Source organism: Miscanthus floridulus, chromosome 5 (assembly GCF_019320115.1).
Source record: "Miscanthus floridulus cultivar M001 chromosome 5, ASM1932011v1, whole genome shotgun sequence".
In the NCBI taxonomy this organism is placed as follows: domain Eukaryota; kingdom Viridiplantae; phylum Streptophyta; class Magnoliopsida; order Poales; family Poaceae; genus Miscanthus; species Miscanthus floridulus.
The window spans coordinates 135328128-135399748 of NC_089584.1; the positions used below are offsets into that span (position 1 = coordinate 135328128).

General features: G+C 44.5%; 3 protein-coding genes and 1 long non-coding RNA gene across 5 annotated transcripts; 3 read left to right on the plus strand and 1 right to left on the minus strand.

The window, feature by feature from the left end:
- Positions 1-31089: 31089 nt before the first annotated feature.
- Positions 31090-36925, plus strand: LOC136453730 (uncharacterized). 2 transcript variants are annotated; one of them, XM_066454288.1, is made up of 6 exons: positions 31090-31422; positions 31585-31717; positions 32713-32851; positions 33289-33325; positions 34982-35258; positions 35589-36925. In XM_066454288.1, the coding sequence occupies exons 1-6, from the start codon at positions 31240-31242 to the stop codon at positions 35612-35614; spliced, it is 795 nt and encodes a 264-aa protein (XP_066310385.1). In that variant the 5' UTR covers positions 31090-31239; the 3' UTR covers positions 35615-36925. The 2 variants fall into 2 exon arrangements, with proteins under 2 accessions (XP_066310385.1, XP_066310384.1); XM_066454287.1 differs by having other exon boundaries at positions 35609-36925.
- An 844-nt stretch (positions 36926-37769) lies between these two features.
- Positions 37770-40787, minus strand: LOC136453731 (DNA repair RAD52-like protein 1, mitochondrial). Its single transcript, XM_066454289.1, has 4 exons — positions 40408-40787; positions 39308-39345; positions 39087-39181; positions 37770-38175 (listed from the first exon to the last, which is right to left on the minus strand). The coding sequence occupies exons 1-4, from the start codon at positions 40683-40685 to the stop codon at positions 38032-38034; spliced, it is 555 nt and encodes a 184-aa protein (XP_066310386.1). The 5' UTR covers positions 40686-40787; the 3' UTR covers positions 37770-38031.
- A 12492-nt stretch (positions 40788-53279) lies between these two features.
- On the plus strand, positions 53280-64138 carry LOC136455413 (mitotic spindle checkpoint protein MAD1-like). Its single transcript, XM_066455448.1, has 25 exons — positions 53280-53722; positions 54025-54124; positions 54381-54541; positions 54973-55170; positions 55246-55338; positions 55516-55638; positions 56434-56681; positions 56898-57069; positions 57414-57662; positions 58678-58840; positions 59124-59211; positions 59289-59358; positions 59869-59997; positions 60074-60112; positions 60578-60656; positions 61311-61387; positions 61602-61619; positions 61735-61950; positions 62114-62178; positions 62343-62530; positions 62615-62875; positions 63007-63094; positions 63195-63320; positions 63412-63521; positions 63607-64138. The coding sequence occupies exons 1-25, from the start codon at positions 53495-53497 to the stop codon at positions 63753-63755; spliced, it is 3438 nt and encodes a 1145-aa protein (XP_066311545.1). The 5' UTR covers positions 53280-53494; the 3' UTR covers positions 63756-64138.
- Positions 64139-64597: 459 nt separating this feature from the next.
- Positions 64598-65732, plus strand: LOC136450882 (uncharacterized). The gene is made up of 2 exons (XR_010758472.1): positions 64598-65514; positions 65600-65732. It is a non-coding gene; the product is annotated as an uncharacterized lncRNA (long non-coding RNA).
- Positions 65733-71621: the final 5889 nt, after the last annotated feature.

Consider the following 71621-nt stretch of genomic DNA (forward strand, 5'->3'; position numbering starts at 1 on the left):
TGAGCTTAGCCAAAGCCCTCCCACTCATCTCCATCATTGATTCATCATCATAGTGAGATTGGGAGTGAATCCAAGTGCATTGCTTGAGTGATTGCATCTAGAGGCACTTGGTGTCCATGTTTTACTATGGATTTCGCTTGTTACTCTTAGTGGTTGCCACCACCTAGATGGCTTGGAGCAGCGAGGATCGTTGAGCGGAGTGTGGTGATTATCTCTGGCTCCAATTGTGGTGATTGTGAGGGGTTCTTGACCTTTCCCCGACAGAGAGCCAAAAGGTACTCTAGTGGATTGCTCATGGCTTGTGTGATCCTCATCTTTTGTTGGTTGTGCGGCACCCTATTGAGGGTTTGGCGTGTGAAGCCAATTAGCGCGTGAACCTCCAAGTGAGTGAATCTCCACAACGAGAAGTAGCTTGCCGACAAGCAAGTGAACCTCGGTAAAAAAACATTGTGTTCATCCTTTGATTCTGAGGTGATTGGTCTTCATTGTTATTGATTCTTGTGATTGATTGGTTCACTCCTCGACACGGTGGTATAACTATCTTGCTTACTCTCTTTACATTACCGCAAACTAGTTGTCAAGCTCTTTAGTGTAGCTAGTTGTGAGAGCTTGTTAGTTTAGTTAGTGTGGCTCTTTAGTTAGCATTTGAGAGCATACTAACTTAGTGTAGTGACATAGCTATTGTGTGGATGCATACTATATAAATTAGAATTGTGGTAGGTGGCTTGCATTTTAAGTAGGTTAGTGCAATACTTGCTTCGCCTTAAAATTGTCTAACCATTTTGTTAAGTGTTGTTGTAGAAATTTTTATTAGGCTATTCACCCCCCTCTAGCCATTAGGACCTTTCAAGTGGTATCGGAGCCGAGGTCACCGTAATTTGAGGCTTAACAACCTTCGGTGTTAAAATGGCTCAAATCAACAACACCTAGAAGCCACCCCAATTTGATGGCACAAATTATCCTTATTGGAAGTCAAAGATGACCACACACATCAAGTCAATCAATAGAAAGGTGTGGAAGGTGGTAGAAACCAAAATTGAGATTGATGATCTAGAGAATCCCACCATGGCCGAAGAAGTACTTCTCCAAAACAATGACATTGCTCTAAGTGCTATTCATGGTGCAATTGATGAGAGAACATTTGAGCAAATCAAGAATATTGAGATGGCACATGAAGCTTGGAAGAAGTTGGAAGAATCTTTTGAGGGCACTCAAGCCATGAAGGGTGCAAAGGCTTACATTCTCAAGGAGAAGTTTGCAAGCTTTAAGATGAAGGAGGATGAGAGTATGCCGTAGATGTTCCATAGGCTTCAAGTGCTTGTCAATGATCTCAAAGCACTTGGAGAAGAGGTAAAGGACAAGGACTTCCCCCACAAGTTCTGAGATGCTTGCCTACAAGATTTGGCACATTGGTCACTATTCTAGTGAGGAGTGGTTTGGACACCATGACACCAAACCAAGTGTTGGGAGATATAATGACCGATGATACTTATAGAGATGATGATGAGAAGGAAGAAAAGAAGGAGAAGAAAGATGACAAGAAGGATGACAAGAAGAAGAGCATAGCATTCAAAGCCACATCATCCAAGGGCAAAGTTAAGCAAGACACATCAAGTGAAGAAGATGAATCTTGGGATGATGATGATGATGAGAAGATGGCTCTCTTTGTCAAGAGATTTGGCAAGTTCATGGTGAAGAAGGGCTACCATGCAAGAAGAAAGAAATATTCATTCAAGAATAAAGAAGAGTCAAGAAGGTGCTTCAAGTGTGGAAGCAAAGATCATCTTGTTGCTCAATGCCCATACAATAGCGACAATGATGATGACAACAAGAAGAACAAGAAGAAGGACAAGAAGGAAAAGAAAGAAAAGAAGGACAAGATGGCATTCAAGAAGAAGAAGGGTGGTTCATATGTAGTCACTTGGGATAGTAATGCTTCCTCAAGTGATGATGATGATGATAGTGATGATAACAAGACCACCAAGAAGAAGGTTCTTGCAATCATTGCTATCAATGAAAAGCCTTCTCTCTTCAAATCTTCATCATGCTTCATGGCTAAGGCCACTAAGGTACAATCTTATGATGATGAAAGTGATGAAGAACATGTTGATGATAATGAACATGAAAATGAAAATGATAGTGATAGTGATGATGATGAACCTACTAAGAACGAATTATTTGACATGCTAGAAGATACTAAAGAACACTTTGATATTAAGAGAAGGGAATGCAAGAGCTAGAATAAGGAGGTAAAAGCCCTTAAGCAAGCACTTAATGAGCTCAAAGCAACTCATGAGAACCTAGAGGAAGCCCATGAGAAGCTTGGCAAAGCTCACAAAAAGCTTAAAAAGCTCATTCTTCTTCGCTTAAGGAGCAAAATAAAAACAAGCATGTTGAAACTTGCAATGTAGGTTTAACTTGTGATATAATTGATGAATCACTATCTATGCCTATCATTATTACTCCCACTAACCCTTCTTGTAGTACTTCCACTTCTACCTCATCTAGTAGTGATGGTCTCACTTATGACACCTCACTAGTGGTTGAGAATGAGAATCTCAAGAAGGAGGTCACTAAGCTCACTCACCCCTTAGCTAAGGCTTATGGTGGTGAGGACCGCTTGCTTATGTGCTTGGGTAGCCAAAGAGCTTCTCTCTACAAAGAGAGATTGGGCTATACCCCCAAGAAAGGCAAGGCGGCCTTTGCTCCTCACAAGACTAGTTTTGTGAAGAACAATGGTCGGTTTTGCACTAGTTGCAAGCAAGTGGGTCACAAAGAGCAAGAATGCAAAAACAAGAGCAAAAATGCTAATGTATCATCCGTTAAGCTTGATTCATGCTATATGCTTACTAAGGGTACAAATAGCGTAAAGGCTAAGTTCATTGGTAAACCATGAATGGGCTCAAAGAAGAAAGCCATTTGGGTACCAAAGAGCTTAGTGACTAACCTTCAAGGACCCAAGCAAGTTTGGGTACCTAAAAAGAATTGATCTTCTTTTGTAGGTCGATTACAAAGCCGGAGGAAGGCATTGGGTTCTTGATAGTGGGTGCACTCAACACATGACCGGTGATGCAAGAATGTTCAACTCAATCAACACCAATGACAATGATGGTTATGATAGTATCATATTTGGTGATAATGGCAAAGGCAAGGTCAAAGGGCTTGGTAAGATTGCAATATCCAATGACATGAGCATATCAAATGTGTTGCTAGTAAAAAGCTTGAACTTCAATTTGCTATCCGTGGCTCAATTGTGTAATCTTGAATTCAAATGCATATTTGGAGTAGATGATGTAGAGATCACAAGTGTAGATGGCTCTAATTTGATCTTCAAAGGTTTTAGATATGAAAATCTATACTTGGTTGATTTCAATGCTAGTGAAGCTAAATTATCTACATGTTTATTCACTAAGTCTAGCATGGGTTTGTTATGGCATAGAAGGCTTGGTCATGTTGAAATGAAACAATTGAATAGATTGGTTAAGCATGACTTGGTCAGAGGCTTGAAAGATGTTCTGTTTGAAAAGGATAAGCTTTGTAGCTCTTGTCAAGCCAGCAAATAAGTTGGAAACACCCATCCTAAGAAAAGCATGATGAGCACTAGTAAAGCATTTGAGTTATTGCATATGGATTTGTTTGGGCCAACACAATACACTAGTATCGGTGGAAATAAATATGGCTTTGTGATAGTGGATGATTATATTAGATACACTTGGGTATTCTTTCTAGTGGACAAAAGTGATGTGTTTGCAATATTCAAATCATTTGTCAAGGGCATTCACAATGAGTTTGAAACAACCATCAAGGGAGTTAGAAGTGACAATGGTAGTGAGTTCAAGAACACTAGAATTGATGAGTTGTGTGATGAATTTGGAATTAGACATCAATTCTCAGCCAAGTACACTCCACAATCAAATGGCCTTGTTGAGAGAAAGAATAGAACACTCATTGATATGGCAAGGTCTATGCTTAGTGAGTACAATGTGAGTCAATCTTTTTGGGCCGATGCTATCAACACGGCTTGCTATTGTAGCAACCGCCTCTATTATCACCGATTGAAAGAAAAGACACCATATGAGCTCTTGAATGGTAGAAAGCCCAACATTGCATATTTTTGGGTCTTTGGTTGCAAATGCTATATCTTGAAGAAAGGCACAAGATTGGGCAAGTTTGATAAGAAACGTGATGAAGGATTCCTACTTGGCTATTCCACCACAAGCAAAGCATATAGAGTTTGGAATTTGGATAATGCTACTCTTGAGGAAGTTCATGATATTGAATTTGATGAAACCAAGGGTTCACAAGTAGAGAATGAGAACTTAGAAGATGTTAGAGGCATTCAACTTTCAAATGCTATGAAGAACATGGATGTTGGTGAATTGAGGCCTAGGCAAGTGAATGATGATGAAGATGATCAAGTGCAAGTGCTCTCCAACTTAAATGTGTAAGATGATACAAATCAAGTTAGTGCAAGTGGCTCTCATGACAATGAACAAGATCAAGTGGCTAGTACATCATCTCAACCCAATGATCAAGCAAGTGCAAGCAATCAAGTTCCAATCCTCCAACCAACCAATATTGCAAGAGATCATCCATTGGACACTATCATTGGTGATATTTCTAGAGGTGTACAAACAAGATCAAGATTGGCATCATTTTGTGAACACTTCTTATTTGTATCATCCATTGAACCAAAGAAGATAGATGAAGCATTAAAGGATATTGATTGGGTGAATGCTATGCATGAAGAATTGAATAACTTCATAAGAAATCAAGTATGGGAGTTGATAGAAAGACCAAAGGGACACAATGTGATTGGAACCAAATGGGTCTTTAGAAACAAGCAAGATCAAGATGGGATAGTTGTAAGGAACAAAGCAAGATTGGTAGCACAAGGCTATACACAAGTTGAAGATCTTGACTTTAGAGAAACATATGCCCCGGTTGCTAGATTGGAAGCAATTAGAATCTTGCTAGCCTATGCTTGTGCCCACAACATCAAGCTCTATCAAATGGATGTCAAGAGTGCATTTCTAAATGGCTACATCAATGAAGAAGTATATGTTGAGCAACCTCCTGGCTTTGAAGATGACAAGAAGCCCAACCATATGTACAAGTTGAAGAAGGCATTGTATGACTTGAAGCAAGCACCTAGAGCATGGTATGAGAGATTGAGGGACTTCCTACTCTCTAAAGGGTTCACAATGGGTAAGGTTGACACCACTCTTTTCATCAAGAAGATTGGAAAAGATCTATTTGTATTGCAAATCTATGTAGATGACATCATATTTGCATCAATAAATCAAGATTTTTGTGATGAGTTTGGAAAGATGATGGCTAATGAGTTTGAGATGTCCTTGATTGGAGAGTTAAGTTACTTCCTTGGTCTTCAAATCAAGCAATTGAAGAATGGTACATTTGTAAGTCAAGGCAAATATATCAAGGACATGATCAAGAAGTTTGGCATGATTGATAGCAAAGTCATTAGCACACCAATGGGAACTAATGGCAACTTGGATAGTGATGCAAGTGGAAATATGGTGGATCAAAAATTATATCAGTCTATGATTAGAAGCCTACTCTATGTGACCGCATCAAGGCCGGATGTCATGTTTAGTGTATGCATGTGTACAAGATTTCAAGCCTCGCCAAGAGAAAGTCATTTGAAGGCTACAAAGAGAATATTGAGGTACATGAAGCATACACAAAATATTGGTTTATGGTATCCCAAAGGAGCAAAGTTTGAGCTAGTTGGTTACTCCGACTCGGATTATGCAGGATGCAAGGTTGAAAGGAAGAGCACCTCGGGCACATGTCAATTGTTGGGAAGATCACTTGTTTCATGGTCATCAAAGAAGCAAAATAGTGTTGTATTATCAACCGCCGAAGCCGAATACATATCCACCGGTAGTTGTTGTGCACAAATACTTTGGATGAAGGCCACTTTGTGTGACTTTGGAATCAAGTTCAAGAAAGTGCCATTGCTATGTGACAATGAGAGTGCAATCAAGTTAACCAACAATCCGGTTCAATATGCAAGAACAAAGCACATTGATGTCCGCCACCATTTTATAAGAGATCACCAACAAAAAGGGGACATTTACATTAAGAGTGTAGGCACCGAAGATCAACTTGCCGACATATTCACCAAGCCATTGGATGAGAAAAGGTTTTGCAAGCTAAGGAATGAGTTGAACATATTGGATTTCTCAAATATGTGTTGATGCACGCCCACTCATATGACATGCCTCTCATTCGAGCAATCCAAGGTAAAAGTTGATTGGCATAACATACATCTTTGCTAAGGACATGATTAGTGCATCTAGTCACATTTTTCAATTTTATTAGGACCTCTCAAGTGGTTCTATTTTATTAGGCTCATTCATGAAAATCAAATGATTTTGATGTCTATATGGTATCACTATTGCTTCTATGCTTGACTTGATCTAGTGGTAGCATATGACATGTTTATGGGCTTGTAAACCTAGTGTTTGATCTAGAAAATGGGCTCTAAGTGTTTAACTCAACATGGTACAAGATAACCCTTATTTGGAGGTGTGAAGAAGCTTGTCCTTGGATCAAACCGAGTTAAATATCTTTGGCAAATGATCTAGATTGGACCAAATTTGGGAAAATAATCCTCACCCCATTGATTGACATTAATAATCTCGACCCTACAAGTAATACTATCTATATTTAGAACCTTTGTGGTCATTGATGACAAAGGGGGAGAGAAACAAATATAGTTGTAAAAATAGTGAAAAAGGGAAAGAAATATCATAGGAGAGAAACATAAAGATATACTTGATATTTGACATAGGGGGAGAGATATGACAAAAGAAAGGGATCAACTAACATTTTGAGCACACAAGTAGGGGGAGCAAGCTCATGAACTTGTTTGGTGCATTTGAATGTGCATTTCATATGTTTGCTTGCATGGCACAAGTTCTAAAATTCAATATCTATACTTGTGTGGTGTATGCTAGTTGTCGGTTTGAATGATGAAATGAAAACTAGCATGCATAGGATATCTAGTGATTTCGCTTCCAAATATTTCTAAAGTGGTATTAAGCTAACCATGGTGCTAAGGATGGTATATTGGTGCACTTCGATTGGTATCATGCTTCAAAGGTCCATCTCTTATACCTTAGCATCATGTGGTAGACATTGACTCCTATATTTCCTATCTAAGCATATGTGCAAGCTACAATCCAAACTCTTAGCACATATGTAGGGGGAGAAATTGCTACCATTTGGGGTTCATGAAACTTGTCCATATCCTTTTATACATGGTAAATATGCTTGGGCAAGCAACATGGATTCAATTGAATTTTATTTCATATCTTTGTATAAGGGTTGTCATCAATTACCAAAAAGGGGAAGATTGAAAGCTCTAGTTTGGTTTTGGTGAATTGATGAAACCCTAAGTGCTAACCTAGTTTATCAAGTGATCATGAGATAGGTAGCACACTCCAAGTGATGAAGCAAATGAAGATCATAGCATGATGATGATGATACCATGATGATGATCAAGTGCTTGGACTTGGAAAGAAAAAAGAGAAAAACAAAAAGCTCAAGGCAAAGGTATAAACCATAGGAGCTATTTTATTTTGGTGATTAAGACACTTAGAGAGTGTGATCACATTTAGGTTTGATAGCCGTACTATTAAGAGGGGTAAAACTCGTATCGGAATGCGGTTATCAAAGTGCCACTAGATGCTCTAACTCATTGCATATGCATTTAGGATCTAGTGGAGTGCTAACACCCTTGAAAATGTTTGTGAAAATATGCTAACACATGTGCACAAGGTAATACACTTGGTGGTTGGCACATTTGAGCAAGGGTAAAGTAGATAGAGTTGAAAAGGAGTTAGTCGCGCTGGTTACAGAGTGACCGGACACGTCCGGTATGGTGACCGGACACGTCCGGTATTTGGCGATGAACTCAGCGACCGGACGCGTCCGGTCGCCACACCGGACACGTCCGGAGTGAATCAGAAAAAGCAGTATACGGTAGGACAGTTGATCGGACGCTGGCAGCGTCTGGTCCGGTATCACCGGACGCGTCCGGTCGATCAAGGATGCTTACTGTACTCCACCGGATGCTGCGGCTCAGCGTTCGGTCATTTGTGACTCAGCGTCCGGTGTGAGCGTCCGGTCATCGGTATATTAGGTAGCAACGGCTATGATGGTTTGAACTAGACACATGGTAGTCTGGGGGCTACCGGACATGTCCGATATGCCGACCGGATGCGTCCGGTATTCACGACCGGAGCGTCCGGTGCTGTATCCGATCAGCCCGCGTTATGCCCAGTGAAGGGGTATAACGGCTCTATTTCGTGGGGGTTTCTATTTAAGCCCCATGGCCGGTTGAAGCTCACACCTTTGCCCATTTTCATTGACATAGCAATCTTGTGAGCTTAGCCAAAGCCCTCTCACTCATCTCCATCATTGATTCATCATCATAGTGAGATTGGGAGTGAATCTAAGTGCATTGCTTGAGTGATTTCATCTAGAGGCACTTGGTGTTCGTGTTTCGCTGCGGATTTTGCTTGTTACTCTTGGTGGTTGCCACCACCTAGATGGCTTAGAGCAGCGAGGATCATTGAGCGAAGGGTGGTGATTGTCTCCGGCTCCGATCATGGTCATTGTGAGGGGTTCTTGATCTTTCCCCGACGGAGAGCCAAAAGGTACTCTAGTGGATTACTCGTGGCTTGTGTGATCCTTATCTTTTGTTGGTTGTGTGGCACCCTATTGAGGGTTTGGCGTATGAAGCCAATTAGCGCGTGAACCTTTAAGTGAGTGAATCGCCACAACAAGGAGTAGCTTGTCGGCAAGCAAGTGAACCTCGGTAAAAAAGCATTGTGTTCATCATTTGATTCCGAGGTGATTGGTCTTCATTGTTATTGATTCTTGTGATTGATTGGTTCACTCCTCGACACGGCGGTATAACTATCTTGCTTACTCTCTTTACATTACCGCAAACTAGTTGTCAAGCTCTTTAGTGTAGCTAGTTGTGAGAGCTTGTTAGTTTGGTTAGTGTGGCTCTTTAGTTAGCATTTGAGAGCATACTAACTTAGTGTAGTGACATAGCTTTTGTGTGGATACATACTATATAAATTAGAATTGTGGTAGGTGGCTTGCATTTTGAGTAGGCTAGCGCAACACTTGCTTCGCCTCATAATTGTCTAACCATTTTGTTAAGTGTTGTTGTAGAAAATTTTATTAGGCTATTCACCCCCCTCTAGCCATTAGGACCTTTCACACGTCAGCACCCCCGCCACCGGTACTGCCTCATCCCCCACCGCGTCACTAGGGTCTGCCGCATCTGCAGTTGCCTCCACGCCCTCCACTCCCACTGCCCGAATGGTTCTCCACCATCGGCCACTGCCAGCGGGACACCGGCATCTTCACCACCATCGTGGCGGTTCCTATGTCGCCACCCGTCAATGACCATGTTATGGTCACCAGAGGCAAGCGGGGTTTTCGCCTTCCAGTGCAACGGCTCAACCTTTAGGCCACATCTTTGTCTCCCATTACTAAGACGTATCGTGGTGCTCTTGTCGATCCTAATTGGCATGCAGCGATGATTGAGGAGTTTACTGCTCTTCAACAGAATCATACTTGGGATCTTGTGCCTCATCATACTGGGGCTAATGTGGTCACTGGTAAGTGGGTATATCGTCATAAGTTTGCTTCTGATGGGTCTCATGACCGATACAAAGCTCGTTGGGTGGTTCATGGCTTCACTCAACGTCCTGGTGTTGACTATGATGAGACTTTCAGTCCGGTTGTTAAGCCTGCCACTGTTCGCACTGTCCTCAGTGTTGCTTTGTCCCATCAATGGCCTATTCATCAGCTAGATGTGATGAACGCCTTTCTTCATGGCACTCTGCAGGAGACAGTATATTGTGAGCAGCCGTTCAGATTTGTGGATCCCTCTCATGCTGATCACGTCTGCCATGTATGGTTTGAAGCAAGCACCGCGTGCCTGGTACAGTCAGTTTGCTTCTCACATCTTGTCCCTTGGATTTGTTGGTGCTCGGTGTGACACATCGCTCTTTATTTACCATCATGGCTCTGACTTGGCATACTTACTTCTATATGTTGATGACATTGTCCTCACCGCCTCGTCCAATGCTCTTCTTCGACGCATTATTGTTGCCTTGACTCAGGAGTTCTCGGTGAAGGACCTGGGCCCTCTTCATCACTTTCTAGGCGTGATGGCGGGCTGTTTCTCTCTCAGCGGCAGTATATGCTAGATATTCTGGAGCGAGCTGGTATGTCTGATTGCAAGCCCTGTTCTACCCCTATTGCCACTTCTGCCAAGGTTTTCCAGTGATGGTGCCCCTGTGCCTGATGCGACTGATTATCGCGCCCTTGCTGGCGCCCTACAGTATCTCACTTTCACCCGACCTGACATTGCATATGTCGTTCAACAAGTATGTCTCTATATGCATGACCCCATGAGCCTCATCTCGCTTTGGTGAAGCGGATCCTGCGCTATGTCCGTGGTACTCTGGACTTTGGCTTACAGCTGCACTCCTCCACTGTGTCCTCCTTGACGGCTTATTCTGATGCTGACTGGGCAGGCTGTCCTGATACACGGCGCTCCACATCCGGGTATGTTGTTTTCCTGGGTGATAATTTGGTTTCCTGGTCTTCCAAGCGTCAGCCGACGAGGCTGAATACAGGGCGGTTGCTAATGTTGTTGCCGAGGTGACCTGGTTGCGCCAACTTCTCCTTGAGCTTCACTGTCCTGTCCACCAGGCATCTATCGTCTACTGTGACAACGTGAGCGCTACTTATTTGTTGACGAACCCAGTTCAGCATCAGCGCACCAAGCATATTGAGATTGATCTTCATTTTGTTCGGGACAAGGTTGCTGCTGGAGCTGTTCGAGTTCTCCACGTTCCTACTTCGTCTCAGTACGCCGATATTTTCACCAAGGGGCTGCCGACATCTGTCTTCACCGAGTTTCGGTCCAGTCTCAATGTTCGTGGCTGAGGACGACGTTGAGACTGCGGGGGGTGTTAGACAAATAAATCCTTGCATGGCACTGTATCCTTGTTTAGCCCTTGATTGATTGGCGTGTATCCTTGTTTAGCCCTTGATTGATTGGCGTGTACTGTTTTGGCAAGTCTGGCCTCGATTGGCGTTTGATTTTTATCCACCGAACAATGCTTCTGTTAGTCGGTTGGATACGGAAGCTATAGTATATATATACACGACACTTATGATGGAATATACACGATTTCTATCGTCTATCGTAATTGAATGCTTGACTGCTTGTTATGAATCTATTCATGTCATTCTGAAAGCCTAAGTGCATGCGTTCATGCTGACCACAGTCGCACTGGGACAGCCACGCGCATAGAATGATGTAACTGCTCTCACTGATGTGATCATGCCTTGTGGTACATTTGCAATGCTCCGGAGAACACAGAGATACAGTGTGCCAAACAGCAGCCTGAGATTGCCTTGTCTATTGGTTTTCAGATGTGAACCCGACAATGGTATCTGAAATACAATGGAACATTGATATGGAATTATGCATGGAGCTGGCGTCTCTGCCGCTGTTGCTTGCTTCAATTTAAGCACGGCAGAAGCTGTGCAACCGCAGACTCTCTCGAGCGCTTTTAGGTATTGCAGGATTGCAGAAGCAGCGTCAGCATAGGAAGTTTGTTAGTCAGTACAGCTCCCACTTTTGCCCCGTTCGCTTGTCTTAAAAATGGCTTGTTTGGCTTCTTTTTTCAGACGGAACAGTGTTTTTCAGCCAGTTTCAGCCGGAACAGTATTTTTCAGCCAGTTTCAGCCAAGTTTCAGACCAGCGAACGGGGCCTTTATTACCTAATCTTTCTCGGTTAGGACACTTCATAGTGTACCAGCACAGAAACATGGACCGGTTTGACAGCGTACGTTTCGAAACAGAGAAACTCTGAAAATTCCTCTTTGACTAACACCATTTTTTGTTGTAACGCAGTACTATGATAACTATTGGCTACAATCAGCATTTTTTAGGGCGTGATCGGTTGCTTTGGTGATGGGGAGCCGGGATAGAGAGGCAGCCCAGGATTGTTAGATGCATGCTCAAATCGTGCACCCAGTCGTGTTTGGTTGTCTTTGTTGTTGTTTCAGTATGAGATGCGATCTTGTTTGGTTGCATGCATAGATAAGAGTTTTAAGTGTGTGACACATGGGCCCTTATACTATGGGTGCATCGTGTCGTCATGTATCGCGAAGGAAATGAAAATTGAGAAGACGGAGCCGTGCGGAATGGTGGAGGGCAGCGGAATGAAACGAAGCAGGCAGAGTGTATGAGGCGGGGAATCAAACATGACAGCGGAATAAGGTGAAACATGCAAATGGTGCAAAGATGGACTGGTTCGGGCAACAAATCAGCCTTGGCTACGATCAGCTGCTCCTGTCGCAGTGTGTACTCGGCGTTTTCAGAGAGTTAGTAGTAGGAAAGTTTGCTTGGGCCATCGTGATGGTTAGTACTGTAAGTTTGGTTGGGCCACTTGCGGCCTATCAGGCCCAGATGCAGACAATCTTTTCCAAGGCAGTGGTTGGAATCGGGCAGAGCGGTGGTTGACGAATGGCGATCAGTCCAGTCGAATTCCAATCCAAGGCTCGCAGTCACACCCAACCAAAAGAAAGAAAGGTGGTAGAAAAATATCTCCCTCTTTACATTAACAAACGAAAAGAAACAACAAAACCCTAGGGGCCTAATGGTCTACTACGTATATGACCCCGACAGGAGATCGGAATCCACTTTGCTGTCCTTGGTGCCAGCAGTAGCTCGTCTTTCCTGGAAAAAAGACGGAAAAAAGATAAAGAAAGCAGTACTACTCCTGTCTTTCTGCTGCCAAACTCGTAGGAATATATATCGGCTCCGTTTGCTTCGCTGAAAAAACAAGTTGAAATACTGTTCCGGCTAATTTATTGTAAGAAAAAATACGATTCCAACTGAAAAAACAAGCTGAAAAGTACCGATCATAAGAAAAACGAACAGGGCCATTATAAGTAATGGCTGATGATCACCTAAGCATATAATTAGCACTAGCTAGTGGCCGCTGTCGTCACAGCATCAGGGTCAAATTACTTGTGAACATAGAACTAGCATCTTCACTTCATTGCTTTACTAGTAGTCGGCGGAGAGCAATAGACCATGACACGGCAGCATGCATGCTCTCGGGGAGTCTGGATCCCTTCACGCGCGGGTGCAATACAAGCAAGCAGGGCAACGTCGCTGCAAAAGGCTGGGCGTTCCAGGCCCCCGTTTCGGCACGGGCACCGCCTTTTGGTCCTGCTCCTTTCGCTAAAAAGCTATAGTTAAAAATACTATTTATTGATTTGGCGTGAGAGAAAAAACATTATTTGTCCCGGGCGTCTGGCCTTCCTCCGTGGGCGTCTGGCCTTCCTCCGTCACATGCACTCATCATGATCCAGCGGCTGCTGCTTCACCTTCAATGCCGGCACCGGGCCGGCGGCAGCGACGTCATGGGGACTCATGGTGCTCCTTGGCCACATGGCAGGAGGACGGCCGCCTCCTGAATGCTGATCGATGTCGCCGCTGAAAGTCTTTGCGTCTTTGGTGCGGTGTAACAAGGGTGCAGAGCACGGGCTGCACAGCTTGCACCCAGCACCACTGCAGTGCAGCGTGGTGTGCTGCTGACGCTTTTAACTGCATGTTCGTTCGTTCCTGCCTGCTGCAGCGGCTCGCTGCTGCCCCGACCGAATTTTTTGTTTTTTCTCTTTTTTTTTTGGAAAGTTTTTCATAATTATGTCCCTAGAGGTATACTTTTAAAATCTAGACTCTTAGTTCGACGTCATCATTGATGGCACTGAGCTTACAAGTCTCGGCGCCAAAGGATTCGGCGCCTAGGTCGGAGCCACATTGACGGCGTGGACGCTGACCTAGCAGGCAACATGGCGTCAGGGTTACTAGCGCCGAGCTTGGCGCCGTGGTTATTGGCGCCAAGATCTATGGCATCGAGATGGTGTTTTAACTCGGCGTCCAACCTTCCGGCCCGAGCCTTCTACCTCTTCTTTCTCCTCCTCTCGGGTTTTTTCTCTCCCCACTTTGCCCTACCTCACGGATCGGCATATTGAACCTTGGAAACTTTGATTTGATTCGTAGATCTTCGAGAGCAAGGTATCATCGCTCCATCCTTATTTTTTTCACATCGATTCGGTATATATTAGTCGAATTTTTTAACTTAAGAATCGTCATTACTTAGGGTTTCATGTAATTTTAATATTTATATTATACAACCGTAGGATGCCAAGACGTGGAAAAAGCTAGCAAACTAAGGTAACTTCAGCGCACGTTGTTATGTTATGGGTTCATTGTTGTGGATCAAATGAAAAACTCTAGGTGTATGGTTTAATGTTAATAGCTTTCGGTTCTTAGAACGAAAATAGCTAAATTATAGTTATGGTCGAATGACCGGAAATAGCCTTCGACCCATTGCCTCTGTCTAGTGGTGTTCCAGTGTCCATGTGCTTTTGCGGCGATCCTTGCAAGGTAGCCAAGTCCGATGAAGAGGACACGTATAGGCAGAGGTATTGGATGTGTTCCAATTTTACGTTTGAGCCTACACTTCGTCATCGCCGCATTAATAAGATGGTGAGGAATTGATGTCGTGTAATAATTATTTTGTGTCATATGACATCTTGCAATGATTTTTTTGTTTTGTAACAATTGTATTTGTTGCAGACCCCTCCACCGCTCTGTGATTTTGAGCAGTGGATCGATACTGAGATCGAGCCTAAAGACAAGAAATGGATGCATAAACTATTACGGTGGGAGACAGAGGATAAGGAGATGATGAAGAAGAGACACAGAGAGGAGGCTACAGAAAAAGAGCACAAGGAAGAGGAGGAAAGGAGGCGTGTTGCTGCGTACAGGGAGGAAGAGGGAGAATGAAGCTTGAGCGTGCACGTCGAGCGAAAGCAGCGATGGAGGAGAATCTCGATGTCCTGAGGAAGGAAAGTGGTCTCGTTGCACTCAGTAGTCTCCATTACTTGCTAGTTCTATGATTTATTCATGAACAAAGTTGTCTACTGTTGGACTTTTTATTGCGTTGTCATGTAAGTGCACTTTAAGTATGGGCATGCTTAGGTCATATACTGAGTTATTTAATTTGTTGGCACGTACTTCTAGTATTATTGTGTTGTTTAATGTGTCATAGTATTGGACTTTACATTATGTAGTTATTTTACATTATGTAGTTATTTTCATTATTTGTGGTCATAATACTCAGTTTAATATTGCGGACGTAGTGAAATGTGATCACGTGCTGCAAACAAAACCTAACGAAGTAGGGCATTATATAATTCAACACACACAACACATGAAAATGGCATGTGAGAACATGTACCGAACTAGGGTATAGAGGTCATGAACTAAACCTAACATGCCTTAGGTAATTGAAGCGAACAACAAGCATACGAAATGGCATGTGAGAACATGTACCAAACAAGAGTACATAGTTCCTTCGACTAAACCTAACATGACTTAGGTAATTAAACCAAACAACAAACACATGGATGTGCCATGTGAATAAGATAGGATCATCCTAGTAGTGTGGCCACATAGCAAATTATGTTGCACCTTCTCCACAGTAGTCTCCCATTGTTGGTGGTGGTGGTGGCGGGGGTGACGGCGGAGGCCCCTTGTTCTTGTAAGTAGGGCAGGTGCAATATGGATCATTGCAGAGTGCCTCCTATAAACGTGCACCATTGTTGTTGCCGTCGTCTTCGTCTTTCTTGTACCCGCTGCTAACTTCCCTTTGTAAATCGAATATTTGGTCCTGTAGGTAGTAGATGTACTGCTGATGCCGATAAATTGGTTAATGATCGACCCACCTAGTGAACCCACAGTTTTCTTCGAACTCGAAAGACTACAATAAGTATGTCCTTATGAGTTGTAAGAGTATTCGAGAAACATATTTAACAAACGAAATGTAATAGCAACATTCCAAGTGCTCGCGGGCATTTGAAGAAGCGACGACCTCAGTCGATCCCCTCGGTGAATATCTGCACTAAGCAGTCCTCACCATGCATGCATTTTGACCAATCTTCCTTCCTGTTATCAGTATCATATGAGAGGGACACTCTTTAGTGAAATCACTCTACCTCTCAGGGAGAAACTGATACACTGGTTTCTCAAAGAAATCAGGCCCAAGAGACCCCTCCCACATAATGGGAGTTCCCTTCGTCCCCTCCCCCTTTTCTCTCCCACTACCAAAACCCTTTCCTCTAGATGACCCTCCAAACATTCCTACTCCAACAAAATTGAATACTAGTTTAGTTTTTCTTTTGGTTAGCAATGTATCCAAGAACGTATATATATAGGTGGAGGCAGGTTTGCTAGCCGTTGTATTGTGTTGTAAATGCTCCTGGAAAGTCTATTCAGAATTATTAAAAAGCCTACATCGTAGGATACTGGAGAGCCTAGATTCCATGACTGAAAAGCCTATTCGATTTCAGACTTCAATCACTATTTCGAAGGACACTGAAAAGTATATTCGATAGTGACATGACTGAAAAGCCTATTCGATTTCAGACTTCAATCACGTTCAGTTCTTTTGCATAAAATGAAAGGAAAGAAAAGAAAATCTCAACCAATGTGATACATAATCATGTTTGGTTCTTTTGCATGAAAGAAAAGATAATCTCAACCAATGCGGTAGGCCGAGAGGCACACATGCATACTCATAACAAAAATTAAATTGATTACTTAATGAACTGGAAAAACTGATGTCGCTGATTAATACGTACTTTAGGCATAAAATTTTGGCAAAATTTCCCCTATTTTTTTATGCAATCCATACACAAATATGAGATGAATATTTAACATCAATACAACATGTTCAAACATACAAATATATGCCACATTCATCTGAAACCATATACATGAGCATATTAATAGTCCACATAGTCCATAATTATAGTCCATAGAAAGTGGTATTGCCTTAGTTTACAACAAGTGCATGTGAAATCTTGGAGGATTACCACATGCATCCTCGACTCTCGGACCTCGCCGTCGGACGTTGTACCACTGAAAGCTCTAGTTTGGTTTTGGTGAATTGATGAAACTCTAAGTGCTAACCTAGTTTATCAAAGTGATTATTAGATAGGTAGCACATTCCAAATGGTGAAGCAAATGAAGATCATGACATAATGATGATCAAGTGCTTGGACTTGAAAAAGAAAAAAGAAAAACAAAAGGCTCAAGGCAAAGGTATAAGTGGTAGGAGCCATTTTATTTCGGTGATCAAGACACTTAGCAAGTGTGATCACATTTAGGTTCAATAGCCATACTATTAAGAGGGGTGAAACTCGTATCAAAATATAGTTATCAAAGTAGCACTAGATGCTCTAACTCATTGCATATGCATTTAGGATCTAGTGGAGTGCTAACACCCTTGAAAATGTTTGTGAAAAATATGCTAACACACCTGCACAAAGGTGATACACATTGTGTTTAGCACTTGGGAGCAAGGGTAAGAAACTTCATCGGTGGAGTGTCAGTCCGACGGTGCCACCGGTGCACTATATAGAAAAAGACAGGGTTTCACAGAGTGCACCGGACGCTGGCCTCAACTGGACCGGTGTGTCCGATCAGTGGAAGCAGTGAAGATGTTGGCGTCGATCTTCGACTGGATGCTGGGTCACTTTGTGACCGGACGCTGGTGGGGTGCATTCGGTCCTACTGGTGTGGCAGCGCACAGAGGAGACAGTGAGTGACCAAACGCTAGGTGAGTCTGGTCGGTCATGACCGGATGCATCCGATCGCGAGTGGAGGCTTACTAGAAATGATCGGACAGTGGGGTCTTGTGTCCGGTCATGGCACTGTGCTGCGTCTGGTTATCACTTGACCGTTGGGATCGGGCACTCAGTATTTGAAGAGAGGGATGATGTGGCAGCCATCCGTTGACTAGATGCTGGTAGGGTGCGTCCGGTCGATTTGACCGGAGCGTTCGGTCGCCCCGAGCAGTGCCCCATGAAGGGGTACAACGGCTCTATTTTGTGGGGATTCTATTTAAGCCCCATTGCCGGCTCTAGCTCACTCTCTTGACCGTTTGCATTGACACTGCAACCTTATGAGCTTAGCCAAAGCCCTCCCACTCATCTCCATCATTGATTCATCATCTTTGTGAGATTGAGAGTGAATCCAAGTACATTGCTTGAGTGTTTGCATCTAGAGGCACTTGGTGTTCGTGTTTTGCTACAGGATTCGCTTGTTACTCTTGGTGGTTGCCGCCACCTAGATGGCTTGGAGCAGGGAGGATCATCGAGCGAAGGTTGGTGATTGTCTTTGACTCTGATCGTGGTGATTGTGAGGGGTTTCTTGACCTTTCTCTGGTGGAGAGCCAAAAGGTACTCTAGTGAATTGCTCGTGGCTTGTGTGATCCTCATCCTGTGTCGGTTGTGCGGCACCCTATTGAGGGTTTGGCGTGTGATGCCAATTAGCGCGTGAACCTCTAAGTGAATCGTCATAACGAGGACTAGCTTGCCGGCAAGCAAGTGAACCTCGGTAAAAAATCAATGTGTCATCATTTGATTTTGAGGTGATTGGTCTTCATTGATATTCATTCTTGTGATTGATTGGTTCACTCCTCGACATGACGGTATAACTATCTTGCTCTCTCTCTTTACAATATCGTAAACTAGTTGTCAAGCTCTTTAGTGTAGCTAGTTGTGAGAGCTTGTTAGTTTGGTTAGTGTGGCTCTTTAGTTAGCATTTGAGAGCACACTAACTTAGTGTGGTGACATAGCTATTGTGTGGATAGAAACTATATAAACTAGAATTATGGTAGGTGGTTTGCAATTTTAGTAGGATAGTACAATACTTGTGAAAGGATCAAGATGCCCAAGAGGGGGTGAATTGGGCTAATTCTAAATTTTCTTGTAATAATTAAATCCTACGGTTAGCCCAATTAACCCCTTGTGCCTAGAAAAGTGTTTCTATTACTCTAACGCACAAAGGACTTGCAACCTATGTTCCAAACTTACACTAGCATGGCAATTCTATGAATGTAAGAACATGTATTGAATTGCACAAAGTAAATGCTCAAAGTAAATGGAGAGAGAGGAATGCGGCGATGTTTTACCGAGGTATCAGAGAGTTGTCACTCCCCACTAGTCCTCGTTGGAGCACCCGTGCAAGGGTGTAGCTCCCCCTTGATCCACGCAAGGATCAAGTGCTCTCTATGGGTTGATTCTTCGACACTCCGTCGGGGCAAATCACCCAAAGCCGCTAACAACTTGAGTTGGGTCACCCACAAGCTCCACAGGGTGATCACCAAGCTCCCAATCACCACCAAGCCGTCTAGGTGATGGCGATCACTAAGAGTAATAAGCATGAACTCTCACTTGACCACGTGAAGCCTAATGAGAAGATGGATGCACACTTGGCTACTCTTGATTCACTAATGAGGCTACTCTCTTGGATTCTAAAATCTCAATCACCTCACTAGGACCTTGCTTTTCTTGGCACTCACAAACGTGTTTCTCAGCTGTTGGAATGAGCAAAAGTGACTCCACACACGAGTGGAGCTTTTATTTATAAGGCAGCCTGAAAAACAAACTGTTATAAGCTTCTGCGGGGTGACCAGACGCTCTAGTCAGTTCAACCCACGAACTAGTGAAAATGTGTTGACCGGATGCTGGCAGGGTCTAGTCACCACTGACCGGACGCGTCCGGTTGCATTAAACCCTTACTAGAACCTTACTAGACTCGACCAGATGCTGAACCCTCAGGGTCCGGTCAATACTGACCGGACGCGTCCGGTCGTAGATTCCCTTCTCTGGAACCTTACTAGAGTCGACCGGACGCTGCCTTTCACCGTCCGATCACTTGACCTCTCTAGCGTCTGGTTGCACCGAACGCAGTCTGTTGATCAAATGAACTGACCAGACCCTGCGGCCAGCGTCCAGTCGCACCGGGGCCAGCGTCCGGTCAGCATTTGACCCTCCATTCACTTCCAACTCTCGATCATATGTGAATGAAGTTTGCTCCAAAGAATCTTATGCATTCATAGGAGCTACCTAGAGCTAGTTTTAACAAGTGTGCACCACATCTAACTCACTAGACTCACCTAGGTCAAGCTACCCATCCATACCCCCCTTAATAGTGCGGCCAAAGGAAAAACAAAGTCCTAAACTACTCTAAGTGTCACTCCAACTTTAATCGACACTTCGAACTAGTCATCCTTAACCTTGTCGTCCATCCTTTAAAAATCGAAACGATTTCCATCGTAGGGGCATGACAACCTTGATTGCCCAATTGATCTCCATTACCATGACCTAACTTACTTATCTCTACAAAACACACGTTAGTCATAGTAACCTTGTATTGTCATTAATCACCAAAACCCAACTAGGGGTCTAGATGCTTTCAACTTACTTCGCCTCATAATTGTTTAATCGATTTGTTAAGTGTTGTTGTAGAAATTTTTAATAGGCTATTCACCCCCTCTAGCCATTAGAACCTTTCAACCGCCCCTATGCTCGACCTGATAAGTCCCTATAGCATGATCAAAACATGTAACCTTATGTGTGTCAGCCCTTTCATTTGCCTTCTCTAGGTGTGCCTTTGGTTTCAGAGCCCATATCTTTCCATCACTCCGCAATTTCAATGCATGGGTGTGTCTATCGTTGAACCAGGCAACAAGCTTATAGAAGGTAAATTGAACGATTGCATTCACGGGCATACCACGTATCCCCAATAGCAACTTATTGAATGACTCTGCCATGTTGCTGCACTAAAACTCGTACCTCCATCCACCAGTGTCGTGAGCTCTTGTCCATTTATCTAAATCCCTCATCAAACCTGTGAGCCATTGTCTACCTTCTGTATTTGATGTGGTTCTGACCTGCTCCAACTTTTTCTGAAAGTATTTATCCTCAAGCTATCGAGCAGCCTCTTAGAATAGATCAAAGTTATCCTTCACACCATCCTTCTAGAGTAGATTCTCGGCAAGGTGCCGAGTACACCAACGATGGTGCAAAGATTCATGCCCCTCTATCTGCTCTCGCATGGCATTAAGTATGCCCTGGTGCCTATCAGATATGACGCCAACCTCCCTGCCAGGTCCAACCACATGTATCCAGACTAGCCTCAAGAACCATCCCCAACTATCATTGTTCTCCTTCTCAACCAAAGCAAATGCCAAAGGAATCAACTTATTGTTCACGTCACAGGATATGGCTATAAAAAGTATGTCCTAGTATTTGCCAATCAAGAACGTACCATCAATGGAGAAGATGGGACAACAGTGCCTAAAGGCCTCGACACACCAAGGGAAGCACCAGAAAGCACAGAAGAATATCTGCCTCCCATCCTTCCATGCATTTGGTTTTGAGATGTACTCATAATGCATGTCTAGATTCACCAGTTTGATTGCATTAAAAAGTACTGGCAGCTGCTCATACTCATCCTCCTAGTCCCCATATATCATCTTCCACGCTCGCTGCTTAGCCCTCCAAGCTTTACCATAAGTTATTACATAACCTCCATACAACGCCTCAACGATCCCGATAATTGTCCTAACCTTCATGTTGGCTTCTTCCTGCAATATTCCCATCAACTGCTTGGCAATGAGGGTAGATGTCAACTATCGATGTTTCAGTGTCAGCACATGGTCAACATAATTATGTGGCCCGACAACTTTTGTCATCTTCCACTTTCTGATGACCTTTTGCTTCCTTGCACAAACCCTCTATGGGCAGCATTTCTTGTCACACATAACTGTGTAACGACGCTCCGCATATGAATATAAGACCTATAAGGTCTCTTTCATATCACTACAAACGCCTGCAACCACCTCTTCAATGCAGAGAGGTCCTTGAATACCCTACCCTTCTTAATTACCATGTTAGAGCTGGCCTCAGGAGCTTCTAAGAGCTCATCATAACGTCCTTCTGCACACGCCTAATCAGAATGAGTAAGATCATTGAACTCGTGAACTCTTGGATCACGGCGGCCGAGAAAGATACGCCTCAGCATCTCAACATCACTCTCTGTCAGCTCTCCAACAGGGCGATCATCATCAGAATCAAGAGCCCTTGCCATCTCATATGGCTCTGAATCATTCATAATTTCAATACTATTGGAGCCACGGAATCCATCTCTATAGTGCACTTGCGCAGCAATAGAGGACACATCCACATTGTCAGGAATGTCTCTTGCAACATAAGTAGAAAAATAAGGAAAGAATGAAAAAATGGATGTAGGAAAGGAGGTAAGCTCCCAATAACCATGCGGATAAGACACTTACTCGAATGATTCTGTGTCAAAGGGATCTCATGAGGAGGATCTGCCACAACATCATGACTCTGACAAGCATCTCCAACTAACTCATTAGGGGCAGATTGAGCATCAGGAACCATAGGTACAACCTCCACATCCATATCAGGTCCTAAGATGGGAGGGTCAAAGTGTGCCTGCTGACCCATTGGTGGGGAAAACCCATGAGGGATGGGATCAACTAACACCCGACACACAACCACGTCCAAACTTTAGAACTAGCACTCCATAGCCGAACTCACATAGTTCTTCCACTGGTCTGCACACCCAATTGAGATCATCTTCCTAAGGATGTTGGGAGGGGAACCTAGGTGAAGTACACCCTCAACTGCGATGCCATCATCATCATGGCAACGTAGCTTCTCCCGAGCTCTTGAAACCAAATCACTAAATGAAGGCTTCTCATTGAATAACACATGCACACTTTACATGTCAACAAACTCAACATATCCATAGCGATCTCTTTCTACGGTGCCTCCATGATATATGCTCACTAGGTTGTCCATCAATTTCATACACATAAGGATGCACAATTCCTTTAGTCCAATATAAATGAAGCATACTAAGTACAAGGTCTCTAGTATATAATAACTAACTAAATAGATATTATCAATTCACTACTAACTAACTATGTCAAGTAACTATCTAACTAACTATGTAACTAAGTATATAACTATTTAACTAACTATCTTACTAACTATATAACTATGTAACCAACTATATATCTAATTATGTAAAGTATCCATCAATCAACCTATCAATCTAAATATCTTTCTACCTATCTAAACCACTACCACACTAACCAACTAATAACCACTGTTAAATGACTAAATTTAAAAACCAATGTACCTCGAGTGCAGGAGAGGCGCAGCCGATCGACAAGAGGCAGAGACGGCTGGTAGGGAAGCTATCGTGCGCCCACGCGTGCACCCGGTCAGCAACCGAAGTGGCCAAGCGGGCGGGGGCGAGCGGCCACAGGAGGCCGGCAAACGGCACCCCGCTACCGGCCTACCGGGGCGAGTTAGCTGGGCCGCCGCAGCGGGGAGGCTGGCCAGCGCGGGCGCGGTGCAGCGGCCACGACGGGGACGTCGGGGTGGGCGGGGCGCAACGGCCGCGGCGAGGCAGCCGGGGCGGCCGACCGACGCGCGGTGCCTGGGGATGGGGGAGCGGGGCGCGGTCGCGCCGGCCTGCCCGGGCGGGGCGCCGAACCGGTCGGCGATGCGGGGCGCACGGCCGCCCGGGAGCGGCGACGGTGGTCGGGGCGGGGGACGGCGAGGACGAGCGGCGCAGGCGGCAGGAGGTGTCAGGCACGAGAGATAGTGGGAGAGAAATGAAAAGGGAAAAATGAAGGAAGGAAGAGAGAAAGAAAATGAACACACCTGTAAGGCCAGCTCGGCGCTAGGATCTTTGACGCCAAGCTCGACGCCAAGATCTACGGCGTCAAGCTGGCTGCCATGTCACCCTCTGGCTCTATGTTGATGCCGACGTGGTCCCCGACCTAGGCGTTAAACCCTTTGACGTTGAGACATGTAATGACGCTGAGCTCATGGTCCAGATTTTAAAAACATACCTAGGGACATATTTATGAAAAACTTTAAAAGAAAAAGAAAAGGCAAAAAAATAAAAAAAATTCGGCTGCCCCGACCGGTGAGCTGCTGGTGAGTGCAGTGCAGTGCTGTGCTGTCATCGTCTCAGCAGCCCAGCTAGCTGCGCTGGTGCTGCTGGTGCCTCTCTTTCCTCCGTCACAGTTGGAGCCAGCTGCCACCGACTGTTTTGCCTTTGGCAGGCCAAATTCTAAAAAAAAGTGCTATAATATTCATCACATCGAATCTTGCGATACGTGTATGGAGCATTAAATGTAGGCGAAAAAAAACTAATTGCACAGTTTGGTTGGAAATCACTAGACGAACGTTTTAAGCCTAATTAGACCATGATTGAACACCAATTGCTAAATAAAAACGAAAGTGCTACAGTAACCCAAAATCCAAAATTCGGCCAACTAAACACCCTCTTTATATACTCACTCCTAGCCGTCTACAGTGCTTGGGACTTGTGCCCATGCCTCTGTGCCACTGCTATGGAGTACTTGGCTGGAAAAACGAGCCGAAACATTATTTAAATTAATTTATTATAAAAGAAAAATACTGTTCTGATTGAAAAATAAACTGAAAAAGACGGATTATAAAATAAACGAACATAGTCTTAACTAGCATTTCTCACCATGCAAGAGGCAAACACCCTTTAACCTAGCTATCATGCTGTTGCCCGATGGCTTCTTAGGCCGAGTATATACGATGCACGGGTTGATCGATGGCAATGCAATTTGCTGAGAATATATATGTGACGTACGTGCAATCTGTGATCCACTTACGTACCCGTTATTCTTTGGTCCGTCCGTCCGTCAGACCGGCCGCGCGCGCCGGAGAAAAAGGTGGTAGTAGTTGTTTGTTGATCTTTCGCGGTTGCCCATTTGGGACGCAAGATGCCCCGAGCCGGCGCACTGTTGGTGACACCCAAGGCCCCAAGCCCAAGCGATCGAGCATGGCCCCGGCGATGATGCGCTCACGCGCTGCCACGACGGGGCCGGGGATCGGTCTCTGAGCTGTCGCGTTCGATTTGATTCGATACCCGTCGTCTCGACCTTTTGTTTGTTTAGCTCCGGCCGATCCAGACCTGCGGCTGACGGATCGGGATCAGGGTTAGGCTGGAGCGGTGGAGCCTGGAGGGGTGGGTCACTCACTCTGGGATGCATGGGGCTTGGGAACCGGCCGGGAGCCATGCTTGCATGGGATCCATGCATGTGTTTGTCCTTATGGTTATAGACGACGTACTGGGCTGTTGTTTGCACCTGTCGTCTAGTCGCGGAAAGCTTGCGAACTTGGATGATAGTGTTCTCTTTTCTGTGTACGGTAGGAGTATTTCTTCGGTGCCGGCAGCCGAGCAGCGACTGTGGCCTGCCTTGACCGTCGGTCTTGTCTCTCCTCGTCGTCGGCCACCATAGGCTGCAGTCTGCGCGGACGGCGGCGGCGGCCAAGCCCCGGAGGACGGAGGCGGCGTTCCAGAATGCGTGCCACGCCAGCGATACCCCTCCTCTGGCAGGAGGATCTCGTTAGGTAACGAACCGCTGGCTGAGGGCCTGGGGCTGTGCCGCTGTACGGACGGAGCGGACGGGAACAAAGCAGCAGTCTTCGTTGGTGGTGGACTGGTGGTGGAAGACGACGAGGCCATGCCTGCTGCACCAGCGGACTCCAGTGTCCACTCCAGCCGGGACCGGGAGAGGCGGCAGCCTCAGAATCGGCGAGGCTTTGGCCCACGCCCACATGCCTCGAGATCCGCACCCCCGCAATGATTTGACCGCCGCGGGGCCCCGCCCCGCACTGGCGCCGTGCCGCCGTATCACGAATTGCTGCGTGGCACCGCCGGCGGCGCCACCCACCAGCGTATTGGTCGCTGCACTTTTTTTTTTTCGAAAGATCGTTGGTCGCTGCACTTGCTCTCGCCCCTGCCGCCCTCCACTGCGCAAATTGTCTACCCGTTCAATCACGCACAACAGGTTCCATAATAAGGGCGTACCGGAGGTTTTACTTCCTCATCCTTACAAAACTGCTGTTCTTCATACAATGCTGCTGTTCTTTCTTTTCTTTTCTTTTTTCGCGACACCACGGGCATCCCCAGCTGGCCAGCTCTTGTAATTATCTTGTGAATTTTGTTGCTTCCTGTCATTTGCCTAAAAAAGAAGAAACATACAAACATTCAAATTGTTTCGTATCACTGTTAATGTCCAACTGATGTGTCCTAACATACATATTACTCTAACCGTCTTAGAAAAGATATAATTCTAAAATAGTACTACGTCATGTATAATCTTCAAATTTAACTGAATTGATATAATACATACTAATATCTATCGTACTAAATAAGTACCATTAGACTCATCGCGAAATATATCTTCATAGTCAAGCTATTCGGGGCCCTACATGTTGCTATTTCCTATAAATTTAGGTAAACTTAAAATAAATCAACTTTAACCAGACTTCGAATTGTATCTTTTCTGGACAACGGTGGTCCAAGACTAGCAGGCATTAGGGTAGTACATTGCCTGCAGAAAAAAGTTGGTATCCAAGAACATCATCTCCTTAGTACCAGCCTGTTCATTTCGTCATAAATGATCGTGGGTTATTTACTGCTAGCTGGTTTGATATGAGAGAAAAATATTATTTCAGCTTATAATTCACGACCGTATCCGAGCGGAGCAAGCGAACACACTTGGCTGCCGTGTCCTTCCTCTGAGAGGAATTACCAGAGGAGTCCAAGGCAGGAAGAAGGGTGTCCAGGGTAAATTTCCTGTTGCGCCGGTACACAGTACGCACGGGAAAGGAGGTCGGGGAGGCTAGGATCGGATCCACAATTTGCGAGTCTCAGGGTATCTCCAACAACGACACCTAAAATATAAGACGTATTCGTCCTTTAGATAGTGTTATAGACAAAATATTCAATATCTATTCGGCATCTTCTCCAACAACAAGACTCAAAACAGAATCATTTCTACAAATAAGCTTTCAGGAGAAAAGATATCCATATTTAGATTGTGCCTCTCAAACAACCCAAAATAAATCTTCCATAGGTACTTTACAAAAAAAAACTAATTTTAGATCTTAGGTGTTTTCGTCGGAGAGCTCACTGAAGAGGCTCTCAGCAGCAGTCAGCACAGCAGCAGTGAGCACGCGGGCCGTACCTGGGCCACACGTGCCGCCGAGCCCGGGAAGGGGGGGCAGTGGACGGTGGCTTTTTGGGCACAAGCGGGGGGACCTCGATGGCCGCCCAGTAGGCCGGGCCCGCTTTACAGCTGGTCTCGTTCCTCGCGGGGGGACACTCTGTCCACTCACGTGGGACAGCCCCTCACACCTCAGTGGGTGTGCGTCGCGCCAATTATTTCCAGAATTATTGCGCCCAAACGGCGCTGTCCCCACCCGCAGCCGCTGCGGATGCATGCATGGATACAATACAACGGCGGGAAGATGCTACGTACTTCTGTTACGTTACGTGTGACGGAACGCGCAGCCCCAAACACGTCATACCTGAACCGTTTAGCAAGAAAACTAAGGCCTTGTCCTTGTCCGGTTACGGGAGATTCATTCCCAGCCGAGCGGACGTGTGCTTCCATTGCATATGACGTATTCGGGGCTTAATGCATTGTTCATTCGACTCAAATCACGGAATTAGTGTTCATAATAATGCAGGTGAAATCGGCCAGCACTCGAGGACAACACACGTTCGGGGATCGCGTGGACCAGACGGTGACGGGTTCTCTAGGCCCCGGTGTCGTCTATCCACTGCATCTTGGCTGCTTGCTGAGGAAAAATTAAATGGTTTTCGATAAGTTGCAGCCTCGGCCGGGTTTAGCCAATGGATAACAAACAAACACAGTACGTATTAGTAGTCACATGCCAGCGACGGGAAGGACAGGAAGGAGGTTTTTACCTGCACAAATCTTGTCCTTGCAGGTGGGAATTCCGTTGAGCGTGGATTGAGCGGAGCACGTTTAGATGCTCCCTGTGCTTCAACGTATCTGCGCAAGTCACCTGCACAAATAAACGAAGAAGACGACAAACGGGCAGTCAGTAACTTGGGTACAATTATAAAATGTACTACAACTACGTGAGTGAAAAATTTGCAGTTTCTTGTTGAGCAAAAGCTGTGAAAGTAACGGTCGGTTGTAGCAGGATTCAACGCTCTACCAATAGAAAATGGTGATGATTTTCTTTCAAAGGAAAGGCAAGCGAAGCCCTTTTACAACGTCACTGGCACCGCCCAAACGTCGCCCTACAAGAAGAGAATGAAAATTGGGGAGTGGAAACCAAACTGCTGCGCAGTTCGGCACCAGTCGACGACCTTTTAGCTTTTGCACACCAGTCGGCTTCATTGCCGCCATTCTTTTACCTATTTCCAGTGTGGAAGGTGTGAAGCGACATGGGAATATAATCCCTTATACTCACAAAAAAAGAATGCAAATGTCATTTGCCGAGAAATCAAATAAACCCATGTTTAATTAGGATGACACAAAATCAGAAGTTAAAAACACAACCAAAACGTGGAATGACCATGCTTTCAGAATCGTGGTGCAGATTTTGATTCATCGAAAGAAATGGCACAGATTTCTAAGGATCAACACTGATGTCTAAAATTGCGTCAAAAAAAAAACACTGATGTCTAAAATGAACAGACAAGAAGACCGGGTGTGCTTGCCCTACATGTCTACACAACTACAGGTCTACAGCACATCGAGCACATTAATTTAGGCATAATTAGGGAGCAAGAGGCTGGCCCCTAACATGCAAAATTACTTTGGCACCCTCGTTCCAAGGTCAGTCAAACAGTCAACGGACACAAACTGGGGAAATAAATCTAGGATACAGATACATACGTCAGACGATACTGGACCAGCAGGCTTGATTCCTCCCTTGTTCAGAGAGGAAATACTCGACCAGAATGTAATAAAAGATTCCCTTTGTGATGAAGTAGGTAGCCAAATGATAAGAGCCAGAACAGCAGAATTGGCGGGGGAGAGGAACAGCAGAATTGGCGGGAGAGAAGAACAGCAGACGGAAAGAAAACAGTACTCAGAAATTCTTCATGCCAAATACCAATCGCTACAGTTCAATCATTCTAGGGATGATAACTTGGGTAAGGTAATCACCACCTACAAGAGAAATGATCGGGACCATATTTCTGGAGAAAATCACAAGACAGCCGCAATGCACGCTCGGTGAAACGAAGCTTTCACGTGAATTCTGGACGAATTCAGTGCACTTTGTCCAAAATGGAAGCTAATGGACTTGAACCCTACCGCATTCACACCTCCGTCTGCTAAATTAGCAACCATAGCCCCCACACAGTGATACTATCTATCGTCTGTGAACTTTCAACAGATTAGACTAGGACATTCCATCCTTCTTGATCTACGATTTTCTCTAATCACACTAACAAAACTAAAATTATTGTAACTTAATTTCTTAATAATAAAAATATCGCAAATAATTTTATGTGTAATCACCCATTAGTAATATAAATCAAATAAATTTTCTGTGACATATACCTTAGCATAAGGTTCTTTTTGTATATTCCCCTATATTCGTCATCAAAGAAAGGGACACCTATTAGTCGGCAGCAAGACATTGCATGGATAGATACATACACACCTGCGCTTTTTTTTTTTTTTTTGCAGCTGGGCGCATGCATCAGAGGCGGGCGCAGTTTTTTTTCCTCTCAAATTTGCTTCGGTGCTTTTTTTCTAGGGGCAAAAACGTCTTTTTAACAGCCAGTTAACACCGTTAGCTAACGGATTTGACAGTAGTGTCAAATTAGGGATGAAAGTTGAAGTGAGTGTCAAATAGGGAACGAAGAAAATTTCAGGGCCAAGAAAGGAACGACTCATTTTCCCAGTGTCAAATAAGGAATTCTCTCAAGGTTGTATTGTTGCTGTTTGAGGGATGATCGAGCTATGGAGGCTGTTGTTATCAGAGATGGCTTATAAACCACGAGGGATCTAGAGTTAGGAGCTAGGAGGCAGAAGCTTTGGCGCTGAGTCCTTGTCGAGCGACGGAGTAGATCCCAAATTCCCAATCACACCAAATGGGCAGGCATCTCCAGCCGTCCATCTCCAGATCAGACCTGATGGAACATCATGTATTCCCTTCAGTTTGCCAGTGCTAGGCAACCCATATCATCAAATATCTTCACTCGTGTAGAATGCCTTTGTGCATGCTTGATGATGTACTATGCAAAAGTCTCCGGCCTCCACCACAGCTTGTGCGATCTCACTCAAGTGGACTAGGATCACAAGTGCTCACAATAACATCAGAGTATTGCTCTAGACTGTACTGTTTTTATTCACTGTTTTTTAGGGCTGTAATAAGTGGCTTCAAAACACTCAAAGTTTCACAGATGGGTCATGGTATTTTTCTACGTTATTGCAGCTGATTGGAAACATGGGAATATGGGTGAAATTTAATCAACTAATCGTTAAACTTTTTGCACAGTAAGTACAGATAGACTATTAACCACCTAGAGATATGGTTTACTAACAGTATATAGTGTCCTAAAATATACCGGAACCCAAGCTTCTCAACCAACTTCCAAGAAAGTCAAGTTTAAAAAATATCTACACTGTTAAGTTTAAATTAATAACGAAGTACATACCCAAGGTGATGTTGTTATAACTGACTTCACAAATGTCCAATTACCAAATAACTCATGCACAGAACCACTTGTGCATTTGTTATTACCAACTATGTGCTCCTACAAGTCTACAACAGCAATAAAAATAAGAACCATGTTAATAAGTAAGAATTCTTTAAATATTTTTCCTCATGTTATAAAGCCATAGAACTGAACAATTAGCAAAGCTCCAATAACAATCAAAATCCAAATGCCAAAACAATAGCACATGTTAAGATCCAGATAAGTTCGGAAAGAATCCACCTAAGCTCCCTAATCCCGTTGGAATAATCCCCATCATCTGTTCCGTTTCTGCCACTGTCCAGACAAGGACAGCCCAACGCCACCCTGTAACTACTGTTCACTCTGATAGGGGCAGTACAGTCATATTTACGGGGGTGGGTGTCTCCCGGTGCATGGTATTTTTATATGAGCGTGCTTTGGACCAAAAGGACCTGGCTGGTGCATTATAGCAAACACTAGTATATATTGCTGTTTCTGTACCCTACCCGCTCGCTCTCTCTCCCTCTACCCCTTTTCCTCTAACCTTTAGCTTTCCTTCCTCCCTCCCTCCCTCCCTCTCCTCTCATCTCCTCTTCCCCTCCTCTAACAAGAACTAGTCCCAGCCATTCAGATCCTAAGTTGCTGACCTTGCTGCTGCTTGTTGGAGATAGATTTGTTGGTTCTAAGTTGAAAGTACCATGAGTCCACCGAGTGTGATGGGGCAGTTTGGGGACACAACCTACACCAAGGTTTTTGTTGGTGGACTCGCGTGGGAAACCCAGAAGGAGACCATGAGGAAGTACTTCGAGCAGTTTGGGGAGATCCTGGAGGCTGTTGTCATCACTGACAAGAACACTGGCAGATCCAAGGGCTACGGATTTGTATGGTTCTACTCAATTCATCTCCTTTATATGCATTTAATTTCAGTAGACTTTATCAACATTTCGGCTCCCTGTTCATGTGTCACTTTTCTTTCTTTTCTGATGCAATATATAGTGTTTTCTTAATTTCAGTTAATCATGCACCCCGAATTCACATTGTAGGTTACCTTCCGGGACCCGGATGCGGCGATGAGAGCTTGCGTTGATCCCGCACCGGTGATTGACGGGAGGAGGGCTAACTGTAATCTTGCTTCCCTTGGGGTTCAAAGATCTAGGCCTCCTACTCCCCAGCATGGTTAGATATTTATCATTATTTCAGAGTAGTACAAGGCAGTATAGAAGAAACAATTAGCTTGCTTGCTTAATTGAAAGTGATTTATGAGAAATTATCGTGAGTTGAATAGAGCATATCACCTATAAGCTTTTAAAAAAGAACAATCATAATAGTTATTATAGATGCACTGCCTCTTGGATAAATTAAAAAAAGGCGTATCCAGTCCAGAGAGCTTCCGCTCTGTGCGGGGTCTGGGGAAGGGTGTTAGTGGCAAGTCTTACCCTCGCCTGTGCAATGTGAGGAGACCACGACTCAAACCCGGGACCTTCCGGTCACAGGCGGTACCTCTTGGATATTGCTAGAAATTTTATATGCACTTCCACGCATGACCACAAACTAACGACCATGATTTTATGCACTAAAGGTTCCTTCATGCCATTAGAATCAGCAAAGAGGTTAAAGAGATGGCAACAGATTGCCTAATTTTGATAAATGGCCAGCCTTAAGTGCTCAATGAGGGTATTGTGTAGGCATCCAGTAGAGAATAAAATGCTTAAATGTCTAGCTTTAACATGGTGCTACTTTAGTGTCCTAAAAACAGTGGTTTCTCTCTAAAACAGTTCATGTTAATTGGAATTGCTTTCAGTTAGAACAATAAATATATGTAGACTTAGAAGGATATATGCTGTTGGCATTACTTGTTGGAAAAGGTAGAACTGAAGATAATCAATAGTACAAAGATGTTAGTTATCCTCGAGCTAAGTGCCTTGTTTCAGATAATGTAGTATACTATTCCTAGGAGTGGATTATAAAACCTTCCAATGAAAACATAATCATATATTAATAAGGGGTAGCAACCAGAATCTTTTACTTCTATTACGTCGTCTTGCTTGCAACTGATAAACTGAAGACAGAAAGATGCAACTGCCTGTTTTTTTAATTAGTGCCTTCTCATGATAATATTAGCAAGCAATGTGGGTAAATTTGCTTCTGTTTTGCTGATGATGTTGCTACAGGAGGGGCTAGGAACTTTAGAGTGATGAAATCCTTCAGCCAGCAGGCAGGAATCCAAGGTGGACTGGGCGCAGCTTTTCCTTCTCATGCCACCTTCCCTCATTATGCCATCCCACAAGGCCTCCCCTACCATGTCTATGGGTACCTCTCTCTCTCTCTCTCTCTCTCTCTCTCTCTCTCCACACACACACACACATGTGGTCAGGATCGGGGCCCTGTGAAACTTGAAAGTCATGAGGGGTGGGGCCGTGGGGGCATCACATGCATGACATGTGCATTGTGACATGCCACCTTGGTCAATGGTGAATGGGCATGAGGCTTTTATCTTGCACGCGCCTACTCTCTCACAGACATATCCTCAGTCCCTCACACGCATAAAGTAGCCATGCGTGCTAATGGCACATGATGGCAGCACTGTCATATGCTCACTCCCGTGAACAGTAAGCATAGATGAGATAGCAACGACCTCTCTCTCTTAGAAATCAAGTAGCTCGCTCTAGCACATTAGAACGGAACAAAATTTCATAATTAATTTGTAAGGAAAAAACTAATATCCCCTTCTATCCTTCACTCTGCAGGTACTCTCCATATACCCCAGACTACGGTTATCCAACAGTAAGTACCTAATTATATTGCTAATAAGCTCTATTTACTTCACCAACAGCACAACAAAATGGTTGCTTTTATTTATTTCACCATGAATTAATTAGTGCAGTAGCATGCATGCATGTCACTGAGTGCATCAAAAGTATCTTTGCATTATGCATCATCAAAATTATGATATGATAAACAATGCACAGAAAATTACAGTGTGTAATTTTTCTGGCTAAAATATACGATTATATAACACTATGTCCACAGAAGGAAAATAAATGCATATGGCACACGATAAGAAAATAATGTAAGAATTACCCATCTTTTTTTTCCTGATGAAGCCAGAATTACCGATCATTTTAGCTTCAGCAAACTCAGACCAAAACTTGAGGGTTGGCATTCAGCTCTTGTGCGCTTAATGTACGATTCCTTTATGCTGGAAACAAGCTCTAAAAAGACTGACAGTTAGCATGCACCTTTTCTTAAAACAGAACTGCAGTAGTATGTGCCCATCAAAGAAAAACATCAAATGACGAAATATTCAGCCAAAAGCCGTTGTATTTGTGCCACTTTTTGAATGAACAAGATAAAAAAAAGTTTTGGTCACTTTTTAGCATCAAGAAATATAACGTGAAAATGCAAAGAATACAACGGCATCATCTGAAAAAATATAAAGCAAGATCATCTGCCACATGACTTCATATAAAAACTAAAGGCACATATATTAGAGCACTGCTCCTAAAAAGATTTGCCTTCTACTTAAAAAAAAAAAGATTCACCTTCTGCCTACCTTTCCTGCATAATGACAATAATATGAGCTAAATCATCTATACTATCCTTTCAAAATCATTTCCTTTCTTCAAGTTTGAGAGGAAAGAGGTAACTATCATGTAGAGTCGAATATCTGCTCGTGGATAGCCAATTGCTTTCCGGTCTTCCTCAAAACAATTTATTCTAGATGATGAAGGGCCCAGTCTCTAGTCTCTAGTCTCTACTATTGTCATGTCCACTGAAAAGCATGTACTCTCTATATTAAGCAATGGCATGAGGAATACATAGAGGTTTCTGGTCCTAGCAACTTTTATCTTACCCAGCCACACATGGTACGGGGCCTTAGTCTGTGAATCTCTAGTCAGTAGACACGTTATTAACCAAATAAGCTATAAAAACAAAAGGCAGACCCCAACCTGGACTCCTGGAGTACTGTAACAAAGCATATATATATATATATATATATATATATATATATATATATATATATTTTAAAGGTGCTTGGGTTCACACAGCGACTGCGGTACCAAGTAGGGAAAAAAACTTGATCAAGGGGAGAGACGTATCTTTAATTTTAGTCTTAAGAAGGGGGGCCCCACAACTTGGGAAACAGGCAGGAACCTCACTCGTGGCAGCCGCGGAACCATCTGCGCTGTGTCATCCAGGGAGGTGGGCACATAACCATGCAGCACCAGGGATCGAACCCTGGTGGGGAGCTCCACACCTTGCGTGCTCAACCACTGTGCTATCAGCGTCTGAACCGTACCATGTACTAGATAATACTAAGCTTTCTAAAATACCAGATACTTACAAATGGAAAGAGTGGTAGATAACAGATTTTTTTTATCATGAGCATAATATAAAATATATAAATACTTAAATTGGATTCTCTTGTCTGTTAAATAGAACTTCTACAATATATATGGAGGAGCTCAGTACCCATTTTATGGAGGAGCAGCAGCTGGCATGGTGACAGGAACAAGTCCCTTTTATCCATATTTCCAGTTTGGGCAATCAGGAAACACTACTACCAACTATACAAGTGGACAAGGCTACAACTTGCAATACCCACAAATGTTCCACTTCTCAACTGTATCTTCTACAGCTGCTGCAGCTGTGACTGGCTTTGCTCAGCAGTATGGAGGACCATTGTCACTAGCAGCAAGCCCTCAAGCCCAAGCAGGTATTTCTAGCTTCATTCTGCTTGATATCTAATTAGAAACATTATAAAAGGGATTCAAAAGTCATCTAATTGTGCATTTGTCATCCTAGCTTAATGTAGCACTTGATGCAAATTCTAAACTCACATATTGTTCTAGTAACCTACCAGCATTCATTTGTCAATCTGTCAAGTTACAATGCAAGAATGTAAAGTATTGTGCATGCAATTGAAAACAGTAGAAAGTGTGATAAAAATATGCTGCAATGTTTCGATAAGAAACTCAGTTCCCATGTTCTCAGAATTATTTGAATAATTTCTTTCTGCTAAGTTGTGATACTAATATCTTGACAGTGTGTATCCCCATTAAACAGGCATGACTATGGCACTCACAGCTCCAACGCTGCCAACTCCAACACAGGCTGCTCATCCTTACCGGTTGATTCCCTCGCACTTTGCAGTGTCCGCTGCTCCAGAGCAACCCTTGGCCTAACCATGGTCTCCCTTCTCATCGTTGCTGTACTGTCTCGTTTCCAACGTGTCGAGTCCATGCATCCATCTCTAACACCAAAAGGCACTATTGTAGATCATGTTTATCAGCCAAAGTGCTCGCCTCCATATCCCACAAGGTCATGTGGTGACTGGATATTAGCTTTAGCCCCAGGATGGGCACAAAGCTTCATGCCCCAAGGATGGGGTGTTCTAACAGACAAGTACAAACCCCAACCATTCTAACAATAGTCCAAGGAAGGACTTTATCTGGGAGAGTTAATTTCAGCCGTACCAAGACAAGGCTGTAGCTAAAGGAAACTAACAGTCAAGCATGACCCAGGGAGGGTTCATGCTGATACTAGTCAAATTGGACAACTGACAGCTAAATAACTGATTGAACTAGCATGCCACTCCCACATTTCATCAGTAGAATCCCAACTGTACCTAGCTTAGGCATGGCATTTCTTGTTGAAGCATGAACCATTAGCAAAACCTACCCTTCTATAGTCCTGCTGTTACCTAGACCAAATGCATTTGATATATGACCAGCGACTGCCTGTGTAACCAACTCATCTTTTCTTTGCAAATGATTAGATGCACCAACTAACATTTTATTTGATCTTTCAGTTGATAGCTTGCATCTAGGTGGTCAAGGCTCTAAGGAGAGCCTGTGCCCCTAATCAGACACAGGTTCAGAGTAGTGCTAATGTTTGTTTTTAGCACTTGGCACTACCTCCTGTCACTCCAAACACAGTATTGGGGACTCCAAAGAAGGCTTTGGAGTAACCAAGCACTACTGTGTAACTCATTAACACAATCGACCCAAAGATAAATTTTTATTGTCTTGGGTCACCCCACTCATGTAGATGCCATTACTTCTCAGTGTCACTACCATGGTTAGGTCCAGGCCCCACCTCCCCCTCCCCCTTCTCTCTCTCTCTCTCTCTCTCTCTCTCTCTCTCTCTGCACAGTGCAGACCTTAGTGCTCTTTAATCTATTATTACCAGGCATGGTGGTTGTAATAATAAAGTAGCACTATGCTACTCGTAGGACATGAAGAACTATTTGTTATTCCACCCTTCATATGTACTTAATATCCTGTCCATTTCAGTTCAGTAGTTGGTACTTATTTCCAACCATTGTAGTGCACCATATAATGTTGTGTAATATATGTCCACTGTACTGCACATTTCTTAGTCATATGTCGTTCAGTTGCATATGTTCCAGTTGAACGTAATATTGCATATGTGAAAGTATGCCTTTGAAAGCATTTACTTTCATATAATGGGATAACACTAGTAAGGCTTAGAATCTTGAGGTAACACCCCCACCCAATAGCATTTTAGTTGAATAAATTCCAATAGTTGGGGAAGCTAGCATTTTCGTAACACATTCTACTGAACAAAAAATAAGACACTACAAAGCTTTATAGTAATGTCTAGAGATTCTAGTACTAGGCTGCTAGTAGTACAAGCAACATCCCTCTAGAGTTTTAGGAGTTCTACAATAAACCATGCCTCCAGGTTGTCATGTTCATACTGCCATGATCATTAAATATGCATGTTTAACTGAAACAAAATATAAACAAACAGTTTACCTGGCCTCTGCAGTTCTATATGCAGAATTGAAGATGAAGATAATGAACAGTTTATGATAACTACATTCCAAGCAAACATGTCATGACATTTTAGACCGATGTCCTAGCCAAATATCAAAATAGGACATCATCAGTGTGAAACTACAGAAGAATTTTGTCCCTTTTTGTTTTTGGAAGGGACAGTGATGAACAGATTCAGTTTACGATTAAGAAAAATATGTAAAAACAATACAGCATTTGACCTAATAATCCTGCAAAGGCATTGTAATTTCCCATAATAAAAGAGATCCTGGAAAAACTTACCTAGTGATCTTGCAGTTGAAAAAACATTAGTATGGGAGCAATGACTAACATGAAAACATTTCGTCCAATGTGCTACCTACTAACACGTATATGAAAATGTCCAGTCAAAGAATATTGGGGGAAAAAAAAGAAAGCTATCAAGCTTTCATGAACATGTACTCAGGAATTTAGACATTGGAACAAGCTGCTTCTTAACAAGCAAACAGCTCAGAACAGTAGTTGCATTGGTACTTTGGTAGCTTACATATAGCACGACAGCCTAAACTTCAAACACTTGCACATCCATATCACATTTAAGAAAAAGAAGCATGTCTAGTGCAAATGGGTAGCCCATTAAGGGACAATGGTCTGCGACAAACTGGAAGTATGCAAAAGCTCATGCCACAAGCACTAACATAAAGTCAGCTATGACATAACTTCATGGTAGAGATGAAGTCCAAGACCAAGACGTGCACAAGCACGACGAAAAGCCATAGCTTCTGCCTTCTGTACGGGATCACCATAGCTTGTATCATCAACAGAAGCAGTTCCAGTGGCCTCTCTATAGATCTGATAGAGAGAACAGAGAGAGCAGGCAACATTGTCAATACACTCTTTATGTTAGTTCTGGTCATATATTATATGTTAAACAAAACTACTACGCAGAGAAACTGTCAACTAGTTAACAGTTCACCATTAATGGCTACTGCAGTAAAACGACAATGGGATGAGTTTACATTGACTATGGAATACTGAGGATCATCACATTGTCATGCATGTGTAAAATATTAATTTTGTTTCTCTAGCAACTTGAGTTTGTTTACTGATGTTTCAACTATGTACTATCGTTAAAAAAAATCATGAACAACAAGAATATATCTTATCTCCTGAAATAAGGAAGTAAGCACCAAATGGATCCATTTTCTTCAAATGAGGAGACCTCTGTTTGCATCTTTCATTACCAAAACTCCGAAAGAGCAGAATGCTCTTTGGCATAGACAAACAGGACAGGCATGGCCAGCTTGCAGAAGTACCATAATAATTAACAAGTAGCAACAAAACCAATTTGTCCATAAAACAAATATCTGCCAACAGAGAGGAAACTAGTGGATCTAAATAATAGCATGCTATGCAATACAAAACTTGCAAAATTAAAACTGCAAAAATTATGATAAAGAAACCCACAAATCATCATCAATTAAATTAAGCGTCAACAGAAGAGGACTGGTAGACACTAGCATACAGAAAAGAAAGTTTCAAAATAACAGCTGGGAACTGACAAATCAAACTGGTAAACAACAGTTTCAAATAGTCACGGTTAACCAGAACATTGTCGAAAACAAATGAAAGCAGACTTATTATTTGCCAAAACCTAAATGTAAGCCATAAGACCATACAAATTTTCAGGCCTCGGAATAACCTTTTAGTTATAGAGATCAATCATTTATGTAAAAAAGCATTTCCTGGAAGAGAAGAGGTACCTCTGCATCAATCCCATGAAGAGTCACTCGATAGACAACGGATACTGATTTCCCATCAGATGAGTAAACAATGCTGCGGACCTCACCCGACCACTCTGTAATGGATTGCAAAATGATAGAAGATAGAACAAGAAAAGTAACTCCCTGACAGTTCAACCCCTCTGAACTTAAACCATAAAAAAAGAGGGAAACAAATATCCTAATGATGATGAGAAGTTTACCTGGAGCATGTATGTTAAGAATTTTGTTCACAATGTGCCTGCAAGAGGTATCAGAAGTGAGATCACAAGGATATATATATTAAAGGAATAAAAACGAAATGGGATCAAATGATCCATATATTGATGAATCCAGCATTCTTTCCTCTAAATAAAATGTCCATGGTGCAAAAAACCAAAGTAGTTATTAACCGTAAACCATAAAGAAGCTCTGACTCTCAGATTGCAAAGGAGGGCCTGTTGTCAATAGATAAAAATGCCAAAATTGTGAAATTCTCTTTAATTAAATCTGATTAGAGATTCAGTTTATTTTTTGTTTGTCAAATGCTCAGTCCATGACAGCTCCCATAGAATTGTGCTGCAGGAGCAACCACTTCAATTAGAAAGCCCATAGACTGGGTTTATGTTCTATTGGAGTGTGACAACTTTCGTCCTAACTACCTCTTGCAGGCACATTGTGAACAAAATTCTCAACATACATGCTCCAGGTAAACTTCTCGTCATCATTAGGATATTTGTTTGCCCTCTTTTTTGATGGCATAAGTTCAGAGAGGTTGAACTGTCAGGGAGTTACTTTTCTTGTTCTACTTCAATCATTTTGCAATCCATTACAGAGCGGTCGGGTGAGGTCCGCAGCATTGTTTACTCATCTGATGGCAAATCAGTATCTGTTGTCTATCGAGTGACTCTTTATTGATCAATCAGAGGTTAACAAATCATCAGTTCCATCTTTGGGAACACATAACAACGCTGAAGGCATGAACCAATAATAAAACAAAATATTGCTCTTACTATTTTACTAAAATCTCGCTTCAGAGAGCTGCGTAATATATATAACGTGCTTATTTTCGAAGAACCTACCCATCGACTCCCTCTCTCCTTAAAATATTTTGATTATCGAAACCAAGACGCCTACTCATAAACCCACTCATGGACCCAGTATCTTACTCAAATGTAACCTAATATTTACACATAAATCTGCAAGACATAATCTGGTTAAATGAGCACAAATGTCCGAACTGTTCCAATCGTTCGCAGCATTGGAAGATAGAAGCAAAGGTTGGTTCCTTGGGTGATCGCTACCGATCGGGTGAGTGACTTACCATGGGACGTACTTGATGGCGAAGCCATTATCCTCGACGCGGGTCTTCACGAGGGAGTCCGGAACCCTCTTCCCGAGCTCCTTGAGCACCTCGGCGAGCGGCTTGCCGATGCCCTCGGTGGGGGCGGCAACCTCGCCGCCGCCGAACTCGGTCTCGTCCTCCGACGGAAGCTCCGGTTCCTGCGTCCGATGAGACGCGCAGGCCTTTGCGGCGAAGGGGCGCGCGAGGCGAGAGGTGGGCGCAAGGCGGAGGAGGCGGGTTAGGGCACCGGGAGCCATGGCGAGGACCGGGCGGAGTCTCGGGGCCTTTGGGGGAAAACGAAGGAGGGGTTTGGTTGGGTTTTGCAATTGGAGAGTCGCCGTCGCGTTCGTCACTTCGTCCGAAGCACGATGACAATGTGCACCTTGACCGTTCGGGTTCATCCATCCATTTGAAAATAGTATTCCCTCCGTTGCAAATAAGCCTGGGCAAAATACCCGATATCCATTACCCGTACCCAAATTATCCGAACCTAGACCCAAATTACCCGAACCTGAGGTACCCGATACCAAATTCGGATAGCGATTTTGATTACCCGAAATTAGTTTGGGTAATTCGGGTAATATCCCCCGATACCCAAACTACCCGAACTACCCAAAGATTTGTTTTTGTCTTTGTATTTATCATGTGTTGTTAGCTGAACCATTTAACTTATCACTTTATTAGAATATAATTCTCTCTATTTGAATGAGTGACTGTAATATATTATTCACTACAAATTGCTATTGAAATTCTATACAAATTGCTGCTGAAATTATGTATAGATCGCTACTAAAATTTAGTATAGTTTGTTGTTTTCTGTAAATTTGGGTATATCGGGTAATACCCGAACCTGAACCCGAATTATCGGGTACCCGAATTTGCGGGTAGTGTTTTTCGGGGGTAATATCGGGTAGCAATTTTCATTACCCGAATTTTAAATTACTCGAATTACCCGACCCGAAAAAATCGGGTAACCCGAACGCTCAGGCTTAGTTGCAAATGAGTCGTCGTTTTGACTTTTTTCGTCACGGAAGGTATAAAAAAATCAAAGTGCATCAAATGGAACGGAGGGAGTAATATATAAGACGGGAATTTTGAATTTTTTTTTGCTAGGCGAGGCAAGAAGTTTGAATTGTTTCTTTAATTATTTTGAATTAAAAACGAAATATTTTAATTGTGAACTACTCATTTTATTTTAAATTAAAAGACATTTTAGTTTTTCTATATACATATCAAATACTATGTCTAAATATATAGTAAAAGCGATTGTATCTAAAAAAAGGCTTATAATTAGGAAAGAAGGGGATATTGAACTTCGCACCGTTCTTAATGAATAGATTGAACTGTTGTAATTTGTTTGCTTCTTCTCTTCTATAATGGAACAAAAGTCAGAAACAAATGAGGAAACCACAAGTTGTATAAATTTTCATTTTACCATGATACCCTTCTGAAAAGGTCCTAATGGCTAGAGGGGGGTGAATAGCCTATTAAAAAAAATTCTACAACAACATTTAACAAGCCGGTTAGACAATTATGAGGCAAAGCGAGTGTTGCGCTAGCCTACTAAAAATGCAAGCCTCCTACCATAATTCTAGTTTATGTAGTTTCAATCCACACAATAACTATGTCACTACACTAAGTTAGTGTGCTCTCAAAAGGCTAACTAAAGAGTCACACTAACCAAACTAATAAGCTCTCACAACTAGCTACACTAAAAAGCTTAACAACTAGTTTGCGGTAATGTAGATAGTGAGCGAGATAGTTATACCGCCGTGTCGAGGAGTGAACCAATCAATCACAAGGATGAATACCAATGAAAACCAATTACCTCGGAATCAAATGATGAACACAATGATTTTTACCAATGTTCACTTGCTTGCCGGCAAGCTACTCCTCATTGTGACGATTCACTCACTTGGAGGTTCACGCGCTAATTGGCATCACATGCCAAACCCTCTGAAAGCATCTAGGCCCCTAGTTAGGTTTCAGTGATTAATGACAATACGCGTTTACTATTACTAACGTATGTTTTACAGAGGCAATTAAGTTAGGTCATGGTAATGGAGATCGATTGTGCTATCATGGTGGTCATACCCCTACGATGAAAATCATTTCGGTTTTCAAAGGATGGACAATAAGGTTAAGGATGAACTAGTTCTAAGTGTCGATTGGAGTTGAAAAGACACTTAGAATAGTTTAGGACTTTATTTTTCCTTTGGCCATACTATTAAGGGGGGTATGGATGGATAACTTGATCTAGGTGAGTCTAGTGGGTCAGGTATGATGCACACTTGCTAAACCTAGCACTAGGTAGCTCCTAAAAAACCCTTAGATCCATTGGAGCAAACTTCATTCACGTATGATCGAAAGTTGGAAGTGAATGGAGGATTAAATACTGATCGGACGCTGGCTTCGGTGTGACCGGACGTTGACGCAGAGTCCGGTCAGTTCATTTGATCAAGGTAAAGTCATATAAAAGTGATCGGTCGCTGAGAGGTGAAGTGACCGGACACTGAGGGCCAGCGTCCGATCGACTCCAGTAAGGTTCCAGAGAGGAAAAATCACGACCGGACGCTGGCCAACGTCCGGTCACACTTTAAACACTAGAATTCGAAGTGATCTGATCGACGCGTCCAGTCAACATGACAGGGCGTCCGGTCACCCCACAGAGACACATAACGGTTCATTTTTCAGCCCATGTTATAAATACTTCCTCCATTCGTGTGTGGGGTTACTTTTGCTCATTTCAACAGCTGGAAAACACCTTTGAGAGTGTTAAGAAGAGCAAGATCCTAGTGAGGTGATTGAGATTTGAGAATCCCAAAGAGAGCCCTTATTAGTGAGATCAAGAGTAGCAAAGTGTGCATCCACTCTTCTCATTAGGCTTGTCGTGGTCAAGTGAGAGTTCGTGCTTGTTACTCTTGGTGATCGTCATCACCTAGATGGCTTGGTGGTGATTGGGAGCTTGGTGATCATCCGGCGGAGCTTGTGGATGACCCAACTTAAGTTATGAGCGGTTGTGGGTGATTCACCGCGACGGAGTATCGAAGAATCAACCCGTAGAGAGCACTTGATCCTTGCGCGGATCAAGGGGGAGCTACACCCTTGCGTGGGTGCTCCAACGAGGACTAGTGGGGAGTGGCGACTCTCCGATACCTTGGCAAAACATCACTGCGTTCCGCCTTCTCTCTTTACTTTGAGCATTTATTTTGAGCAATTCAATACTTGTCCTTACATTCATATAATTGTCATGCTAGAGTAGGATTAGAACTTAGGTTGTAAGACTTTTTGTGCGATAGAATATTAGAAACACTTTCTAGGCACAAGGAGTTAATTGGGCTAATAATAGGATTTAATTATTGCAAAAAATTTAGAATTAGCCCAATTCATCCCTCCTCTTGGGCATCTTGATCCTTTCACCCTCAATAAGGTGCCACACAACCAATACAAGATAAGGATCACACAAGCCACGAGCAATCCACTAGAGTATCTTTTGGCTCTTCGTTGGGGAAAGGTTAAAAACCCCTCACAATCACCACAATCGGAGTCGAAGACAATCACCAACCTACTCTCAATGATCCTCGCTGCTCCAAGCCGTCTAGGTGGTGGCAACCACCAAGAGTAACAAGTGAATCCCGCAGCGAAACACGAACACCAAGTGCCTCTAGATGTAAACATTTAAGCAATGCACTTGGATTCTCTCCTAATCTCACAAAGATGATGAATCAATGATGAAGATGGGTGGGAGGGCTTTGGCTAAGCTCACAAGGTTGCTATGTCAATACAAATGGCCAAGAGAGTGAGCTTGAGTCGGCTATGGGGCTTAAATAGAAGCCTCTAGAAAATAGAGTCGTTGTACCCCTTCACTGGGCACAACACGGGGTGACCAAACGCTCCGGTCATATTGACCGGATGTTGAACCTCAGTGTCCGGTCACGCAATGCGTGCCACGTGTCCCCTGTCTTCAAATACTGAGCGCTCAATCTCAATGGTCAAGTGATAATAGGACGCAGCAGCTCAAAGTGACCGGACGCTGAACCCCAACGTCCGATCATTTCCAGTAAGCATCCAAAGACGACTTTTCATGTCCGGTCATGCTTGACCGGACACAGCCAGCGTTCGGTCACTCGGTGACTCCTCTGTGTGCTGCCACGTCAACAGGACTAGACGCAACCTTTCAGTGTCCGTTCAGTTTGTGACCCAACATCTGGTCAGAGACTGACGCTGCGCGCCCTCTGCTGCCACTGACCGGACGCGCTGGTCCAACCAAGACCAGCGTCCGATCACTTACAGTGACATCCATCTTTTCTATCTAGGGCGCCGGTGGCACCGTCGGACTGTCCGCACTGTACGGGCGAACACTCCACCGGTGAAGTTCCTAACTCTTGCTCAAATATGCCAACCACCAAGTGTATCACCTTGTGCACATGTGTTAGCATATTTTCATAAATATTTTCAAGGGTGTTAGCACTCCACTAGATCCTAAATGCATATGCAATGAGTTAGAGCATCTAGTGGTACTTTGATAACCTCATTTCGATACGAGTTTCACCCTTCTTAATAGTACGGCTATCAAACCTAAATATGATCACACTCTCTAAGCGTCTTGATCAACAAAAGAAAATAGCTCCTACCATTTATACCTTTGCCTTGAGTCTTTTGTTTTTCTCTTTCTTCTTTTCAAGTCTAAGCGCTTGATCATCACCATGGCATCACTATCATCATGTCATGGTCTTTATTTGCTTCATCATTTGGAATGTACTACCTATCTCATGATCACTTGATAAACTAGGTTAGCACTTAGAGTTTCATCAATTCACCAAAACCAAACTAGAGCTTTCAATCTCTCCCTTTTTGGTAATTGATGACAACCCTTTCACAAAGATATAAATTAAAATTCAAATGAATCTATGTTGCTTGCCCAAGCATATTTACCATGTGTAAAAGGATATGGACAAGTTTCATAAACCCCAAATAGTAGCAATTGCTCCTCCTACATATGTGCTAAGAGTTTAGATTGTAGCTTGCACATATGCTTAGATAGGAAATATAGAAGACAATGTCTATCAAATGATTCTAAGGTATAAAAGATGAACCTTTGAAGCGTGATACCAATCGAAGTGCACCATTATACCATCCTTAGCACCATGGTTAGCTCGATACCACTTGGAAACACTTGGAAATGAAATCACTAGATAAACTTATGCATGCTAGATTTTTATTTCATCATTCAAACCTATAACTAGCATACACCACACAAGCATGAATATTGAAATTTAAAACTTGTGATATGCAAGCAAACATATGAAATGCACATTCAAATGCATCATACAAGTTTATGAGCTTGCTTCCCCTACTTGTGTGCTTAAAATTTTAATTGATCCCTTTCCTTTGTCATATCTCTTGCCATATCTCTCCCCCTATGTCAAGTTCTCCCCCTATCACTTATATCTTTATTTCTTTCTTTCTTTGTTGTCTTTTCACCATCTTAGGATGTTAATATATTTGTTTTTCTCTCCATGTACTAATATCACTAATATTTTTGTTTTTCTTCCCCTTTGTCATCAATGACCACAAAGGTTCAAAAAGTAGATAGGTTAAGATTATCAAGTTCAATCGATGGGGTGAGGAGCATTTTCCCAAATTTGGTTCAATCTAGAATACTTGCCAAAGACATTTAACTCGGTTTGATCCAAGGACAAGCTTCTTCACACCTCCGAATAAGGGTTATCTTGTACCAAGTTGAGTTAAACACTTAGAACTCATTTTCTAGATTAAACACTAGGTTTACAAGCCTATAAACATATCATAAGCTACCACTAGATCAAGTCAAGTATAGAAGCAATAGTGGTACCATACAAACATCAAATTCATTTGATTTTCATGAATGAGCCTATTAAAATTGAGAGATGACTAGATGCACGAATCATGTCCTTAGCAAGGATGTATGCCATGCCAATCAACTTTTACCTTGGATTGCTTGAAAGAGAGACATGTCATATAAGTAGGGGTGCATCAACACATATTTGAGAAATCCAATATGTTCAATTCATTCCTTAGCTTGCAAAACCTTTTCTCATCCAATGGCTTAGTGAATATATTGGCAAGTTGATCTTCGGTGCCTACACTCTCAATGCAAATATCCCTTTTTTGTTGGTGATCTCTTATGAAATGGTGGCGGATGTCAATATGCTTTGTTCTTGCATGTTAAACCGGATTGTTGGTCAACTTGATGGCACTCTCATTATCACATAGCAATGGCACTTTCTTGAACTTGATTCCAAAGTCACTCAAGGTGGCCTTCATCCAAAGTATTTGTGCACAACAACTATCGGCGGATATGTATTCGGCTTCGGCGATTGATAATGCAATACTATTTTGCTTCTTTGATGGTCATGAAACAAGTGATCTTCCTAACAATTGACATGTGCCCGAGGTGCTCTTTCTTTCAACCTTGCATCCTGCATAATCCGAGTCAGAGTAACTAACTAGCTCAAACTTTGCTCCTTTAGGATACCATAAACCAACATTTGGTGTATGCTTCAAGTACCTCAATATTCTCTTTATAGCCTTCAAATGACTTTCTCTTGGTAAGGCTTGAAATCTTACACACACGCATATACTAAACATGACATCCGGCCTTGATGCGGTCACATAGAGTGGACTTCCAATCATAGACCGATACAATTTTTGATCCACCATATTTTCACTTGCATCACTATCTAAGTTGCTATTTATTCCTATTGGTGTACTAATGGCTTTACTATCACTCATGCCAAACTTCTTGATCATGTCCTTGATATACTTGCATTGACTCACAAATGTACCATTCTTCAATTGCTTGATTTGAAGACCAAGGAAGTAACTCAACTCTACAATCATGGATATCTCAAAGTCATTAGCCACCATCTTTCTAAACTCATCACAAAATTCTTGATTGGTTGATCCAAATATGATGTCATCAACATAGATTTACAACATAAACAAGTCTTTGCCAATCTTCTTGATGAAAAGAGTGGTGTTAACTTTGCCCATCATGAACCCTTTAGAGAGTAGAAAATCTCTCAATCTCTCATACCATGCTCTAGGTGCTTGCTTCAAGCCATATAATGTCTTTTTCAATTTATACACATGGTTGGGCTTCTTGTCATCTTCAAAACTAGGAGGTTGCTTAACATATCCTTCTTCATTGATGTAACCATTGAGAAATATACTCTTAACATCTATTTAATAGAGTTTGATGTTGTGGGCATAAGCATAGGCTAGCAAGATTCTAATTGCTTCCAATCTAGCAACCAGGGCATATGTTTCTCTAAAGTCAAGACCTTTAACTTGTGTATAGCCTTGTGCTACCAATCTTGCTTTGTTCCTTACTACTATCCCATCTTAATTTTGCTTGTTTCTAAAGACCCATTTGGTTCCAATCACATTGTGTCCCTTTGGTCTTTCTACCAATTCCCACACTTGATTTCTTGTGAAATTATTCAATTCTTCATGTATAGTATTCACCTAATTAATATCCTTTAATACTTCATCTATCTTCTTTGGTTCAATGGATGACACAAATGAGAAGTGCTCATAAAATGAAGCCAATCTTGATCTAGTTTGCACACCTCTTGAAATATCGCCAATGATAATGTCCAATGGATGATCCTGTGCAATATTGGTTGATTGGAGGATTGGAACTTGATTGCTTGCACTTGCTTGATCATTGGGTTGAGATGATGTACTAGCCACTTAATCTTGTTCATTGTCATGAGAGCCACTTGTACTAGATTGATTTGTATCATCTTGCATATTTGAGTTAGAGAGCACTTGCACCCAGATAAAAGAGATCATCTAACAAAGTGTCCAAGAGCTAAAACTAGGACCAACTGTCAAGTTCACATGGGACTTATAATGGACAAGAATAAGGGAAATTATAAAGTGACTGATCTGTTTTTGGAACACAATCATACCCTTCAGCTACCACAAACCTCACACTTGATGGCGTCCTAAAGGAAAATTTCAGAGTTACAAGGTTTTGAAATTGAGACGGCTGACGATGCTGGAATTGGGCCCAAAGCTGCTCATGAGTTGCCTTGCATCCAAGTTGGTGGCTCAGTTAATCTCAGTTACACTCTTCAAGACCACAAGAACTATTTACGGGGCAAGCGGCAACGAGAGATGGCATATGGTCAAGCAAGAAGCATGCTTATGTATTTTTAGGAAAAAATTACCGAGAACCCATCATTTCAATATGCACTATAGATGGATCGGGAAGAACATATTACAAACATATTCTGGGTTGATGCTAAAATGCTCACTGACTATGCATAGTTTGGTGATGTTGTCAGTTTTGATACTACCTTTGGTACAAACAAGGAGAGTAGGCCTTTTTGGCGTATTTGTTGGGTTCAACCATTTTAGAGAAACAGTGGTTTTTGGTGCTGTTCTCATGTATGACAAGACATTTGAATCCTTCAAGTAGCTATTTGAGACCTTCTTGAGAGCCCATAATGGCAAGCAACCTAAAACAATATATACCGATCAAGATTATGCAATGGGAAAAGCAGTTAAGGAAGTTTTTTTAGAAGCATGAGATGGTCTATGCACTTTTCACATTATGTAGAATGCTGTCAAGCATCTAGCTGAACCAAATGATGAGGAATCAGGTGCATCTCCTAAACAGAAAGTAGAAGACAACAATAAAGAACCAAGTATTCTCTTTGATTTTAGTACGTATATGTATGAGTATGAAGATGAAGCAACATTTGAAGATGCATTTAACATCATGAGGTCAAAGGCGAAAAAGCAAACTTAGCTGGATAGTATATACAAGGTAAGAGAAAAATGGGCCGAATGTTACATGAAGGATGTGTTCACATTAGGGCTGAGAAGTACACAACTCGGTGAGAGTTTAAATAGTGACCTGAAGCGACATTTCAAATCTGATTTTGATATAATCCAATTTCTTAAGCATTTTGAAAGGGTTGTGGAATATAAAAGAAAGAAAGAACTGCAAACTGAATTTGAATCAAGAAAAAAATTACCTAGAATCAAAATGAGGACACCTATGTTAATCCAAGCTAGCAAGTTGTACACACCACATATTTTTGAAGCTTTTCAAGGTGAGTATGAGAGGTCAATGGTAGCATGCACCACAACATTAGAATGCAAAAATGAATATCTTGTAGCAATTGGGAGTCTTGATGAAAATTTTACCTTTGAGGAGTACAAAGTTAATGGTGATCCTTTAAAGCAAACCAGTACATGCATTTGATTATTTGGTTCTCTTTTATCTGAAGGAACAAGAAAATATACAAGTTGCATTCCATGATGATGCAGCAACACCAAATATGGTGTTATCGCTGACTTCTAATTGTACATATCATGTAGTCTCTACATCATGGAACATGGATCATCAGCCTCCTTTGAATCATGTTCAGATATTCAGCAGTAATGTCATATGCACTTGAAACTAGATGTAGCCTCTGAAGTTTCAATTCCCAGCAATAGCTTTTGTGCATTCCATCGGCAAATAGTATTACAGAACAGTTTATAATACAATGGGAAGCTTGCTCACACTTGCATAACGGCAATCTTTACAATTCCATGGCAATAGCCACAATTTACATAGGTTGCTACCACTTGCATAATTTACAGTAATGGGAACTCAGTTTACAACATTACTGGGAACACAGTTGTCGGAGACCTAATACCGGGGTATCCAATGAAGTGGGACTAATGGCCATCGAACGTTGACGCTTCCAGTCAGACAAGAGCACTACTACGCTTCTTGCCCGAACAACAGAAGATTGGTTCCACCTTGCCCGACGTCTGAGGGCGGGCTCCGCCTCGCCCGACCCCCGAGGGCTGGCCTTCGCCTCGCCTGACGTCCGAGGGTAGGCTCTACCTTGCCTGACGACTTGGGGCTGGCTCCGCCTCGCTCGACATCCGAGGGCAGGCTTTGCCTCGCCCGATGGCTAGGGGCTAGCTTTGCCTCGCCCGACGTCCGAGGGTGAGCTCTGCCTCGCCCGACGACTGAGGGTGGGCTCCATCTCGCCCGATGTCCGAGGGCGGGATCCGCCTCGCCCGACCCCCGAGGGCTAGACTCCGCCTTGTCTGACGGCTAGGGGCCGGCTCCACCTCGCCCGATGTCCGAGGGTGGGCTCCGCCTCACCCGATGTCCGAGGGCGGGCTCCGCCTCGCTCGATGATTGCACCCTGCTCCTTCATGATGACAAGCACAGGGTATGATAGGACATTCGAGTCAAACGCAGTACCAAGAACCATACCCTACACGCCTGCAGGAAGGTACTGTTAGGATATGATGGGACGGGCGCTTTAAGCCCTTTTCGACATAACAGTGCCCGAATAGTGTTGTAGGCACCGACTTTTGTTCCATAGTGTAGCAGGCGCCGCCTTCAGTCCTCGGGCGCGGATACTAACACGAGCATACGACAGCCATTATGGTCCAAGATAGAAATCACATCATCTATAGTGACGGACGTATGGTCACTTCCCCGATTACTCCCCGAGGGGTCACAGCTCGGCTCTCCGGCACGCCGCACCGTCTGCCAACGTAGGATGGGACACACCCACTTGCTAAATGAGGCCAGGGCATGACCTACGAGGATCAGCGAACACGCCACCTCTGACATGGTCTGCCGTTAAGCAGGGTAGGCATAGGGAAAAAGGAAGACCCGGCTCCCTCAAAGGACCTTCTATACCTTCGATATTTTCCTCTTTCTCCCATCTATAACCCCTGCTTCCCCCTTGGTCTATAAAAGGGAGGGCAGGGCCCCCCACTAAGGGGACGAACTCTCGATGGATCAGTTCAACACACACAACACATCACGCATACAGCCAAGCAACGACCGAGCTCTTGGCGTCCTTTCGACCATTCTATCAGATACCTAGGGCCTCTCCCTCTCTCGACCGTTTATACCCCCTACTATGAACCTTTTTGGTACTAATAATACAAGCAGCAGTAGACTGGACGTAGGGACATTCAGCCCGAACCAGTATAAATCGTGTGTCCTTTAGTGCACCATCCGGGCCTAACGCGCAATAATTATAAATTTATTAGCCGGTGTTTGTTCGAAACACCGACAACAGTTTATCCCCAATCAGTGACCACCAGTGTGCCTGGCCATGGAGTGGCATCGCCTGCAGCCCCGATGCCGATTGATGCGGTGGCGGGGAGGAACTTTCGGCGTGGTGAGGAGCGCCGCCAATGCGACCGGCTACGGGACGACGACGATGCTCGATGGCGCGGAGGGGAGCGCTGACGAGATGGAGAAGCAGCTGACGCGCGAGATGGAGATCCATGGCAATTTTGGGTCCCTCACTTTCTGAACTTTTCAGTGCTTGCCACATCTGCAGATTGGATATTTCCTAAAGTTAAAACAGAATGAAGATTGTCTATGACAGGGTATAATTTAGAGTAGACAAGATCTTTCTCAACACCAGTTTGCAGTGCAAGATCAAGAAAAAGTAAAGACTAATGGATTATAATAATGAGGTAAATAACTATGCATAGAACCATAACTGATATGCGACAGGGTATAGCAGAACAAGACATTTTATAGCTGTGTGCAGTTTGTGAAACTGCATATGGATGGAGGTTTATATAATGCCCATAATAGTCATCTGAATACAACAACTTCGTGGTGAATTTATCATAATAGTGAATTCATTTTTTTCCTGAAAATGCTGAAAGCACTAGTTTCTAGCATGCCATTTCATAGCGTTCGTGCACTTGTAAGTTCAGCCGAGCAAAAACATGTAGCCGTTTCCAAATGCATCTTCACAATACCCAGGAATATACACATGCTGCCATGCTACTTAAAGAAATGGGCTAACGGGAAGTCATTACTACAAGCATGTTGTGAATAGAAGAACGGTGTAAGTAGCCAAACAAAATGACGCATCTCAGAAGACCCGCAAGCACACCAATGTCATACCACGGAGCACGGAGATCAGCGTCTTCAAAGGCCGATGCAAGCAACCTCTCCTGCTGAACTCGAGCGGATGCGCACAGGGCAACGAGCGCCTCCACGACGCCATTCCGTACCGTGATCCCTGCATTCTCTGAGCCCTCGCCGGAGCTGCATAGGCCGCGTAACTCATCAAGCAGAGAGACGAGTCCGTCGAGATCCTGCTCCGACCCGCCGCTGGCATTGTGAGAGGCCTTCAGCTCGTCTAGAACCCGCACCACCGGGCTCACCTCCGCCACGGTGGCCTCTCCTGGCACGCGCTTAATGATCCCTGGACGAAGCAGCAAGGGGCTGGGTGAAGATTGCAAGAGTGCAGAGAACGTCGAGGTGCGGATCTGACGAAGAGTGGTTACTGGATAGATCGACACGTACGTGTGCACCATGTCCATCACCGCCGTCGCAGGAGCCCCGCCGCCCCGTTGCCGTCGAGGAGGCGGTACTGGAGGAAGGCCTCGCCGTCGGGCGTCTCGAACCTCCCCTTGTCCTCCCTCCACATGATGCTTTCTGTCTCCGGCGGAGGGGCCTCCATGGTCCGCTAGGCCGCGCCACCGCCCTCCTCCTTCGCCATCACCCGGTGTTAGCCGGCGGAGGCGCGACTCGCAGGGGAGTCCGCAACGGTGGCGGAGGGACGACTCACGTAGGGGAATGGGGAGTCGAGTGACTAGGCTAAGATGGGTCGGCCTGTAGGCCTATTAAATTGGTTAGGTTCGTTACTTTTAGAGTCTCACAATTGGATCAAAAAAACGACTGCGATGATCAACTGTGAGTACAGTTCAGTTGGCCAACTGTAGACGATCTCGTTCCCCAAACAGGCCCTATAATATCGAGGGAGATTTGAACAGACTCGCTAATGCGCGTGTGAACTGTTGTTTCGCACGCCCATGTACCAAACAAAAATACGGACTCCTTCCCCACCGCTTGATTTTCAAATCGAATCGCTCAATATTTCCTTCCCCACCGCCTCCACCTCCATCCCCGCTCCCCACCCCACGCCGCTCCGTCCTTCCCTCCAGAAGTTCAAAACCCTAGGAACCAGCTGAACTGCCGAAGTTCCAGAACCCCAGGGGGCGAGAACAAGGCGGCGAGATGATTCTCCGGACTCCACCACAGCGGAAGCGCCGCGCGAGCTCTAGCGCCGGCGACGACGCCGACCTCGCTCTTGTCAAATCCGTGGGCGGCGCGAGCGCGACCGGCCGTACTCCGGTCTCCGATCGCCGCCTGGTTCTCTACGACCGCCCCACCGCCCTCGTGCCTGCCGACGCCCCCGGGGAGCCGTTCGACGACATGGTCTGCACGTACCATTGCCGCCAGATGGTGAGATCGCTTCGACCCTTCCTCGTACTAAGCATTTCGTTACAGCGATTGGGAGCTGCCTATTACTTTCCAAACATGTTATTGATGTCGGTTTTGGTCACGCGCGTCAGAATCGAAGCTATCAGTTTACACATGATTAGTTGTTTGGATGAAGGAGATCCTGGAATGAAGACAATGTGCTTTGATATTTTTAAACTAACTGTGTGTGCCATTGTGATATGCATATTGATTTTTTTTTTTTTTGGGGGGGGGGGGGGGGGGGGGGGGGGGGGGGGCATGTGTGCATTTCTGAATTCCGAAAGGTGAAATCAGAGTTCATGGTGGCACTGGGCACTGCAGAGAAGCAAGTTCAGGAGTATCAAACAAAACTCGTTGCATTGGAGGAGCAATTATCTAAGAGTGGTATGTTTGGTCTACCATGATTTCTTATGCATACTGTGTGAATAGGGTTTATTTCAGTTAAGTGTTAATTAGCTACATGAATTACGACTGTCATTTCAAGATATGTCAAACACGACCACCCTCAAAGTTATATCTACAACACGTTCTTTACTTCTAGGAGGTATGAAACTAGGGAAAACAAGTAGTTTTGATGTTGCCTTTTGTTAGTATTATTTTGCTAGAAGTGGAATCAACATACTACAATTTATTGCTGTAGAGGATGAAAGGATGCAGTTCCTGGATAAACTTAACTATGTGGAGCAAGAATTAGCAGCAACCAAAGGGCGGGAGAGTGCATTACAGGAACGGCTACTAAAGGAGTTGAGTGAATATCAGGAGCGGTATCGTGGTCAAGTAATGAAAATAAATGAACTTGAGGTTATCTTCTTACCCTTTGTCATATTCTTTTTTGGGGAAATCCCCTTTTGACACATGATCTGCATCTTTCCATTTGTTGTATTCCTGTGTTTCTTGCAAGGAACTTCAGTGCAGGAGTGCCTTGACTGCCTCGTGTCTACCATATTTACTATTGCATCATATGTAGCATTGAAATTGCTCTGGGCTGATACAATGAGTATCATGCTTCATGTTTGCTAGGGTGTTGTTTCTTGTCACTTTTCAGTGCATTTTGTCCCTTTCTCGGGGTGGAGGGAGCATAAAACATGTGTTTTATTATGATATACCATGGTGGTAATCCTATGTCAGATCTATGAATTAGTGTTTATGGCCATATTTAAACTACAATGTAGCATATCATATATTTGTTTTATCAGTGGACATGAATAGTGCCATGCTTCATGGTAATGTAGGTACAACTCAATAAAGAGATTGATTCTAGGATCAGTGCAGAATCATCAGTATCATCCGCGAAGGAATTGATCAAAGACTTGGAAGGGAATTTGCATCGATTATCTGAAAGTTCAGAAAGGGAGAAGAAAACCCTTAAGAAGGAACTTTCATATGTGAAAGAAGACCTATCCTTATCTGCTTCCAAAAATAACGCTGAGGTTTGTATGGTTAAACTCTTGAAATATCTATTTGTGGTTGCCTGTTGACTTATCTATTTTAAACATTTGGGATAGCTTGAGAAAACAAGACTCAGAGCAGAAAACTATGAGAGTGAGGCAAAGTTGCTGAACGAGCAGTTGACCAACTTGAAAAAGCAACTTGACGAAGTCAGTACTCAGTATTGATCTGATTTACACAATTATATTGTCTATACTGTTTCCAGTTCTTGTCCTTCTGAAAATGGAGCCCCTAACAAAAATATCCACACCTGTATCTATTGGTTCTTCATTTGGTTCCACAGTCACACACTGAAACTAATTTATATTTTATATGGTCTTGATCAGTGTCTCCGTGAGAAGAATGAAATGGAGCTCAAGCTATTGAACTCTAGTGCTTTGCTTAATCAACATGCCTCAACGGATGACCAGAAGTTGATCAAGCTCTTGCAAGAGGAGCTCCGGAATTATGTAAGCATTTCACAAATTTGATGTCTCCTTGATGGTAGATGGTCGCCATGTAGATGCTTGATGTAAATTTATTTCATGCAGTTTGTCTTGTGACATTCTTCTTTTATCTATACGGCTAGGAAATCCAGTTATTTTTGGCCAGAATAAAAGTTCTCAGTTTAACATTGTTATACAACATGTATACCTTCTCGATGATATAGTTTAGTTCAAGGAACTCTCTAAGCTGCGGGGCATTCCAATTATGTTACCTATATCTTGGAAGTTCCAATATTGATACAATGTGATTGATTGGATAGTTTCTTCTTGAAGCAAACTCTGCTACTTTTGAGTCTAGGTACACATACATTACTCCCACATAGCTATCTTGTTTTTTCTCCTATCTATAATTTCCCGTTTTTCCATTCAACACATGTAAAATTGTAAATGCGGTACTGTCACAAGGGATAACAGATGTGGCTAGTTAGATCACCCTATGTCAAAGTCAACAGCAGATGTTATCAAAGTTTTGGTACAGAAATAAGAAAAAAACTGAGCAAGTGCATAACTACATTTATCAAGGGACCCTTTTACCATGCGGTGCATTTAGTTACACGATGCTGTATCTGTTTTGCATGATGAAGTGTCACTCTCTTTTATTTTGTTATAGATTCCTGTACCCCTTAGTTTGAGACATGTCTGTTCTTTCAGTAATGACCTGCTATGCAGTTTCCTAAAACCAATAATACTGTTCAAGGACCTGCTAGGCATTTTCTGAAATTACACTGTTAATCCATATGATTATATCTTTTTATGTAGGAAAAAGAAGTGCATGAAGCTAAAAGGTTGAAGTCTTCCCACACGAATGTTGAGTTGCTGAAAGAAAAGCTATTGGAGGAGCAGGGGCGCAGGGAAAGAGCAGAGCTTGAATTATCAAAACTGCAGGAAATTGATGCCAAAGCACATAAGCTGGAGCTTGAATTAGCATCTTGTACAGCACTGCTCAGCAACATACCAGATGTGTCTTCTTATGCTGACATACCTCAAAAGATCGCAGATCTGCAAAAGTGTGCATACTCAAATTTTCTTTGATCTTTCATTGCCATTTACACTATCCAGTGTATTATGTTCTTATGACACAATCATGCAAAACTGCCAGTACATATTGCAACTTATAAAACATGATATATATAGGTTTCTTTTGCATGAAAGGTTATTATTTTAGTTTTGCTGCTCATTTTTTCTTCATATGAAATTCACTTGGTCATCTGAATGATTGACAGGCAAGCATTGACAAATTTGAACAAAGTTGGTGAGGTAACATCAAGGTTGAAAGAATTAGAGGTTGCATTAGAATTTGCTGATCTCAGCAAGCAACGTGCAGAAGGTGAAGCCACCCTTGCTAAAGTGAGGGCTGAAAGTGCTACTAAGGAGGTCAAGCGGCTTGAGCTTATGGTACCGTCTACCTTCTACACTAGTAATTTTCTATTTTCTATTTTTTATCCCTATGTGAAGGGCGGGCCTGGTGCAAGCGGTAGAGTCTTACCGCCTGTGACCGGAAGGTCCCGGGTTCGAGTCGCGGTCTCCTCACATTGCACAAGCGAGGGTAAGGCTTGCCACTGACACCCTTCCCCAGACCCTGCATAGAGCGGGAGCTCTCTGCACTGGGTACGCCCTTTTTTATTTTTTATCCCTATGTACCCTACCTGTGTAGATTCATTTGCAGTTTGAAAAACCATATCTTCATGTGCCGTATATGCTTAGACTTCTGTTCATTCTTGCCTGATTCTTGTGGTCAGCTTGCTGCAATCAGTGAAGAAAGAGATAAGCTGAGAAAGGAACATCCTACGGAGTCAGATCAATCTGGGATGGAAAAAACGATAAGAGAGCTGGAGAGCATTATACACGAGCTGAAAGAACTGATTAGTCACAAGGACACTGAACTCAATATAATGAACGAAAGATTAAGCCTTGAAACAAGGAAAGTGAAGTCCTTGGAGCGAGAGGGAGATCAGCTACGCTCTCAGGTGGCCTTACTAGAGTCCAAGGTAAGGACCCCCCAAGATCACCCATTAAATTGTTTCCTTGATAATCCTACTCTGTTATTTGGAACAGTTGTATAAAAAAAGGTCAGCCTCATATGCCCCAATATAATTCTTGAAATATGTTTTTGTTGGATATACTGCCGAAATCTCTTAGATGTCACAAAGTTAGATTAATTGGTGCTAGGCAGGTTAACAGAAATGTTCGTGTCCGCAATTTTTTCTTTAAATGGGAGACATTAGGTTGTCTCTCTACAGTACTACGATGTGACAATGTCTTTCTGCTTTCTTCCTTGCTCATGCACACACTCGTTCCACTATGCCAGTCTTCCTTTTTTTTCCTGAAGAAACCTGTGTCAGTGTTCCTGACCAATTAAAAAAAAGGAATTGCTCACATGATTGTCGGTTTGTCGCACAACCGCGTTACAACAGAATCTTCTGCTGGTTGCCTGACTCAAGCACATATTTGTTACGCCATGCCAGTTGTAATGTGGTTGTACATATAGCAGTGTTAAAATAATATTCTTGACTTTCGCTCTTTGCACATTTTAGGGCAGGTTCTTATTTGCCAATGTCTTATTGGTGTAGATTTATCAGTTTCAGTGGAGTATCCATGCTTTATTCCTGCTGGTACATTGACTCAGTGAGCATGTCCCATCTTTCTTGTTATATCGTTAGCATCCCTGAACCACTAGGTATAGGAACTTCTGCTATAATTCCCAGGCCTATGAGCTGAAGCATAAAAAACTAAGGGTGGTTGTGCTGTTCTGCTTCCAATGAAACTTTGGTGGATGGTTTTATGCTGAAGATGTCTGTTTTGTTGATGTCTCATGATTATCCTTTGTCTACTGGCGTTGTCTTGTGAAACTTAGCACATGTATAAATCCTGCATCTTTAAAATACAGTTAGTTGAGTGCGCAGTTATTGATATGTACTCTGTGGATTCTACTAATTTAACTTGCAACATTTCTCCTGTGTGCCATGCTTGTGCTAGCTTCAAAGTTCTTGTCATATTTGACAGTTAGGTCATGGAGATTACTCTGCCTCAAGCACAAAAGTACTGCGCATGGTAAATACTCTTGGAGTCGACAATGAAGCCAAGCAGACAATAGAAGCACTACAAGCTGAACTAAAGAAAACAAAAGAGAGGCTGCAGGCAGTTGAGGAACTGAAAGGACAAGCTGGTATGCAGTCACATCTCACATTATTTGTACTGTTCATGATCCTACGGATTTCTATTTTAATTTATTGTCGTATGCAAAAACTTGTTTACTGCTTCTGCTTACTCTAGTCTACAATGTATTTGCTAAGTGGTTTGTGTTTGGAGTAGTTGCTTAGTATAACAAAAGTTACAAGATAATCTGTATTTAAATGGAGTGAACTGTCTTTGGATAGCCTGTACCTTTTACGCTCAATTCCTTGTTATTTTTCTTTGAGTGCACTTATAAATGGAACATTGACGTGCAGATGCTGGAACTGTGGTAGACGCTAATATTGCTGAAAAGTTGGCACAACTTAAGAATCAAATTGCGACACTTGAAAAACGTGAAGAAAGGTGTGCAGCCTATTATTTCTCCTCTAGAATCTGTTATACATTTTGTTTGTTATAATATTGTACTTTGTTCAAAACAGATACAAGGCGGTGTTTGCGGAGAGGATCTCGGTCTTCCGGAAAGCCTGCTGCTCCCTTTTCGGTTACAAGGTAATGATAATGTAACACACACCATATGAGGGCAGCTTTTTGCTAAATAACCCCCCAACCCCTTCTCTCTCCATTTAACTGTTTTAGCCACCTGTAGAAATTCTGTATTCATTTTCCTTAGATGCAATCAATTGAAATACGACTAGCAGGATCTTGAAATGTAGCTGTAGATCTGTTGTTCAATGTTGAGTTTAACAGAGTTATGTGTTGAGCAATTTAATGCCCAACAGCAAGACTCAAGCTAAAGGGCAATATGCACCTTGTTACTGGAGGTCGATAGAGTCCATCTTTATATTTTATTGTAATGATAATCTTCAGCTTGTCTTTTGGAGGCAAAATTTCGAGGTTTGCATATGTGATGTCAATTTCAGTAAACATCATGTATTCATGTACACTTTTTCCTCTGTTACTATATTGTGTTGAATTTTCCTTCTTGCATGCTTCTAACTCTATCCAGCTATTCAACATAAATGATAACTTTGCTTAACCTTTCTTGTTTCATGGTTTTAGATAGTGATGAATGATCAGCAACAGTCAAATGGGATCCCTGTAACACGCTTTATTCTGCAGTCAGTTTATGCCCAAAGCAATGATGAAAAGCTTGAGTTTGACTATGAATCAGGAAGCACTAATATCGTGGTAAGACTATCACACTGTTGAAATGGTCTTTCATATATTTTACTGGAACATCATTTGATGTTACTGATATATACAGGTCAACGACTACACGTCCCAACACGAAATTGCTCAGCAGGTATTAAGCTGGTTAATTTCATTTTACTAGCAAGTTGCAAGCACTCATGCACCCTAGCTGTTTGAAGTCCCCAGTCTCCATCTTAAAACTATACATTTGTTTTGTTTGGAACTTGATTCCTGAGCTCGTATGACATGTTCAAGGTTCTGAGGCTCTGATATTTGAATCAGGCTGGAACAGACTAATCTACGTGATTAGATAAAATCACATTTGCTATTGAGGGTTGCACTTGTGTTGATTGTCTAGTTGGTATGTTGACCATAGAAGTCAACTGTTCGTAACAGTGGAGTTCCCCATTAGTAGTTTGTCCATAAATAAATACATTTGTTATGGATCTGAGTCTGACCTAACCTCTGTACACTTATGGTTGGCATTGTTAGAACAGTTAACTCCAAGGCGGTTTTAAATTTGTATCGAATTGGAAGTGGAATTTACTGCCTCAGAAGATCTAACCATACTTTTCAGGTCGACGTCTTCATAAAGAGGATGAACTCCATACCAGCCTTCACTGCCAACCTGACAATGGAGTCTTTCAACAAAAGAAGTATATGCTGAAGACATGAAACTAGCGTCAGGACACATTGCTGGATGTTTGTATGTTTACAATGGTCCTCCATTGATGAAAAGTATATATATGAGCACTCACATGGATGGTGAAAACTGCTTCTACCAATTGAAATTGAGGCTGTAGCTTTGGTTTTTATCCCATGTATCCTTTTTCCTGTCGTAACAAGGCGTACATGAGTATTACGGGGCATGGGGACATAATGTTGAAGCTGCGGCTTGTCTAAAGTGTAGCTACCAGCTAACTAGGAATGCTTTACTTGATTCGCGCCAATCATGACTAATGTTATTCTTCTGAGAGAGCGAGAGTTTTGCTGCAGATGAGCTGCTTTGATCAGTCACGGATGGCTGAAATTCCGCCATACGTTATCATATTGATTTGTATATGTCGTTACAAGTTACAGGTACGTCAACCAGTTGTAGCTGAATCAAGTGCAACGGCTTCAGTGAAACTTCACGCGGGAAATCAGTAAACTGCCATCAGCTGGCTTTACTTGTACAGGCTCCCAAAGATAAAAGTTGAGACGCCTCAGAACTGAACGATCTATCTCCACCATAACTGAAAATGGCCACGCGTTCCCTCCTATTTCCCCGTCCTTTTCCGGCCAGGCCAACTGATGATTTGTCCATCCAGAGTTCCGGACTGAGATCGACGGTTCTCGTGCTCCCGCGCTGCGACTCGGCTACGAGCCTCACACGGTCGGCGTGAGGGTTGGGGCGCCTCACACGAAACGGCTCCCCGAACCGAACCCTCCCGCGGTGCAGGGCAGATAGCAGGCGCGTTGCTCGCGCCTCGTCACATAAATCGTCTCCGACCTCCAGGTGCCCGGGCCATACACGGCCACCCTGGTGCGTCGCGCTCCTAGTCGTAGCGGCCTACGGGCTCTTGAGCAGAGAGAAGTAGCCTTGCTAGCTCCCGCCCCAGCTGCTGCGAGCAATGATGGTGCGTCTGTGTGTGCATTCAGACGATGTCAGCTCGTCATGCATGTCGACGAGTCTCTGAGATTTCCTCCTGCTATCTGCAGTGAAGTGACGCTGTTTCCGTGCCTTTGGTGCAGGCACTGACGGAGCGGCAGCCGCAGCTGGAGAAGAAGCCGCCGCGGGGGAGGGCGCCGCTGTCGGGGAAGGCCGTCGCGGCGCTGTGCGTGACGAGCTTCGTTGTGGGGCTGCTGCTCAGCGGCAATGTGTCGCTGATGTCGGCGTCGGCGTCCTCGAGCAGGGACACTGCCGAGAACGAGAAGAGCGTTCGTGTTTCCGGCTGTGACAGCAAGCGTGTAAGTCTGCTTAGAACCCGCTTTTTTCTGCTGGTAAAGTAATAGTATATACTACGTACTCCAAGAATTTTGTCACCGACTCACAGAGCCTTGCACCGTTACTGCGCGTACTCGTTGGCACTCATCATCTGTATATCTGATCGAACTCTGAATCTCTGACCAGAAACTTGGAGAGAGCCACCCCAAGGATCTCCTGAACGAGGTGTCGAGGACTCATCAAGCAATCCAGTAAGCATCCCGTCTCGAATCGAACGCTGCAGCTGCTAAGTAACTTGCCAGCAGCCACATGCATGCATAATGCATTGCACGCCTTTTGTCTTTGAAATCCACATTCTTCCACGGTGTACGCTACGGCGAGGTCATGGACTCGTGGTGCGCTGCTGAACTTGTAGGTCGCTGGACAAGGCGGTGTCCACCCTGGAGATGGAGATGGCCGTGGAGCGCGCGAGGAGCGGCAGCGGCGGTGCCGTGGCATCCAGCAGCAGGACTCCCCAGAAGGCCTTCATCGTGGTGGGCATCAACACGGCCTTCACCAGCAAGAAGCGCCGCGACTCGCTCCGTGACACCTGGGTCCCCAGAGGTACACACCACCCACCCACCACGCACACATGCATGGACCGTACCAGTAAGCCATTGGTGTGCGCGCATAACACGGCGCCTGCAGGGGATAAGCTGAGGAAGCTGGAGCAGGAGAAGGGGATCGTGATCCGGTTCGTGATCGGGCACAGCGGCACGCCGGGCGGCGGCGCGCTGGACCGCGCCCTGGACGCGGAGGAGGCCGAGACCAGGGACTTCCTGCGGCTGGACCACGCCGAGGGCTACCACGAGCTGTCGTCCAAGACCAGGACCTACTTCACCACCGCCGTCGTCACCTGGGACGCCGACTTCTACGTCAAGGTCGACGACGACATCCACCTCAACCTCGGTACGTACGTTACGTGCTGCCATTCATTGCAATTTGCAGCGAGTCGTGTCAAGTCGTTACGTACAGGGTAGTAGTGGTGCTGGTGCTCCTTCGTAAGTCTCAATTCTCAAGGATCTCGTTTCTAACTGCAGGGATGCTGTCGAGCAGGCTGGCGAAACACAGGACGCGGCCGAGGGTGTACGTCGGCTGCATGAAGTCCGGGCCTGTCCTGTCACAGAAGTGAGCAAAAATCCCCACTCCTATTATATAAGAACACAGGAGCAAGAGCATTTTTGGTTCTGTCGAGTGAGACCTGTATATGTCTGTATATCTGTTGCAGAGGAGTGAAGTACCACGAGCCAGAGTACTGGAAGTTCGGTGACGAGGGCAACAAGTACTTCCGCCACGCCACCGGCCAAATCTACGCCATCTCCAAGGATCTCGCCGCCTACATCTCCATCAACCAGTTATTTCCTGACTGCCATATGTCTTGCACCGTGTCATGTGTGGTCGCGTTCCTCTGTGCCTGACGTACGTGTATCGTTTCCACTTTCCAGGCCGATCCTGCACAGGTTCGCGAACGAGGACGTCTCCCTGGGCGCGTGGCTGATCGGGCTCGAGGTCGAGCACGTCGACGACCGGAGCATGTGCTGCGCGACGCCTCCAGGTACAGCACCACCTCCTCTTCTCCTGAATAATTCACCTAGTGCTCAGCTGTAACGGCGAGCCTGCTGCGTCTCTCTGCTGTGCAGACTGCGAGTGGAAGAAGCGAGCCGGGAACGTGTGCGTGGCGTCCTTCGACTGGTCGTGCAGCGGCGTCTGCAAGTCGGTGGACCGGATGCGGCACATTCACAAGGCCTGCGGCGAAGGCGAAGGGGCCGTCTGGAACGCCGCCACATGAGATCGCCGATCTCACCGGAACCATTGTTGTATGTGGAGCTTCACTTGGTCGTGCGTCCAATTTCTGAAAATGCGAAGGCGAGAGGGAAGAGCTTGAACCACTGTTTGGCACGAACATTCCGCATGGCAAGTATGGTCGTTTCGCTTGCATTGAGACGTCATGCTGTGATCCACGTAAAAGCGCATGGATTGGTGTGTGAATGTGATTGTAGAAACAGAGGAAAATGGTACTTGATCGACCAACTGCAGTAAAGCTGCTTACTAATCATGATTTTTATTTTGGCCTTTTTTATCCAAAAAAATATTGCACTGTGGCCCATGGATATGGTAAAACTGTAGTAGTACTCCTTTGTCCAAAAATAATACACGTCCGCTTTTTGAGGAGTTGATCAATTTTAAAATTAACAAAATTCATAAAAAATAGTATTAACATTGTATCTTCTTATAGGTTTGCTATGAAATTGTATGACTAATCTAGTGGTACTTATTTCGTATCATCAACATTATTATTTCTTATATATATTTAGTTAAATTTGAGATTAGTTGACTACTCAAAAACACTCTCTTTTTTACAGAGGGAGTATAAATACCCATGCTCATAAAAATAAAGATGCTCACATACACGTGCATACTCATCCTAACCCATGATGTTTTTGAGAGATAATGGTAGATTAACAAAGTCAATAAATACATCATTGTTAATGTACATGTTACCTATCATTAAAAAAAATTAACAAAAAATTGTGAGCATGTATGCTCAAGCAGACTATTGATTTGACCATTGTAACTAACAACCGATCAAAGATTGGAGCTGCCTGTAACATAATTTGCCTGGTTGTTCATCAATTTTTTAGTTATTTTTTATAATCCTAATACACCATGTCCCGTCTCCGGTACCCCCATCTTTTCCTCAATCCGCATCCTCCACATCCATCACCAAGTTCCAATCCGAACTTCTTCTCATCGATCTGCTCTTTTCCTCGCTCGCTCGAGTTACAATCGACAGCTGCTCCCGCTTTTGGCTCCTCTCGATTCGATTCCTGCTCGATAAATTGCCCATCCGCCCCACGCGTCCTCCTCTGCTTTTACCCCCTCTGAATCCTCAGCTATTTAGAGTTTCACCGCCCATCCCCCATCGATGTATTATTATGACAAGGACATCCATCAATTTTCTCTTCTTCCGTTCCTAGCAAACCTCCTGTTTCCGCTTGCCTCTATGGAAACAGACCACACTCTAGATGGGGACCCGCCACCAATTTTGCCCAATCCGCCGGATCCGCACTCCACATCCCAGAAAAATCACTTGGCCACCTCTACGGAAGTGGAACTTGCGAGGTCCAAGCAAGCTGTGCAGCTCACCCCATGTCATGGTAAAGAGCAGCAGAACACAACTTGCAGCCAGCAGCAGACAGGTCACAAGCGTCAGCAGAGCACCCAAAACAGAGAACATGGGCTACGGCAGTCTCAGACTCAGGCCATCCCAAACCGCAATGCAGCTGAGGGGGTTCAGATTGTGCCACGTCTCACTGATGAGAGCCTCACCTTGGCAGCAAAAAATAAAGAGTTTGCAGTGCGGACTACGCCTCATGATGCTCATCTACAACCTCGCCCCTACAATCCTGATCAGGCTTCGGCGCCGGCCTCAAGGGCGCCAAGGAAGCCATGACACACCTTGCCTGGAACTGCCGCGGCTCAGGCGGGAGCCTTCGCAGTTCCAAGATGGTGCATCTAGCCCGCCTACTCATATCCACTAAAGCGTGGTATGTTTTATTTCAGAAACTAGGAACTCTTCTACCACTAGAACTTCGCTTATAAATCATTTTAATTATTCTGACGCTTTTGTAGTTCCAGCACAAGGCCAGTCCGGGGGCCTTTGGTTGATATGGAACCACGATGTAGACATTACTGTAGTTGATCACTGTCACCACTATATATTTGCTTTATGTACAAATAATATTAGTATGCAGCAGTATGGACTTATCTGTATCTATGGTGATCCTCACCACCGTACCACTAGTGAAATCTGGAGACAAGTGCTAAATTTTGTTGAAACTAATAACAACTTGCCGATCTTATGTATGGGTGATATGATTAATATTATGCATGTTAATGAGAAGTTAGGTCCCACTAGAGCTGATGTTCGTCGTATTAATACTTTCTGTGCTTATGTCAAACAGTGTGGTTTCATTGATTTGGGTTATAACGGTTGTCGGTGTTTCGAACCGGCGGGCCCTCAACCAACTAGTAAAAATGTACTGCGTGCCCCTAATCCCGGATGGTGATGCAAAGAGACACAATGTTTACACTGGTTCGGGCAATGGGTGCCCTACGTCCAGTCTAAGATATCGATCTTGTATTCCTTGCACCGAAATGCTCGTAGTAGAGGATTACAAGCAAGGCGAGAGAGGGAGCTAGTCCCAGGTCTGTGTGGAACGACGTGGATTGCTTGAGACGTTGGTCTCAGGCGGTGGGGAAGCGTGCGCGTCACAGAGTGTCGAGAGTGTGTTTGTCTACCTCGTGTGCTCGTCTATGCCTGGGTGTGTGCGGGCGTGAGAGTAAGTCGGTTCTCCTCTACGTGTTCGTCTATCTCGTGTGCTCGGGGCTTAGAAACGGCCCCGATCCCTCCTTTTTATAGTTGAAGGGGGGACAAGGGTGGTACATGTGTCAGCTACGCGGTGTCGTGCGAACAGAGGTGGTGTGTCCGAGTCCTGTAGCCTGTTACTGTGGCGGCATGGTCGATGGAGTGGTCCTGCCCTTGAAGTGTTGGAGCAACGCGCCGGTCACATCCGATCATGTACGATGTGGGAGCTCCAGTGATGGCTTGACGCAGGGCCTGGCAAGCGACGTGCTGGTTGCTGTGCGTTGACTGCGTGAAGAGCCGATGCTCAGTTGATGCCGAGGCCGAGCCGTCGTGGGGGGCTTGGTGGGCGCGAATCCCGAGGTTGCCGAGGCCCCAAAGTAGACTGCCGAGGCGTGGAGGGAGCAGTTGGTCCTGTACACTGACTCTGAGGCTATAGTAACCCGGACCTGACTCCGCACGCCGCGTTGTTCCTAGAGTAGGAGTTAGGTGGCGCAGCGCAGTATGGGCGCCGGTCGTGGGCACAGCACCGAGCACAGCGGCCGGTAACCCTTGCCCTGTCCTGTCCTGGATGGCATGGCTTCGATGTGACTGGCGTCCAGTCGGCCACTCCGCTGTGTCGAGCCGTCGTTCGGCTGATATCGCAGGAGCGGTTGAACACGCCGGGCGGACGTGACATCTTGTCCGAGAAGTTGGTCGAGGCGGAGGCGACAGGTTTGTTTTGCCGAGCCGGCCTTGAGCGAGGCGGAGAATCGGCATCTCGTTCGAGGCTGTACGCGCGGGGCCTCGGGCGAGACGGAGAATCGGTTCCCCGGCCGAGGCCTTTCGTGCGAGGCCTCAAGCGAGGCGGAAAATCGGTAGGCCGTCCGAGGCCTCTCGTGTGAGGCCTCTAGCGAGGCGGAGAGTAGGTGGCCTCGGACGTGGCCGGGGTTTAGCCAATAGTTGTCTCTTGGCTTTGATTTTGACAGGGTATAAGCGATTTTTTCGATAGTTGCTTAGGGGACCCCATCTCATGGTACCCGACAGTAGCCCCCGAGCCTCAGGGAGAGTGCGAGCGCTCTCCTTGAGGTTTTGACGAGACTCGGCTCGCAGCAGCTCCTGGCGGGATGGTGTTTCATACTCGAGACCTCGGTGGATGCGCACGAGCGCACCTGCCGGGTGTAGCCCCCGAGGCCCTGGAGGAGTGGATTTATTCCTCCAGGGGCTTTTCTTACGTCGTGAGAGGTTTTATTGCATTTGCCGAGCCCATGAGTGCGAGTTCGGGTCGCTGAGCCTCGGCAAGGTTGCAGGAAGAGCCCCTAGCCTCTGCACGGAGCGAGAGGGCCGTTAGAGGTTTCCCTGGCTTTTTGTGCAGCCCTCACGCATCCTTTTCGTTCGGAAGGAGGGGTGGAGGGTGCCATTCTACCCTCGGTGGGCGCGAGCAGTGACACCTCCGGTGAGCTGTTATTGGGTAAGTCCAAGTGGAGGCCCGTGCCCTGTTCAATAGGGGTCAGCTAGCGGTCCAGAGACGCACTCCAAGAGTACCAGAGGGCTTCTCTAGTGGGTGTCGAGGCCGTTTGATGGGCCCCGGTGGCTCGGCGCCTCCCTACGATGGGATCCAATTCGGAGACCTACCTGCCGGTCTCGGACACGACTTAGGGCGTCCCAAGCAATCGTTTGCTCGGGCCTTGGCCATGCGTGGGCTCGCCCATAGTTGTCCCTGACTCTGCTGCCCTGGGGCGTCTGTCGAAACCCTCGGGGGCCCAGCCTTCAAACCCCTAGACTGTAATGGGCTCGATGCCCTTTATCGCGTTTTTCCGAGCCTTTGATCACGAGCTCGGGTCGCTTGTCTTCGTCCTAGGTGCAGGAAGAGCCCCTGAGCCTCCGCACGGAGTGAGATGGTGGGGGGGGGGTTCCCCTGGCTTTTTGTGCGACCCTCGCACATCCTTTTCGTTCAGACGGAGGGGTTGTTCGCCGAGCCCCCTCGAGTGCGAGCCTGGGTCGTTGGGTCTTGGCGAAGTTGTAGAAAGAGCCCCCTAACCTCTACACAGAGCGAGAGGGCCGTCAGGGGTTCCCCTGGCTTTTGGTGTGACCCTCGCGCGCCCTTTCCGTTCGGACGGAGGGGTTGTTTGTTGAGCCCCCTCGAGTGCGAGCCTGGGTCGCTGGGTCTTAGCAAGGTTGCAGGAAGGGCCCCCTAGCCTCTGCATAGAGCAAGAGGGCTGTCAGGAGTTCCCCTGGCTTTTTATACGACCCTCATGCATCCTTTTCGTTCGGAAGGAGGGGTTGTTTGCCGAGCCCCCTCGAGTGCGAGCCTGGGTCGCTGGGTCTCAGCAAGGTTGCAATAAGAGCCCCCTAGCCTCTGCACGGAGCGAGAGGGCCGTTAGGAGTTCCCCTGGCTTTTTGTACGACCCTCGCGCATCCTTTTCGTTCGGAAGGAGGGGTGGAATATGCCAGGCTACCCTCGATGGGCGCGAGCGGTGGCACTTTCGGTGAGTTGTTATCGGGTAAGTCCGAGTGGAGGCCTGTGCCCCGTTCAATAGGGGTCGGCTAGCGGTCCAGAGACGCACTCCAAGAGTACCAGAGGGTTTCTCTAGTGGGTGCTAGGGCCGTTCGATGGGCCCCGGTGGCTTGGTGCCTCCCTACGGTGGGATCCCATTCGGAGACCTCCCTGCCGGTCTCGGACACGACTTAGGGCGTCCCAAGCATTTCGCTTGCTTGGGTCTCGGCCTCGTATGGGCTCACCCATAGTTGTCCCTGACTCTATTGCCCTGGGGCGGTTGTCGAAACCCTTAGGGGCCCAGCCTTCGAACCCCTAGACCGTAACGGGCTCGGCGCCCAGTTCCTTCGTTCGAAAGGAATCGGGTGGGGGATATTCCCCCGCCATCGGTTTGACAACAGCAGGCGCGCCTTTTGAGGCGATTTTCCTGGGGAGGCAAAACAACGCCTGCCATTGCAGCGGTCGGACGTGACGTTGTGTCAGCGGATGGAACATAACTGTTCACGTAATTAATGAGGAAAAGGTGGGTACGTGGGTGGTAAAATCGGATCTGGATTAACTACGCCGGATCTGAGGGAAACTTTTTTGATTTCATCGCCCGCCCGTTTTGCCTCCTTCCTGCATAAATACGCAACGAGGCTCGCCCCTCCCCTCCTTACCTTGCCTGCATTCGCCCTTGCCGCCCTTGAGCCGTTGCTAGAACAGAGAGCACCGGGAAGAAGGAGAGAGAGGGGCGAGGTAGAGAGAGCGAAAGAGGCTCATCGCCGTAGTCGTATTCTCTGTCGCACCCATGGCCGGCGCCGTTGTCATTGAGGCAAACCATTGGGGTTAGTCCGACGTATCCGTGGAGACGCTCCAGTCACTCGTCGATGACGACCTTCTCCGTCCGGTTACCGACCCCAACAGGCCGGAGTGGATCGCTCCGTCGGGCGAGCCAGAGCCGAGGCCACGCGATGGCTATGTCGTGTGTAACAAAACCGACCAAATCATAAGAACGTAAGTACAAAAACAATCACCGAAGTGATCAAATTCCTGTACTTAAGCTCCCATGATCCCGGTAGTCCGAAAATCACGAAGGATTTCAACCAACTCTCGACATACAAACCAAGATCATAGTGATTCAACACAACACATCATTCGTTACAACATTTCACAAGTAGCATTCGGATTACATCCATCAGATTTCAAATAAAATATTACAAACCAAGTTCAAGTTCGCGGAAGCAACATAGTTTAGTACATAACTTCATAGTTTCAAATACATTGCCAAACCTCAGTCATGTCCCACAAAAGCATCTTCAGATACAAGAACTATGAGAGACCACGCCCAATGGTCTAGTCTTCATCCCCAGCCGGGAGAAGGCAATACTTGCAGCAACCAAAGTAGAACTGGTCATCTGCAACAAGTGGGAGATAAACCCTGAGTACGAGAAGGTACTCAGCTAGACTTACCTGTCAAACCAGAAATAAAAGACACCAAGGGTCATGCAAGGCTTATGAGGTGGGCTAGCTGGACACAGTTGCATAAAAGAGCTTATGAATATAGTAACCAATTTAAACTTCGCATCAAGTTTATCATCATTTACCTGTCCACTAGATTTGCACCTATACTAGAGCACTCACTTATTAGGAGCAAAGAATATTAACCATAGCAGGTATAATAAGGCTATCATCATCATATCATCATTTCTGAACCATTTTGTTATTTAGTGTATCTACTTTGGAGATAAGCCCGTCAAGTTCTCACTAACCGGGAGAGACGGCGACTTGAATCGAATTACAACTCAGCTGAGGGGGTATTCCTAACTCTCACCCTAGCATACTTTGCAAGGGTAGCCGTGGGTCACCTTTGGTATAACTTAGGAACCAAATTCGCGGATTCGATCAGTGCCAACGCTCTCAGGGATTACCCTTCTGCCAAGACGATCAAGACTTTTAAATCACCTACCCTTAGACTCACGCCTACGACTCCCTTTCGAGGTATACTTTATACTTATCGACTCCCAGCCTGAGTTGAGCTACTTGGCTTCACGGTCGGTCTTTAGACATGACCAACTAAGAGAGAGGCATATGTTCAACATGAACAGGAAAGGCTCCAAGATTTAGTCCTTAAGCGACACAGACGGAGTCACTGCAAACCGGCAAGCCTCTGCCCGGTCTTCATTTCAAGTTAAGACAGGTTCTTTTCCACGATAGCAAATATAGCCAACCGTGCCACATGTATATCTCTATATCTCGCAGGTGACAGGAAATCACCTGACTTCTACCGTGTTTAAGCAGGGCTAAGCACTACACGAACCTGAGCTACATAGGATTCAGGGTATCAATATCTGGACAAGAATTGGATAACCAATGCAGCAAGTGTTTGCATCCAACCCTAAACTTAATGCAACAATATATATATGTAATAATTAATACTTTAACTGCATTTTAGAAATTAGGAGGCTTAATATGCTCCAGGGCTTGCCTTTCACAAAGTTGCACAGACGGTGATCCGGGCACTCAACGGCGACCTCGTATGGCACCTCTCCCGTGGGTTGCACCTCCTAAACCTCCGGTGTTGGCTGCTGCTGCTCGCTCGGTTCCTCGAATTCTAGCAATGTCACAACTTCTGGTACACCTATTGCATGCCGATGCACAAGATAAATATCATGGATGCATAAGGAATGACATGATGCTCATGATGAATGGGTCACAGTAAGTGTCTAACGAAACATCACTGGACACTCATTTACCGATTAAGAATAACTCTATTCAAATCACTTTAAAGCATGTATCTAACTTAACTTGAAGAATAAGATCAACTTACCTAA

What these genes read in the sequence shown, in the direction of transcription:
- LOC136453730 (XM_066454287.1), top strand. Translation starts at nt 31,240, where the DNA reads ATGAGTCCACCGAGTGTGATGGGGCAGTTTGGGGACACAACCTACACC. An exon ending in GATCCAAGGGCTACGGATTT is followed by an intron (nt 31,423 to 31,584) that starts GTATGGTTCTAC and finishes TTCACATTGTAG; the next exon opens with GTTACCTTCCGGGACCCGGA. An exon ending in AAGCCCTCAAGCCCAAGCAG is followed by an intron (nt 35,259 to 35,608) that starts GTATTTCTAGCT and finishes CCCATTAAACAG; the next exon opens with GCATGACTATGGCACTCACA.
- LOC136453731 (XM_066454289.1), bottom strand. Translation starts at nt 40,685, where the DNA reads ATGGCTCCCGGTGCCCTAACCCGCCTCCTCCGCCTTGCGCCCACCTCT. An exon ending in GCCATCAAGTACGTCCCATG is followed by an intron (nt 39,346 to 40,407) that starts GTAAGTCACTCA and finishes TACCTCTTGCAG; the next exon opens with GCACATTGTGAACAAAATTC. An exon ending in TTCATGGGATTGATGCAGAG is followed by an intron (nt 38,176 to 39,086) that starts GTACCTCTTCTC and finishes TCTCTCTATCAG; the next exon opens with ATCTATAGAGAGGCCACTGG.
- LOC136455413 (XM_066455448.1), top strand. Translation starts at nt 53,495, where the DNA reads ATGATTCTCCGGACTCCACCACAGCGGAAGCGCCGCGCGAGCTCTAGC. An exon ending in GCTCCCTTTTCGGTTACAAG is followed by an intron (nt 59,359 to 59,868) that starts GTAATGATAATG and finishes TCATGGTTTTAG; the next exon opens with ATAGTGATGAATGATCAGCA. An exon ending in CGACATCCACCTCAACCTCG is followed by an intron (nt 62,876 to 63,006) that starts GTACGTACGTTA and finishes TTCTAACTGCAG; the next exon opens with GGATGCTGTCGAGCAGGCTG.